This window comes from Motacilla alba, chromosome 2, assembly GCF_015832195.1.
Source record: "Motacilla alba alba isolate MOTALB_02 chromosome 2, Motacilla_alba_V1.0_pri, whole genome shotgun sequence".
In the NCBI taxonomy this organism is placed as follows: domain Eukaryota; kingdom Metazoa; phylum Chordata; class Aves; order Passeriformes; family Motacillidae; genus Motacilla; species Motacilla alba.
The window spans coordinates 108532011-108604099 of record NC_052017.1 but is presented as its reverse complement, the minus strand read 5'-3'; the positions used below and the strand labels follow the sequence as shown (position 1 = coordinate 108604099).

Below are 72089 nucleotides of genomic sequence, written 5' to 3'. Positions count from 1 at the left end.
AATGTTTTACTTGGGGCTTATGTTGGATTTTGTTCAGAAGCACTAAACAAAAATCTAGGTTATAGGAACAGATGCATTCAAAGACCCCAGTGCCACCACTAAAACAGTGACGGTATGTTGTGTTTGTAAACAGTATGTGACTCTGCCTCTGGTATTTTTGTCCTTAGATGCTTTTCTAAGGTGTTACAACTTTCTGTGGGTACTCACAGAGCTTGACATTCATGCAATAATGTGTGGAGCACTTGAAATTAGGGGATGCTAGTTTCTGTCTGGTTAAAAAACCCTTCCAATTGACAAAGGATGCAGTTTGCACCAACTCATGGGGATCTAAAGGAAAAGTGCCAAATTCCAAGGAACAAAGAAAATGTTGCCTCGGACCCCAAATCTCAGCATTTCTCAAGTTCTATATGAAACCAACCTTACTGCATGGTTTTCTGCGTTTATATCTAAGACAAAATTTGCCTTGAAATGAAATTGGATTTTTAGAAGCCAGAGGGGATTCCAGCCAAGAAACTAAGGTAATGTTCATCAGCAAAAATTTGACCCAAGGCATTATTGAGCCTCTTAGGCCTGTGTTATATATCAGAAAAATTCTTCCCAGAGAGCTGTTCTCCAAAACATCAATTGCTTATTGCTCTCCCTTTTGCCATAAGCCAAGATAATAAATGTATTTTTAATTGATGTAATGTAAGTCTTGGAGTTTTTTGGAGGAAAAAAAAAAGAACTATAATTTCTTCAGTTAAGCTGAAATACTTGTGAGATCCTTTTAAATAGATGCCTTCTAGAAAGCTTTGCTATTTCTTCATTTTTAGTACTTACCACAAGCAATTTCAGACGGGAGCTGTCAGAGCATCAATAAAAAGTTGTTAAATGCAGGCTAGCTTCCAGTGAGCTCAAGTTTTTGCTGAAGCTGTGTTATATACTACCGAATGCAGACGTGTGTATGCACCTGTCTGTCTGTCTAGTTACATATGCATGTAACTAACAAAAAAATTCGCTAATAAAAGATTCATCTGCTGCTTATTACACAGCTTAAGTGCTCCTGCAATACTGAAAACTCGAGTTTTTCTGGCATGTGAGAACAAGGAAGTGAGCTTGCCTGATAGATAGAAAGCAAAGTCTGCTCCTGAAGACAGACTGACAGTTCAAGAGCAAGGAAGTAGGGAAAGGGTAATCCAGGATCCCTTTTAAGTTTGCTTAATAATAAGGTTCTCTCCTCTTCTGAGAAAATCAAAGATTACTTTCAAAAAGGTAAAAGGCTTTTTAATTTAATTGTTTTAACTGAGTTTCTTTATGCAATTTTCCATTTGATTTAATTCTACTTAGTATGATAAATGCTGCTTAATCTGAAATTCTTTTCCTTGTCGTTTTCATGTATGAAAACCAGAGATGAAAGATTAGCTTCTAGTGACCTGCATCAAAACATAATTTGGCTGGAAATGAAATGAATTTGGATTTAGCTGTATCTCTTGGATAGTTGTGCTGCAACAACAAATCTTCATAAAGTTAAGCTGCCTCTGCTCAAGGAGTGGAAGAGGTTGTTCAGGCTGTGAGAAGCTCCCGCAGTCTCTGCCCTGCCGGTATGTGTCTGACTGGAAGTCAGTGCCATCAGATCCTCAAAATGTAAAGGAATTTAGGATTTTTAAGTAAGATTACTGCAGCAGCTTTTCATGGTTTAATTATTTTATATTAGAGGCTGCTGAATGATGCGTTCGGTGAGCTGATTGCTTTTCAGAGAGCATTAAAAGATTTACTTGCTTGCCGTTTCAAACATTTGGAAGTTTTTTGCAGTGGGATTGAAGGGAGCTGTGGAGCAAATCGTGTCTCTCCTTGGGTGCTGGCAGCTCGCTTCCTTGGTAGCTTGGACTATGTGGAAGGAATTGTGACAAAATGTAATTATTTTGGATTTAATCTTTGTTGTAACTTGGTCTGTGTTTTGTCTCTCAACTGTATAAAAGGCAATATGCACTGGTTGTTTGGTTTCCTTACCCAGAAAGTATTAATGGCAAGAATTAATACAGCATTTCCCCCTGCTCTGCTGGTAGCACTGGTCTTGCTGTGTGCCCACTCTCTGGTCTGGTCCTGTGGCTGCAGTGGGGAGCTGCTATCCCCGACTGGAGAGAGGCATGTCCAGGCAGATGTCTTCAGATCCTGGTGTCCTTATATACCTTTAAGGTGTTGGCTGCAGCTCAGGTTGAAACAGGCCCTGGAACAGAAAGAGGGGCAACCTGTGAGCCGTTGCATCCTCCTTTCCTCAACGTACCATTGTGTAGCTGCCAATGTTGCAATCCATCCTCTTCCTCCTCAGTGGGGAAATATCCAAATACCCTATGTCTCAAGAGCAAATGGTCTGCTTACAATATTACAGATATCATGTGGAAGATATTTACAGAAAAATCAATTTCTTTTGGCCAGTGCGCGGGAGGAACAAGCGGTCATAAACCTCTGCATGGATGGGCATGGCAGCAGGAGAGGCTGCCATCAGCACTGGCTTGAGAGGAACTTGGTGTCCCATGGCAGGGACTGGCATTTACCAAACAGCTAAAAATTTCTTCTCAGCATGCTGCCAGTACTGAGAAGGATCCCACTGTTTCAGAGCCAGGGGCTGGCCTGGCCTGTGCCGGCCACTGCCTGCACCTGTTGGAGATGGCTGCTATGCCACCACGGGAGCTGACTGCAACCCTTTCCACCTAATGCTATCTCCTCTTTGGCAAATTTCCTCCCATTATCTGGCCCTGGGCCCTCCCCAGTAACGACTTGATGCTCCCTGTTGTGTCCCTGCTCTTCCATGAGCCCTCTTTGCAGGGCCTGATGTTGGAACTTCATTGAAACCTCTTGCAGTGTGGATTTCACTTGCTGAGCCATGATAAAATGGGTAAACCTCATGATTTCTTTGAATTCTTTTTTGTATTGTGCAAAACAATGGTCCAGTATTTATTTAACAGTTAATCTCATGACATTTCTCTGCATCAGCAGGAAAATACCCAGGACAATAATGCTTCCTAAAAATATCAAACTGATGAGCAAAGAAATAGCACCCGCATTCTCAACTGATGATGTGGCAAAGATCAAGAAATTCTGCAGAACTCAAACCAAAGTAAGATATAAATTGCACTAATACTGGCTGATGGATAATGAGATTGCATTTAATGTTGGTAATGTGCAATGTAAGTGTTTGCTGTTTCTTAAATAGGGTATCTTTGACCATTTAAGCAAGCCTTTAGCACCAAACATTCATGGCCGTGAGTATATTAAAAAAGCCATTTTTTGTATGCTACTGCAGGGTAATGAGAATGTTCTCAACAATGGGGCATGCATTAAAGGAGACATCAATATCTTATTATTAGGTAAGAGCGTGTAGAGTTAATAGTGCATTGATAAGTTATTTTATTATCCCCCCTCCTCATCACGCCAGCGTAGTTCTGTTATGCAATATTAGCAAGAAAATAAAAGCCAACCCAGTACAAAGACTCATTTTGCCTTATACAAGAATGTTTGTTAGTGTCTTAGGATCAATTTATTTTATCCTTGGGCACATTTTTACAATTATTTCTGTTTTGTCCCACACTTCCCTATTTACTTGACATCTGTTCTATGTTTCTAACTAGTGCTGGCACGACGCGCAATCGAGTCTAATCCTGCGCTGCTCATTCGGGCGAGACACCCGCCGATTTCACGAATGGGCTTCACTTCATCTCCAAAGTTGATGGAACTATTTTACTTCTGTCACTTGTAGTCACAGTAGCTGTTCAGTTGTGACTTCATTCCTAAATGCTTTGTGTTCAGTATCCACAATTAAGTTACATTAGCTGCAGACTCCAGCCTGCTGCAGAACAGCTCCTGGCAGAGATGTCAGCTTCCTTACAGAAATCAAGCTCTTTGTTTCTCTGCAGAGTTTCAATCAAATATTTGATAACTTGCTTTAAAAATATAGAATAGCCTAAAACAATAATCCTTGTCAAATCTTCTGTGTACGTAGTTTCTCTCCTCAAGAGGGCAACTTGAAAATCTTCCTTCACAGGACCCTGCTGTGGCATTTTAACCATGTCACTACAGGTGGGATCTGTTGGCCAATAACCCCTTGTCCAAAGCACCAGCTCAGCACCTGCATTGCCTGGCTGGATACCCGAATGTGGCACACGTGGAGCCATGGGAGTTCAAAGCAGGTGTCTAATGGCACTCAATGGCATGCTAATGGATCTGCTGTGCTTTGCGATCCAAAGGACTGTCTACTAAAGCTTTAATAAAGCCAGAAACTGGTCCCTGAATGAAATGCAAAGCTAGGTGGGACATAGGCAAGCTTCTTTGAAGTATGGAACAAGATCTTAAGTTAAACATTTTAAATATTTATTCTGGGAATATTTATTCCTCTAACTCAAATTAGAGGAAAGTACATTTTGAGCATTTCTGTCTCATTTATTGAAACAGTAGAATTTCTGAGGATGTCTTTAGTACCCACCTGTGTTGTACTATTGTCTAGAGGAGTGTTAGGTGTGCAATAACAATGTAGTAATATAAACTTTGCTTAAGAAAACAGACTTAGTTATTTTATATTCTTTTTTAACAGTCTTGACCTTAGAAATGCCAGCTTCTGTTTCTTTTCCTTCCAGTTTGAGACTGAAATGAAAATTGCAATCACAATACACACCAATACTGCTGGTATAACCTTACAAGGAATTAAGCAGTTTAGAAGCTAGTAAGTGTTGCAAGATTTCCAAGTTTGCAAGGACTCAGGAGCATTCTCAAGAGAAAATGCTGTTAAAAAAAAGCAGCAAACTAAAATCCTGTAACCAGAACTTTTCAGCTTTAGGAATTTCTTTAAGGCTTGAGCACATGTTTCTCTAATGCTTTGTCTTCTTCCCAGTGCCTGGACCTGTGCTTTTGGAGATCGTGGTGAAGTGTGGCAGGCTCCTGCACATGGAATCATGAAAAATGTTGATTTGATTTGCTCACAATTTTCTCCCGTTAAGCTGAAGCAGATGGGATATTTATGACATTTATATGGAAGCTGTGTTTTTGAATAGTGAATGAAATAAGAAGAGGAATAAATATATAGTAAAGATGTTTCAAGGTATTTACAAGGTTTAAGTGATCAAAACTTTGTAAGTTTTGATCTTCATTAGTTGAAAACAGGAAAAGCTTTGACACTTTTCAACATACCTGGAACACTGTCAAAGGCATCTTCCTCTTTTCACAGTGAAGGAGCTTAGAAAACACTGAATAAAATGTACTTACTATGAAGATCAGGTGGTAGCTCATAAAAGCTGCTGTAAATGTCATTCAGTTGCCTGGAAAGCTGCATCTTTTGACACTACAGTCCCACACTTCCTTGGATTTAGCAAGGTCAGAGTTAGTATCCCCTGACCCATCATCAGGGACTCCTGGTACTCCTGGTGCCACCACCTTCATCCAGCTGTTGAGGTCTGTCATCTAACAACTGTAGGATTTTGCAGACCAGGAGGAAAGGAGTGTCTTGTCAATGATTGTGGCCATGGCAGAGCAGCACTGACACGGGTCCTGGGTTTGCTTCCCCCAAGTGGCGTTTCCCTGGTTGTGACTGCTGGACTAAACTACACCACTGGGGCAGCAAAATGTCAGACCAGCAAACAGGTGCTAGTGGGCTGCCTTTTCTCAATCTGATTTGGCAGGAATTTATTCTGTGCCCTTACTTAAGCCTCCTAATAGTACTGATTTAACTCTTTGCAATAAATGAGGAAACTGATTTCCCATTTCCCAGAAGTATTTGGGTAATTAATTGTCAAACTACTTTGTAAGTGCTTGAACATTCATTTCATTCAAGTTCATTTCTACCAGAGATTGGAAGTATCAAGATTCTGGTGTACTGGGGCAATTAGCCCAACATCATAAGTAAATATTTAGTGACTATCTCTAACATCCAGTTCAGAGGCCTGGACCTGCATCCTGCAGTCCCTGGATCTGAAGGAGGTGACTACAATGCTCCTCCTGCCCTGTCTTTTGCACATCCATGGAGAGGAATCAGGACTCTGACTGCTGAGATCCATATTTCCCTTCCATGAAAGTTTTTTTGTGCATTTGTATGGAGTTGCTGTGCTCTTAGATATCACTGAAGTCTGAGGTTTATTGACAAATAAGCCCTTCTACAGATGGGAAAAGATCTTTGGCAAGGGTAATCCTGCTAATGCATGGCTCCATCTGAGATGATCCAGACCCTTGGGAGTGCTCTGCTATGTCTTACACAGCAACCTTTGAGAGAGATGTTTTACTTTGCCAGTAGCTACTGAAAATTCAAATTTTCAGGACCTCTTGTGACAAAAGACAAAGTGGTGAGGAAGGATTGTTTCCTGCACTCCTGTTTAATAAACTAAGGAAAGTCGTGTGCTCACAGATACGGCACCACTTATTCAGCACAGCTTAATCATTCGTATGTATGCTGAATAAAATGGTAGCAAAGAAAGGTCAGGATTTCTCTACTGCTTATTAGGCTTCTTTGGTTTTTCCCAATGCTCTAAAATTAGCGTGCAAAAGGCTGGAAGATAGCAAAGTGTTCTGCTTTCCCCTTTAAGAGGTGATCTTTGTATTGTGAAACATTCCCTAAACCACTTCCACCATCAGCAGGGGGTTGCCAGGAAGGCAGCTGACAGCAGCTGCAACTGCTGATTAAAAAATTAATGCTCAGCCTTGCATATCAAAGATATCAAACTTTCCACCTTCTGAGCTTTAAAACCCTCTCGTGGTGCAAGGGGCTGCACACTGTGCCCCCACAAGAGCATTAGCCAGCACCCATTGCATCTGAGCTCCTGCACCCCAGCCCATGAGGGCTTGGGTAACAAAGCCTCAGAATTGTTTTGATGACACCTAGTAAGAAGTAGGAATGTGTTTTATAGTTGAAGAGTATTTGTGGAATAGAAAAGAAAAAAGTAACTTTAACCCAGCCTATCCTAGTCCTCCAGATCATTGAGGTGCTGTGGGAAATAAGTGAGAAAGCAAATGCACAAGTGAGCCTGACCACAGCCAATCTGAGAGCAATCTGACACACCTGCAAAGTGGTTCGTGCAGTATGGGCATAAATCAAGGCAAGTGGAAGCCCAAATGGCTTGCTTTTAGGAAAACAAGTAGCACAACTGGATCTAGGCACCCAGGTATTATTATGGAGTAAAGAAAAACATTTTTATTACTTTCTTAGCACAAAGGGTGGAGTGGCTTTCTCATTTGAACCCCCAGGGGGAAAAAAATAAATAAACCTTATTTTCTCCTTTCCCCACATTTCACTTCAAAAATGTCTTTGAGGCTGCTGGGACTGGACTCAAAATGAATGCATCTGTGGCTGTCTGTATTTTTCAGAAACTCAAGTTTCTTCCAAAGCTCAAGATACACTCCATGGAGAAAGGTGGTTGCCTGACGGAGCTCTTCAGATCTTCCATGGACAGGCTGTTGCCAGTGGGGGAGGTTTGATGTTAACCAAATTGATTTGCAGTCGCTCCCACCACGTGACCTTGTGGGGACCTGGCCAGGGAAGCCAGTGTGGGACGGAGTGCTGGGAAGGGCCAGACTGGCTTCCTGGCACGGGGTACAGGATGTGGGGTGGTGACTTCCCTCCCAAGGGAGCAGGACAAAATCCAGTCTTCAGCGTCTATGTGAAACTGAGATTCAGTTCCCACCGGTTCCTCCAGCAAATCCTGCAAGGTAAGAACCACTTTTATTTATTACTTCCAGCTGCAACTTATGTAGGGATGAGCCCTCCACCGGGACACAGCAGAGATGGCACAAGAGGGTATTACCACTGGCTTTGTCCATGGAAAGGTTACATTTTCAGGTTTTTCCTCAGTCTTCCAGCTCCCAGTGGCTAAGTCTGTATTGTGTGATGCTTATGCCAGCTCTGCATCTCCCTGCCTGTCAGCTTCCCAGACCTTCCCAAGGGAGAGAGCTGCCTTGAGAGGCTTTGCAGCCCTGGGATTTGGGCAGCTGGAGGTCTCACTTCTGAGAGACATGGGTACTGCTGTAAGCTGAGGGAAATAGTTTAAAAAGGACACATGTAGTGGCAAGTGATCTTGCTGTGAGCTGGCAACCTGTGAAAAGCAGAGCAAAAGGGTGGGCTGCTGAGTAGGAGGAATCTGCTTGGGAGACACAGCCTGTAGACAGACTATCATGCAGTGGCCCATAGCAGGTATTCACTATCTCAATTTAAGTTTCTTTCTTTTCCTTAGAGCTTTTTTCACTTAAGAAAATTCATACTACATTATCCCAGCAGCTTTTCTTTTCCCATTCCTCCCAATCGCACCTGTTAAGGCTTAAATATTGTCATTTTTCTTTTGGTTAAGGCAACCCTTTAATTTTCTTTTTCTCTCCTTACCTCCAGCTTACACTGACAAATCTTTTCTGGTGATGAAAGCATGACAGCAGCTGCCAGAATGAAACCTGACTCTTCTTAGGAGCAACAGAGACTCTTTCCACAGTTAATAAACAAATTTTATTAAACAACTTAATAACTACCAAACTCAATAAACTAATAGCTTTCTTAACAAGCAAAACTGGAGTTGCAATGATACTTTTATGTAATTTATAGTGTTCTGTTTTGAACAAGCAAATATCATTTACATGAGTGAAAGCTGCCTGCAAAGCCAAGTGTTCACAACATGATGAGAAGTATGGGGGGGGCGGGGGGAAAAGTAGAGATGCAGAGGGAGATGTGCCTCTGGGAAGTTTTGATCTGGCTTTTTGTAGCATAGACTTTGTAGATCCAGATGGAGTTAAAATAAAAAATCAATGGCAAGTGCACATACACAGAGCTCTAGCAGAAGAAGGTGGCTGGTTCTAGTTACGTATTAGTAACTGTGAAGTAAAAAGTCTATCATTAAGAAGTTATCAAAGTATTCCATCAAATGGTTTAGAGATCAGATTCAAATCTCATAAAGAGCACACAGGTCTTTTTTCCCATGAGTATTGCATTGGAAGAGTGACCATGTTTATGTACTGTATGATTAAGCATTGCAACCTTGGGAAACAATGAGGTTTGGTTTTGTTCTTTTAAGTTCTTGACATTCCAGTTAAATGTCTTTGATGCTACTTTGTTTTCACAGTAGGTGAAGTCAAAGGCATAGATCAAGCGTGGAACTTTTCATCTCCAGTAGAAGTTTAGGAATTTAAGAGCAAGAGGACTCCAATGTAAACTTGTCTGCAGCCTTTATGATACCAGTTAGAGTGTATCTGGTGTAAGTAGTAATCAGTCTGTGTTGTAACCATTGTTTTTTCCCAGTTATTTCTGTTGATGCTTAGAAGAGGGAGAAGACAAGGAGAGCAATCACAGGGAATCTGTCTGCTGCAAAATTTCATAATCTTCTTGCATGAAACAAATCCTTAAATCTCAACTTTAGAGTTTTGTTTTGCAATAAATTACAATATATATCATTGAAAGAAGTGGGAAAATGACATCACCATATATTTCTTCATAATTTCATAACACAGAGCAAAATACAGGTGTATTGCCATTACTGCATCAATATTACAAAAGTCTCTAAGCAATAACTCTAGAAAAGCACTGGCTGTTTCAGAAAAGGCAGTTTAATTGTTGGTTATCTTCTCCTTTTGAGACATAATTGTCTGTACTACCAGCCCCAAAGATAGCTTGAAAATGCACTCCAAGAAGAGAGGAGAATTAAGATCATATTTATCAGAGTCAAAGGTAGTTCAGCTGACAGCATCTGTGTCTTAGGAAAAGACCCTGAGCTCTAATAGCAGTGGATAAAGAGACCTGTGGGGAAAATAAAAAGGAAAAAAGCCACTTATCTGTTCTGAATTGCACCTAAAGGAAATGGCAAGTCATGACTCCTGCCCTGCACCCTGGGACCGTGTCTGCCTGGCGTGGGTGGCACGAGACACCTGACACTCAGCTGAAATAGGAGGGCTGGTGTCTAGGATCAGTCCCTTTTTTGCGTTTAGACAATGCCGTGCCAGCCAGACTGAGACATTATGACTCAGTAATTTGCTACTTGTGCAAAAGCTAAACTGAGCAGAGCTATTCTGTGATGCAAATAGCAGTGAGTTGGTTTGCCTGTATCAGGAACAAGAGGCTTCATATGCTGTTTAGCACAGATTGTAGGTAGCAGGATTAAAAGTGCTGAGATTCTTGAAGAAAGACCACGAAGTAGCTAGAATGATGACCCACGTTTTGTTCTTTTTTTTCTTTCTTTATTATTCCACACCTGAGCCATTGACTTGAATATTGGAATTAGTTTATTTTTAAGCCCATGCTGAGACTCCTGATAGACTCAGCAGTGGGGAATGAGTCATGCACACAGTTCTGGATACAATGTGCACATACTCTGCTGGGTCCAGCTGTACAGCAAATCCGGAGCCCAGAAAAGGAGGAGCCAGGAAGGAAATATTCACTTAGGTCTGGGTCTTTGCTAGAGATGCTCTTGAATGAGGAACAGGAACAGGGCAGGCAGCCCAAGGAGTCAATGTCCACAGCCCAAACCTTTGTACTGCACACTGTGGGAACACAGTAATAGGGTTTTCACACTAGTGCTGGTGTGTAGAGAGTGGAACGCACCTGAGCATGTGGGCAGAGAAAATCCTTGTTGCAAATCAACCTGAATCACTACAGTGTGAGGACAGGAGAGATAAATGGACTGGTGCAGATTTAACACTAGTGGTGTTTACCATTACATTAACATCTCAGTGATTTTAGAGACCTTTACAGTAAAGATTTTTAGTAAAACTTTCTGGGAATAAATTTGCTCCAGGAAAATAAAGTAAGCACCCAGATTGCAAGCCCATGTATAGCTCTCTGACCAGCCAACACAGTATCTGACCTGGGATAAGTATCCATATTATCTGTAAATATGTAAAATGTGACTCTCCAAAACTAAGACCATTAAGTCATTTTTGCTAGAATTTTTTTAGAAAAATGTATTTGTTCAGGCACTTGAGCTAGTCGCATAACTTTTGTGATAAACAATAAAGTGTAATATTGAATCTCATTCTGCATTTCCTGAGTAATTTTTCCACACTATAAAATTGGAAAGAAATACTCCTCTTGAGTATTTTTAGGTCAGTTAAGGACACTAAAAAGCCTTTCTTTTGGCTCTACGGAAGTGAGTTGTTCATGCTCACTGACAGGGAGATTCAGTTTTAAATCATGCTTTTCGTTGATTTCTGTTTGAAATTAATAAGCAGAAGCTTAAGATTTTTTCCCATGAACGTTTAACATTTCAGCATATATCCTATGGAATTTGTATCTTCTGCAATGTATTGAAATTATGTTGTAATACTGCTCTGTGTGTTAAGCTCTCTTCTGATGAAAATACAGGTAAGTATCTCATGTAATCTGGATTTCAAAAATATAAATGATCTCTACTGTTACAAATCTAGTACTTCACATTTGAAATTGTCAAATGCTCACAGTTTATAATGTTAAGGATTGTAGCCAGGGTTGAATTTATCAACAGTCTCATTTGTGTCTTCTTAACTCCATGTAAATCTATGTGCATATCTTAATTGAAGGCGCATTTGGAGGATTATTTGCATGAAAACTGCTGATGAAGACGTGTGGAAATAGGAAAGTTATTTTAAGACAGCTATAGTAGGGTATTTTCCTATCCAGGATGTTTGTTAGCTCTGACAAATCTTTGTTAATTTTGTCTGGCTGTTTTCATGAATCTTTGGATTCCAACAAAAGCTAATAAATCCAGCTATGAATGCTTTAAATACAACTACATTTCAGAGAATATGAATCAGAGAAGGGCTACATATATAGCGTTGATACAGAAGAATACACATTTGTTGCTTTGTGCTGTGCAGTAGCATTCAGAGGAAGACTTGCTCCCTCATCAATTCTCCATACATTTGAACTGCTCTTGCCCAGAGTTAGGGTAAATTGCATGACAAATGTTAAAATCATCAACACCCATCCCAGGCTATCAAAGTAGCTGCTGACCTTTAAATGTGAACACATTCACATACCAGTCTACCAACCATCTGGTGTGACCTGACATTTCCATTACAGGCACTCCTGTCTCTCACAGCCCCCCTGAAAAACATCAAAAATGTGATGATTTGTGCCCATGGTGGCTGCTGTCTCCCTCTACGAAGTGTCCTCAGGGAGGGACGTTTTGCTTCCTCTGTCCCTTTTGTTTCCATGCTTACTTATTTCTCTAAATCCTACTGAATCGTAGCTCTATTTGTCAGGGGTGTTAAGGAAGCCACTAAATCTCCCAGACCCAGGATCCAGCTCCAACCTGCCCAGCCAGGAATGGTTCCAGGTGATCTCTGCATCCCGGTCCTAAGGATTTGGCTGCTGCTCCCAGGTCTGGCTGGCAGCAAGGTTGTGTCCAAGACACACTGACACGCACTCACAGGGGTCCCTGAAGTGGCTGGTGGTTCAGGCTGCTGCACACACACACAGAGCAGCATGGGCTGCACAACACTTCTGTAATGCTACCCAAACTCAGAGAAAGGCACACTGCCCTGTCCTCTTCCTCCCCTCCAGGGAATCAGAATGCTGGTTCTCTGGTTGAAAAAATGTGTGCCCTCATTCTCCACATCCAGAAACACACTCAAGCACAGTCCCCTTAAATGTTAGCATGGCCTCTAAACCTGGTAAATAGCCATGCTTGGGAGCTCTGGCAGTGGTATACAAGTCACCTTCTGCTTGCCAGGTAGGGCAGTGTGATGTTTGAGTCCTCCAGATGTGGAAATGTTTCCTCCAACTCACTAACTAGTCCAGCTTGAAGTTTGCTAGCGAATTATGTGCACACACACTCACACACACACATACACACACACACACACACAGAGAATTAAATTCACTGAAGAAATATTAACACATAGATTTTTCCAGCTGCCAGCACTTAGACCCCTTCTACACCAACACACAACCTGATCCCTCCAGCTGCTGCTGGCACCAGGACCTTTCAAGACACACATAAATGCCACATACCAGTCCCTGCAGTTTCTGGTCTTCAGAGCTACAAACCCTGTGACCCACAGTCCCTCCAGTTCCTGGCACATAGACCCCTCCATGTGCTAGTACCTAGATGCATGAGCCCTAAGACCTGTCTGGCCATTGGCTCTCTTTTGCAGGTGTGTCTCTCCAGTTTCTGGCCCCATTTCCCCCCACTTTTCTTTGGCTCTTTTGACCCCTCCTCTAAACACCCCACAGTCATTTTTACATAAATCGACAAGCCTTTTCTGATAGCCTGTATCTCAAGCAGCCTCAACTTCTCCACAACACTCATGTTAATCGTATTTCCTCCTTCCTATCAGTTAATTATTGTTCAGGTTGACATTTTTGAGGGTTCTGCCTGAGTAGTTCCTCTAATGGACCATCAATCAGTGGCTGAAGCATTCTGGATCCTCATTATTATCTCTACAGTGACTTCCTCATTAAGGTGTGACTGTGAGATTCCTTTATTACTTTCCCCATTACTTGTTATTTCTTTTATAGTGAGTAGATCACAACCAAATAACAAATGAACCAGACGGTCACACACTTCACAAGCTCTCACACTACTGACTGACAGCTGCAGCAGGACTGAGAACTGCTGGGTACCCTGTGAACACAGGGTCCAGCTCCCCTTTATTACAGACAGCTGTGCAATGATAATGTAGCAAATTTAGACTTTCCTGTGTTGACTGAAATTCAGGATGCTGTTTGCATGCTTTCTGCATGTTTAGGTAGACTTGAAGGACAAGGCAGCCATGTCACACGACAGATTTCCATTTTTCTCTATTGAATGACACGATACACACAGCAGTGTCAGACACTCCACTGACTTTAGCACAGTGTTTTATCCAGATGATGAATTATTTTCCAGACTTTACAAACTTTTATCATGATGGTTGAGATAAAAGGAACAGAAAGAACGATGACGTAGTTGTGGTTTTGCAGTGATGTTCATCTTGAGTCTTTGATGCTTGTTTGCATTATCTTCAGAAGGATGTTTTAGTCTAAGTGAGGAAAAAAAAAACCAAACCCACATCTTAGAAGTGGATAGGGAAGGGAAGTATGTGTATAATGTAAGAGCATTACTTGCAAAGAAACCAAAACTATTTATTGGATGGTCATGAAGTAGCAGTGTCAAGTATCTGACACTGCACAGAGCTACTGCTATCCAATGGGGTATCACATAAAGAGTATTAGGACAAAATTAAAAATGGAACTTCATTCTGGAAGGATATTCCTCTTCAGTTTGTTTACAAAATTTCTCCTGTGCCCTGTGAGTCCCTCTAAATTATGTGACACTTGCTATTTCCAGGACAAGCCTCTACTTAAAGTAAGAGTCCATGTGTCTCAGACTGTCTCAAAAATGAAATTTCCTGTGAAAACATGGCCAAATGCTGCTTCTATCCAGTACATGGCATTTCTGATCCTGTCATCTAGACAGTTTTAACCTGCTGTCTTCTTAAAACTTCCTTAAGTTAATATTTCCACAACTACTTCACGCCTTGCATAAAAAATGGCCTTTGAATGTGGAAAAATATTTTTTTTAGATTTGCTTTTTGTTTTGACATCCTGGGATGCATTTTTTAGCACCATATCCAGGGGGGCATTTAGTCGAATAAGCGGTGATAGATGAAATACAAGTTTACTGAGCAGAAAATATTATTTAATTACAAATTAAAAATGAACCCCTTTGTTCACACTATCCCATTCAATGCAGGCTGTCACTGGGGCAGAGTGCAGAGGGGTGGAAGAGGAGAACAGATTTTTAATTAAGTGGGGTTTTGGTGTTTGATCAATTAGTGTCACTTAAAGGAGATCTTTAATTCTTAACCTATAGTCTTTAGGCTTCAAAAAGGTGACATCTTCCCATTTACTCCTTACTTAATTTGATTGTTTGCTTTTTAGTCAATATAGATATGTGTGCATGTGTCTGTATATTTGTTGAAAGAAGCAAGATACTTACTTCTTCTAGAGTCACACTCTCCTTATTCTCCTTTCCTTGTTTGTATTTCTTTTTAAGGCACACTGCAGTTGTGATGGTGACAATAAGCATTACAACAAACACAGTTATGGTTGAAGAAACAGCTATTACAGTATTTTCGTGAGTTGAGCCTTTCCTTTCACACTTTTCTCCCATGTACCACCAGTTGTCACCTGCTGGACATCTAGAAAGTAAAATAACAAACATTTACTATCAACTAAATATTAAAGGTGTGAAAAGATCTACTTCAGAAAAATGGCATCTCTGATGTAATTTCTATATCCTAAACCATAATGAAATCATCTTAAACTGGATTTCTATTTTAAAGTTGTTTTAGTGGTCTGAGTGGCCCATTGTCCTTACACACCCAAAGGTGTTTCTTTCAGCTTCCTGATGTTTCACGGGTTGTGCCTTCAGAGAGAGCCTTTGCCAGAAATCCTAAATGCCTTCCTGATCCTCTTGACCTCTTAATGCTTGGATGCAGCTGATCTATGGAGTTTCTCTTTTTTTTTTTTTAATTTTCAGATTTGAAGAACTTGTAACAGCAGCCTCTGCCTTCATCCAACGAGCAGGTAAGAAAAAGAAATTCACAGCCCAGCAGCCATCCAGTTTTAGGACTGAAAACAACCTCCAGGCTCTGATTCCATCACCTTACCCAGCATCACAGTCAGCACACCCACCTCCATCTTTCTAACCTTGGTTATTCCTTATGTATTGATTTTCTAGCTCCTATCTAAGCCATTTATTCAGGACTACCTGAATACAAGTCTGAAAACAAGTCTGTTTGCAGTGCACTGCAAAGATATTGCCTGCTGGGGGGGACTCCAGGTGATTCAGCTTGAACAGATGTATCACATTCCCATTTCCCAGCAGAAAATTGGGGTGGAAACTGACTGCAGGTCACACATTTCTGTAGGACAGAAAGGAGGTTGCAAAGGCACTAAAGCTTCAAAGTGTCCAGAGATGTCAGAAAATAAATGTTCTCTTTACATAATTTTGAAATGAGGCATGACATTGAGCATATTTTTTTATTTTTGTCTTCTTGGAACTACTTCTTGACATTTACTCATATTTGTGGCCTGCTTCTAATGAGTTGCACAAGAATTATTTTTTAAAAGGTCTCTAAATGGGGATGTATAACGCTTAATGAGTCATCCTGACTCCTGTGGCTCTTGGCCTTTATGTTTTCCTCACAGCACTCCCCCAGTCTACCTGCCCTGGAACAGCATCTAAGGTTACTGTCTTCAGCCTCAGAGCTTATTTGAGAGTTGGAACAATGCTAATCAGGCAGGTAGGTTACGTAAATGCATCCACAGAGAATTAAATAAAAGTTGATAATAATCATCTTGCAGGGCAAACAATCTTTTATTCCTCAGCTTTCGCTGCTGGTTTCAAAGGCGAGCGACTACACTTTGGTAACTCATGGTCATAATTTGCACTGTACAATATTTCTGAATCAAATTTTAAAATAATGTCTACGCTACTTCCTACATGATAAGTATTGCAAATCTACTCTAATTATATAAATGCTCTTTTCTTTCAATTACATTTATTCAACTCTTCTACATATTGCTATAGGGAATTCTAAAGACTTGGAGTAATACATTACTGAAAATAATAAACACATTTAAAATATAATTTACAGGAAAGTCAAGCAGAGTACTTCAAAATGATCAAATGCCGAGGTTAGGAGCTTTGTTGCCCAAATTGGCCGTAAGTTCAGTCTCACAGGAGCAGTTGCAAATACTTGCCTTAATGAGGTACAGTGTGTCTCTCCTTTCATTGGGAGCAAAGATTTATTTGGTTGGAAACTCTCATTACTCATCCTAAAGCTGCATTTGAGAGTGAACAAAGGTAGTTACCTGCACACGGATGCTCTGTTTACCATGACACAGACGCCATCGTTTTCACAGGGGTTGTGTGGGCAGAAAGCTGGAACCTCTGGATCTCCAGGCTGGGCGGTGCTGCCCGCCGTGGTGGTGGATGCAGTGGTGGTGGTCTCAGTGCCACTGGGAGCCTTGGTGGTGGCAGAAGGGCCAGGGCCAGGTTTGGTGGTGCTGGTGCTTGCAGTTGTAACAAGAGGGGGTGGAATGCTCGGCTGAGTTGACAGGAGATGTGATATATCTGCACGGTGAACCCACAGGCAGTAAGGTCTTTGCTCCACATTATTTTTCTTCTCATTCTAATGATAATTTCTAATAATAAAGAGCAGTACGCCTGCCCAAAGGTATACCAGATAAACAGTCTTTTTTGCCTTTCAGGAGCATGATGGAAAACATGCTCCTGAAAGCATGTTTTTGGAAGTGTCCTCTAGAAGTTTTTCAGAAACAGATCGTTTTATTCAAATTAATATATTCAAAATAATTTGCATGGGATTAGCATTGTTTTATACACCTTCACACGAGATAAAGTAATTATACTGTGTATGTATCTGTTCACAAATTTATTCAAACATATAATTTGACTTTAGACACAGGCATAATTCAAATACTGCTCAAGTGCAAAGTACATCGTGTATTTATAACTACAGCACCAGTGACTTGGTATCTGACACTGCTGCATTCTAAAGACTATCAGCTATGTTTACATACCTTCTATTGTTAAAAGAATATAAACACCATCTTCTTTGATAAAGTTGCGGCTTCTAAGTCTCTCATGAGTTAAAAATGAGCTTGTTCCAACTCCTGGACCTTTCATGTATTTAGTTCCATTGGGAAAAGTTGCTTCAGATCCTACTTTATCTGGCCTATCCCAAGTGTAGTTTGATGAGGATTCTGGGGAGGAAAAATAAGATAAAAAGAATGTGAATGTGAGACTGCTCTGGATTTGTGTCTCATCAGAAACCTCAATTGCCTGGGATTCCCCACTGATGAGAGGCACAAGACAATGGAGATCTTCAATGATTTGGTTTAGCCTGAGGTACTGATAAAAGAACCTGCTGGAGGTGAGGTAATTGGAGAGCTAGTTGAAAACCTGTTGTATTTTCTTTTTAGTTCATTAAAGTGAGGTGGTCAAGAAGATAAGTAGCACATAAATCATCTCTAACATGAGTTAATGCAGTGCTTCTCAAAAGAGAGCATCTCCTGCAGTAGATGTGGGGCACAAGATATTCGAGCAACCTAAATGATCACAGATGACTGATGCCTGCTCCAACAAGCCCTGTTCTAAAGCTCAAAGCTGAGCCTGATTGTCCACGAAAGAATCTGACAGAGGCAGAAAGATCTGCCTGCTCCAACACCTCTCTGGTTAGATAAAAAATGTGTGTTACAAGGCTTCCCTTGGAAATCGTGGACTATTTGCAATATACGAATAAACAAGCGAGAAGGAGTAGAGTCCACAGAGTCAGAGTAGGAAAAGGGCACTGTGGCTGCAACAGCAGAAAGCACAAGGAAAATGTGCTTTTACAAACATCTGTGGATGACAGGGTGTGGTGTGTCTTTTATTTACAGGGAGGACATTAAGTCTTTCTTTATTACCCACTTTGTTTTCATGTAGAGCCAGTGTCACAGAAAATGCAATGTAAAACATACTGGTTTTCAAATAATAATATGAATTGGATGGTTTTGTGCCTTCCTTCCTTCCTTTCTAGTCTGAAAGTCCAGAAAACTAATTCAGTGACAGAAATTATTTCTTTTGGCAAAAAGAAGAAAGTCATTACGGCTTAAATCCAAACTTTATCCAATGCTGAATGTGGGTGTTTTCTTTAATAACTCTCTGTGTAGAGATTCCAATAATTTCTCAGAGTTACTTTTTACCTCAACTGTCACATTTCCAAGTTATTGTGGACAACAGCCCTTATCTTCTCACACCTTGAACAAGTATAGATTACTTAATATGAATGAGTATTTTGTCCATCTGGAGGCTTTTCTGGCATCACTGTACCTTTGACAAGAAGGGCTGGGATTTGTTTGATAGTGAAGAAACTATCAATCAAATATCTGCTATAAACTGCCTGTGTTGTTAATTTAGTATTTTTCTTTTCATGACTTCTTGAAAACTTCCATTCTCATTAAAATAGAAATATATTTATCCTCACAGAGCATATGAAAAAAATTTTAAGAATAGATGATCCACCTGTTTCTTATGCAAAGGCAACTTTGAAATCCTGAGTCACAGCTTAACTTGCTTGTAGGTTTAATTTTTTTCTTGTCTGTGGATCAATATTGTTGTTGCTGCAAACATATTAAACATTCCAGAAGCTAAAAATATGCATTAATTTACACAAAGAGGAGATGTGATCCCTTGTCTTTTGGTTGTGTTTTACATGTTTGATTTTAACTAACCTGAAAGCCTCAGAGGGTCTGTTGTTATACTTCTTTGGTTTGACATCTGCTGACGAATATCAGGATGCTGGTCAAGCAGGATCATGGTACCTTGTTGCCATGGACAGGGCCATTTCAAATGATCATCGTTTGCTCCAGAAATCAAGGACAAGTATATTCCTAAATTAAATGGGTTATCAATGGTACCATTTACATACAAGCTGACCTGAAAAGCATATCCTTCATTAGAGTAAAAAGGTGGACTGTATATTATCCCTTTTTTCCCTGCTGGACTGTTGTTGAGGAGATTTGTGAAATTTCTGATATGCCAGACATGGTGGGGACACTGAGTTTCTGACAAGTTGATGTCATCAATAGAGAGGCCTCCATTTGATAAGCCACTTCCTCTCACGCCTTGAAAAATAACCCGGAATTTTCTGGTGACATTCAAAGAAACATGATGGAGCTGCCAGTAGGTCTCAGGTGAACCTGAAAAACAAGGGTAGAGACTTCTGACTCAGCAATACAGTCAAACACTGCACAGGTCTGTGAGCCCTATACCAACACTGTGTAAGAATTTTTCAATTCCACTGGCACTGATGTGATGGAATATTTCTTCTGTAGATGTTACTTTTTCAGTTCAAGATCATATCTGCTCAATACAATATTTTAACAGAATTAATATGCATAATAGCGCATTAATAGCACTTGTTGATGGGTTATAAAACTGCTTTTTCTTTTACATTTTTATTTTAAAATTAAATCAATCCAGGAGTTGTGATTATTAAATCCACAAAAAGAGTTTCACCTGTATTGTTAAAAATAAAAAATTTAGAACAAGTTATATTCAAATAACTGAACAAAAACATGCCTCAACAAAAAAATGCTCCAGAGGATTCTGGGAACCTAGAACTACAAGACTAGTTCATTCATTTGTTTTTGTATTTCTAAATGGCTTGTTGGAAGCTTGCCTGTGCAGAAGCACTCTTCACCCATCACGTGATTAATGGCACTAAGGTCAAATTAAAGCCAGTCATTTGCAAAACCTACTTCGTGCAATAGAACCTCACTGCAAGTTTATGCTGCATCCAAAAGTGCCTGCACTAGCAAATTCCACTTGACTCCAAGAGCAGTGTACACAAAAGCAAAGACCTCTGCACAGGGGCCTTGTGAGGTCAATGAAAATAGAACACCCTTTTTTAAAAGTATGTGCACCAAAACAGTTTCTTTTGTGGCCTGGTTTTAGTTCATCTGCACAGAAGACCAGCTGCGTTTACTGAACAAGCAGGTACAGAACTCATGCATCACTCTCCTAACAACCCGAAACACAACACAATGGATCTCAAATATGTCTTAATTTCTTGACATTTTTCATTACTGCTATAATTAGGAGGGGAAAAATTAACCAAGAAACAAGAAGAAAAGCACCCCACTGTTTTCCATGAAATTGCCTTCTGCATAAGCTAAAGGATTTTTTCATGGAATACATGCAGTTCAAAAATCCCCAGCTGCCACAAACCAGTGGGAAGGGTTCAGGGATTGTCCCTAAGCCTCTCGAACATCGTAGTTCAGTGCAAACCCATAAGCAGCTCAGCCAGGGTGTCACACCATGGATGGAAGGGGCTCTAATATCACTGTTACTTCCAGGTTATTGACTGCATTGGTGAGGGTAACTTCTCACTTGAGAGAAGTGAAACAGGTTGGGGGGAAAGTGGTCTTGAACCATCCCTAAAAGTTTTGCCACGGATTGTCAAAATAGGGTGCCTCTTTGGACACACTTATGAGATCAGAGACTTCAAAGGAAATTATGGACTTGAGAAAGCAGGAATGGGAGATGGGGCCTAACAGACACAAAAAAAGTGTTTGTGAGGAAGGCTGAAGTCTGGAGAAATTACTCTTGGCATCAAAGTAAGGTTTGAAAGAGTTTGGAGGGCTCAGACTGATGTGAAGTCTACACCTGCCTTAGCAACTCTTCGGTTAAGGATGCCTGCTAGCTCAGAGGGCACAGAGGGTGAAGCCATAGAGGTGAAGAAAAGAGTGGAAAAAACCCCAGGCACCGGCAGCAGCTAAGCCTAAAGAAACAAAAAGAGACAGAAATGATCCTGTTTAGTAACAGAACTTGCTCAGATTCTTCTGAAGTTGGTGTAGGTGAAATGGAGACCACATAACAGTTAAGTATTTGAGAAAGTCATTTAATCATAAGGTGAGTTTGGCAAATCTAGCTTAAAGAGCTCTTGTCCATTAGCTGACCTCAACTGATCATTCTGTAGGCCATAGGCTCCTAAAACCACAAGAATTTAATCTTCTTCAAACTACAACTCAAATCATGATCTGTTGCTCATATATTTCAGTTAAGTCATTTAAATTTTATTTATTTTTTTAACTTAGATATTCCAGGGCACTTGTGCTTTCCATTTCTTTATTATACTTTCTTATTAATTGTAATTTACTCTAATATTCCGACTTCATCAGCTGCTATTGATACCAGCAATTCTAGAACAGTTAAAATGATTGCTCATGGAATTTTAGCTAGTTTGGCGAGAAAACTATCCTGATAATACAAGAGTTTGAAATTTGTGGTAATTTATTATATTATAGGAAAGCAGCTGACTGAGGATCCATCAGGTATAATTTCAGCAGCAATGAATCAATTACATAGACAGAGAAGAAGCCAAAGAACAGCACTAGGAAATGAGTGACTTTGCCACAATAATTCTCCCCAGTACTTTGAAAAATACTGAGGATAGGTTAAAACAAAATAGAATTTTATTCCATACCTTTTATCTCCTTGATGAATCTCAGAGTGCCATTTGGATTGGCTGATGTGTACTCCCTGACCCAGACATTCAGCCGGTCACTCTCATTACCACTGTTATATAAATAGAATTGTAAGCACTGAAAACCTCTTTTGGGATACAGAATTCGGCTCTCCAGGACAGCTGTGCTTCCTTCTCCTCCAGCACTGGTGTCAAAATGCATGAAGTAGCCAGAATCTGCCAAAAGTCAATGAGAAATGAGCGGTAGAGGGGAGAGAAAACAGAATTTTCCATGTGTACTGGCTTTCTTAATGCTGTATTGTAATAACTCTAGAAGATACAGTCAGGTCAGGGTTAGGTAGATCTTGTACAAATCTCTGACTGAGGACTGTTACCTGTTCACCTTTTCCAAAGGTAGAGCTATTCTCTTTGCAGCTTTTGTCCTCATTTCATTATCTATAGGAAATTGTACTCAAAACCATGGGTTTTTACTGTTTACCCAGTGCCAGTAACTCACAGTTGACCCTCTGGAGGACTGATTTAAACTCCTGAACTCTTGGACTGTTCTGACAGGTTGAGATACATCTAGCTAGATTGCTAAATTAATTTTTCACCTCAGCCCTGATAATACACATTTCAAAATCCTACCCCTGTCCAAGGACTTATTGAGCAATTATTCAGAAAAGCAGCAATCTATTTGGTGTGCCTGTATCATGTGTTCAATGCTTTATATAACTCACATGACAGGATGTGACACTAAGACCAAAAAAAAACTGATCAAAAGAGATAAGGACATTCGATCCTCTGAAATAAGCAGAAAATCAACATATCACATGATGTTCTTAGGTATGTAGATTTATGCTGCTTAGTTAAAAAATAAACTGTAGTTTGTTAAAAAAAAAATAGATAACAAGGCCAAGCTTGAAGGAACCCAGCATGCCTCTGCAGAAAACACCTCCCAGAAAGATAAGAGTTTTTTTTCTCATACCTTTGCATTCTCCCATATTAGTGTGATCAGTATTTGGCCCAGCAGGAACTTGAGACAAACGCTGCCAGTCACTGTTATCATCTGAACTTTGAATCATGCCACATATATTTTCAAGTTCAAAACTGCATGTGTCCATGAAACTTAGGGAGGAGGCTATGGCATTAAAAAAATAAAATAAAATTGTGAATCTCTATTATGTAACACATTTTAATTCTGAAGGTCCAAAGCCATGAGCAGAGAAAGACTAAATGCAAACACTAAGTAATCAGTGGTTTCAAATATGATCAGCATTCATATATACAATGTTTAGGAACTCAAAACACTTGGTGATTAACGCTGACATTAATAAGATGTCATCAGGAACACTCTGGGCCCTCAGCAAACACAGGAGGGCATCTGCTAATTATCATATCATGTCTTTTATTTATAAAAGGAACACTAACATCAGCCCAATCCACACACCTTCATATTATAGTCAAAAGATCCTGAGACTTCCCATTCTTTGTTCTGCTTTCTTTAGGCCAGTCCACACATGGCCACAGATTTTGATACAAACTCACTAATGTATCAGCTGGAGTGTTTCTTTTGAAATATAGAAAAGCAGAAGCTATTTGACTGGAATAAACAAACCTTGATTTTCCAAACATTGAATTAAAAACAAAAACAAACCAAACTAAACCAAAAACAAACAAAACCATTTGGCAAAGGTATATTTGGGATCAGTGGATATTTCTTGTCATATAAATTTTACAATATCTTTCATGTAACAAGTGAAAAATTAGTTGAAGGAAGACTGTGCAGTTAAATATGAAAGGGAGAACACCATATGAAATATTTTCTCTGTCTAAAGCAAACTCTGGATAGGTGAGAGATATCACAGTCCAGGTTTATCCCTGTTCTTATTTTTGTTTCCCGTCGTACAATGTCTGAGCTCATGTGTAATACCAACCATGATTAGAAAACAGCTAGGTTAATGAAATACTTTTAAAACTATGTATAAAATATTGTGGCTCAAAGGTTTAAAGGTTTCATTGCATAACAAAAAGACCTTGACTATCACAAAACTCAACCTCAATAACATACCAAATGCTTCACTTAAGCTGTAGCTCTGGGAAGCACTTAAGTATGAACTGCTGCCAAACCGGTTCTACTGCTGAGATATTTTGTGTTGTCCTCACAGAAAGCTAAAAACTCTCTAGAGGCTGCAAGGTAGTCAGAAGTGTATGAGTGATATTTTTTAAGAATCAGTTCAGTACAATGTTGTAAGAACTAAGAAAAGGCCTTCACAGCAAATGTTATGCCAACTGCTGGAGAAAGAAGGTAAGCAAGAATGGAGAATTATTAGGTGAAAGAACTCTTTGAAATCAAAATACAAAACAAAACATGAAATTGATTTGGCCAAACAGGAAGGAAGTAACTGAATGACCTTCAGTAGAAAGTGCTGGCTGGCATGGAGAGTTGACCTGAATGCCAGGAAGACAGAAAAGCAAGACCCAGTAGATTATGATGTATTTCTGAGATTCATTCCTGAAACAGGTGAAGGGGCAATGAGTGAGGCAGGTTGTGAATTCTGTCTGCACCAAAAGCCAGATACTTGTTTGGTATGCAGCTAAAGACTGGACTAGAAAGAAAACACATGGGGGATGAGTTCCAAGTCCTAACTTCCAGAGGCTGAGGGAAACCTCATGGTCAGTTCTGTCAAGCAATATGCTCCAAGGGGAAAGCAGACTAAAATCTACCGTTATCATATGGCCTCAAAGAAAGCAGTGAATTACACATTGGAGCAGCACTAAATGATCAGTCAGTGTTTCTCATGCTGTGGGTTGTTTTCTTCAATTTAGGAATGAAGAGTTACATTTTTAATGTAATTGCCTGTCCACATGGGCCTCTAGCAGAAATTTAGCTTACACGTTTCCTTAAATCATGTTCAGCAAATGAAGTAATCTTTTGTGTGGGTGAGGGCTGGGACCTGTGAAACACCATCTGCCCTGACACTGGTGGATGATCTGACAATATTTATGTCTCTGCAAATATCATCCACACTATACACATCACATGAAGCCAAGAGAGGGATGGGGGAGCAGGGCAGGTCCTGATTGCACTGAAGATGATGGAAGTTTTGTCACTGATTTCTGCAGGACTGGGGCTTTTTTCATTTGGGGAATGTGCCTGTGGGTTAAGACTAAAGTTAAAACATTTCTGTAACGCACAAGAATGATAAAAAATAGATAAGATCAATGGGGAGGAAGAAGGACCCTATCCCTATGAAAGACATCCTTAGCTGTAAGCACTTTTATAATGCCTAAGTGATTGTGTAGCAAGTGCTAGAAGCTAAGGCTGCATGTGTGTGTTCAATTTAGACCTACATGAATAAAAACATTTTCGTCAGAATTTTATGCTCACAAAACTGCACCCTTTTAATAAACCAGTTTGATAATTGCTTAAGGAATCTGTATTACGAGACTTAAAATATAATTGTAAGCCAGTACTCACTATTTGGGATATGTAAAAGTTTTCTTCTGAGTGTCAGGGCACATTGAATGCAGCAACAATTACAGAATTATATTCCAATTTGATAATGGACTTATCTAGATTTCTCTGTCTCTTACTTTCATTCAACTTTGTAAAATAAACCCCACCTGAGGAAAATAACTCTTTTGACCACTTTTGTAAGAGACCAGGTTGGAATCTAAACATGAAAATTTAGAAAGCTTGCATTTTATTCAGAATGGCATCTGTACCCTATTTGCATGAATAGGGTATATATGAATAGGCATGAATCTGTCTCACAGATTCCATGAAAGTGGAGTAGGTATGATAGCCATAGCAAAGATGCTCATTTCTGTGCAGTGTCTGAGCATCAGCTGTGGAATAATACAGGGAAAAAACAAAAGGCTTTGTGCAGAAGCACACATTTTAAACAGCCACCCATGGGATGAACAAAAGTCAGCTGCTGAGCAAAGCTGGTTTTTAACTAAAGGTCAGATAAAATTGCACAGAAACCTCTGCTACTCAGCAGTGTTTCTGCAGGAGGGATGTTATTTCTAGCTGTACCATTATTTCTGCTGTTTTTAACACAATTCACTTCCCTAAATACGTAAGTATCTCTTTCACTTGAGTCTGGATGGGTCCAACATGTATGTATCACCCTCATTTCTTTCAAATGATTCTTTCAAATAATATAAAATAAATGGAGAAACTTACTGCAGTTGTACAGCCGGTTCAGTTTCTGGAGGTCGTACTCACTGAAATCCATGCGCTGTCCTATGACATCAGTGAAGTCTGGTATGTTGGTGATGATGGTGGGCTCAGCTCCATTCTTGAATGCAGTCTTGCTGTAGTGCATCACAGAATTGTAGTCATAGGGAACATTCAGGAAGTCTGATGTTTTATCATCGTATTTATTGAAATTATGTTCTTTACCTAAATGGCAAAATTGAAAGGAAAGATTGTCTGTTGCTTAAGGGAATCAAATTTTAATGTAAACACTTGCAGTGACAGAGAATCTATCATATCTCAAAATATGTTTTTGTAGTAATTTACTTTACTTACTCTGTAAAACAGTTTTATTTCCAGTCTAGGGCTATTTACTTTCCTCTTTCAACTACTAGTGAATTCTGCTGGATGAAATAAAGTTTTTGCTACCAGAAAATTTTTACTGTGGTACTACTGATAAACTTTGACAGGCTTGTGATACCCAAGAGTGGAGAGAGTGTTTCAGTACTCAAATTACTGCAATTTGCAACTGTTTCTAATCTGTATTCTCTAATGTTCAATTACTAGTCATTTTAGGCAACAATAAACAATTTAGAATTGTCATCAGATAAACTTCCAGAATTTAGCTTTACAGATGTTTTCTGGAGTATGAGCAACCAGTTGCTTACTACCCAATGGGGAGTCAAAATTTAAATCAGCCAAGATACAGTAACTATAATCTGGTCAATGTAAAAAAAAATTGCAGCAGTTTCAAATGTCTCACAATAGTGAAGCTTGTTACTAAAGAGTCAGCAAAATATAATGGAAATCAAATAAGAGAATCTAAGTAATTTTCTGTAATATACAATTGCACATGCACCTGACTATTGATCAGGACTAAAGAATGCATTAGATTTAATGATTATTCTGTTTTTCAGTCTTCTGTGTGTACCTATGTTTGGAAAACATCAAGTCTGCATATATAACTTTGTTTTTGAACAGCCTGAAAGTCACAGAGGACAACGACAAGCTAAAGAGGCAGAGACAGAGCAAAGTCCTGAGAAATTCCGTGCCATCTCTCAGGCTTGTGCCAAATATACCAACACTTAAAATTCACAAGCTGCATTTCTAAAGTAACTGCTGGTGTGACACAGACCATGAAAAGTCTCTCCTGCCTGCCCACCCTCTGCACACTCTGTTCTCCCAGCTCTGCTGCTGGCATCAGGTGTAGCAGACAGGCAGAAAGAGAAGGACCAGTGTTTTCACTGGAGATTATCTACTGGTTTTGGTCACACTGGATTTTTCAGACTGGGGGGTGGGAGTGGTTAGTTATTTTTATTTCATTAAGGGCTTCTACAGTAAGTGTATTTTTGGAGTATTCATTTAAACAAACTAAATTATCCCCTTCTGCTGCCCTGTGGTACAACACGAAGCATTAACAGGACTCAGATCTCTAATAAGAGCTTCGGAAACTGTCGTGGCACAAGGAATTACAACAGCAAGAACAAATGAGAATTTATGTTTCAAGCAGATATCCCTTTATATCTAATCTATTGATATACTGGCTTTGAAAAGTAAGTCCAGATGAGAGAATAGCATGACCACCAAAAGATGGCTGGAAGGGATGTTCCACAGCTAAACCACTAACACCAGACATTGAGAGGAAAAGCAGATGAGGGACTGACCAGACTGAATCCTGTCCCAGACGATGGTCACATAGTCATCCCTGTCAGACCGAGACTGCTCATGCCAGAACCCCAGGGCGTGCAGGAATTCATGCTGGATTGTCCCAATCCTGTCACAGTTGGCTCCGATGGAGAGTTGCTGCAAGCCTTCTTGCCTGTTTCCCACTAAGGACCAGCAGCTGGAATTGACATAAAATGAGAGAGGGCTCTGTGAGATACACACACACCATCCCCATGCCATGCAAACCTCAAAACCAATCTATTCAATAGGTATATTTTTAACTTGAACATTGAAGTCACATTTTGTTACAGAGAGCAGTTTTCCATTGATCTGTTCTTTATCATACCCCTTCCTCTCACACTTAGCTCTGTTTCAATGAACAAGAAGGTCCTCTTCTCTGGCTCTATTAGAAGAAAAATGTTGAGCTATTTATGAAAAAAGAAAACTGATGACGATTTCTTTAGCACTCTGGGACATCAAAAGTTGTGGGCACATATTTTAGAGCAGTTAAATTACTGCAAATTAACAATTTTCATCTAGACCACAATATATGACTGTGAGCACAGTTCGAGCATGTCCCTATCATAAGGAGAAGTGCGTTCTTGAACATTCTCTCCTCTGCCTGCTTTTCTCTGTACTGTTTTGGCCTTTTACTTTGCATGGGGCTGTGGCTGCCAGGCAAGGTGTGCTTCAGCATACTGTGTTTACCTTCTGACAGGTTGATGGATCTGACAGTACTTTCCACAAGCTCTTTTCTTTCTGGCTTTCTGTGAGCTACCGTGCTGGAGCACTTGCTGCTCTCACACAGTTCCAAGTAAGAGCAAAACTGCAGCTGTGCTGCAAGTTTTTATTAAAGGGTGAAAGAATTTAGTGAGTTGTCTGCACAGGCCAATAAAATGGCACCCCATGTCCACAAACTAGCAGGCACGGAGAGCTACATTTAAATTGATATTTTATGTAGCAAATAAATCAACACTTACCCAATGAAGTACATAAAATTAATCGGGCACAAAATATGCCATAGGATTTTCAGACCTATCACCCCAGAAATTTAAAAACACAAGCACACCATGTGCCTTCACACTCTGTGACTTATTAGTGCAACATATTCCCCAGTATTTCATTTTCCACAGAGCAACACAGGCCTTGCCTATTGATTACTCATTAAAATCACAACATGAAACCTGTTAGGGAGCACATGTAGCATCCATAATTTTAAGGTCTTTCCTTGAACAAGGCCTCATATTGATTCTTGTGTTGTGCAGAAGAAGTCCATCATAGGCTTGTGTCCACCTCCTACCAAAGCCACCTCTGGCTTCACAGCTGCTCCACAGTGCACAGCAGGCTACAGCAGGCACATCCAAGACACTTGGCAAAAGTAACATTCAAATAACAGTAGGTGCAGCTGTCCCTTGCCTTTGGTCTGCCAGATGCCTACAACACTGTCATTCAACAGCCACAGAGGGAGCAAATACGCAGTCTGTACCATCCTGCGCTGAGAATGAAGTTAGGTGAGTGGGACATGGCACTCCAGAGCAATGGGCACATAGAATCCTGTGTCAGCAGTTTCTTCTGGGGGGAAGAAAGGTGAGGAAAGCCTCAGCTTTCCCCACGTGTGTGAGAGCTGTACTGCCTGTGATTCAATGCTTCCTGCATTGCTATCCAGAGGCTGGAGGAACAGGGAAATACTTGCTCTGACTAATCCTACCATCCCTCTTTTGGGGCTGTAAATAGACACACACCATCAGTTGCAGTGATGCCACTTATTTCAGGCACAATTTTATACTAATGTCCTGCTACTAATTTTGTTCCCACAGTATCCCAGATCACCAATATCAGCTCACAGACACTCTGACTAACCAGCACCAAGATGGAGAGCCAGGGATCTGTGTCACTCTACTCCTGCATGGATTCCCTTTGCCATGTGCAACAGTGGCAAAGAGCTGAAGCAGCCTCCCAGGAATACTCCATGAAAATCCATGTGGAAATACTAGAGATGATGTTCATCCACCCTGGTCTGTTAATCATTTGATTCTACCACACCATGTTAGTTTTCCTGCTGGATGAATCCTGCTCTTCATGAGAACAGTAAGGTGAAACGGCACATCCATTGCGGGTTTCCAGACTCCTCTGTGAACTTTGCCACACTTGATTATCCTGCATTTCTGTAATTCACAACAACATGGCTCATGTGTTTTGCTCTGTACACAGGCAGGAGTTAACATAATACTGGTAGTAGCCAAGGTTAATGATAGATGAAGAATGTGTACAAGGAGAGGGCTCTTTGTATAGGGCCTTGATACACTCTGTACATACACCAGAGACTACAAATGCATTTTTACACAGGGCAGTCAATACAACAAAAGACAGCTGTCTTCTTTTGTGACTGACTTCATTTGAATTCAAAAGGGTAATCCAGATGAGGACTTTATGGCTTACTTTAAATCCTTTTGACACAAAAGTTCCCCCACATTCCTCTCTTTTATAGATGCAAGCCAAGATCAGAAAGGCAAAGATGTGATTTATCAACCTTTATTTGAAGTGGTAAAATTCTATGTTGCCAGGAACTTCGTGTGCCTCTCTGCACTGTACCCTCTGGGCTGAGGTCTTTAGTCAGCAGATAGAAGAGTCCTAACTGATTTTAAAAACTCCCAAACATTAGGAACAACAGAGGAAAAATGGATTGGTTTACCCAGCTTACACCCATTACACCAGAAGTAAGGAATGGCCTGAAATGAAAGCAGTTCATTCAGGGTCAGTCCTGATTTCTTTGTACAACCCAAGATGACTCACTGAAACTGGATGGACCTTTTCAGGAGACCGCACCATTTAGCTCCAATCTTTTAAAAAGTTCTGCTGTGGATGTGTCAGCTAAGGTGATGGAAACACTTCAGGGCAAGCCACACACCAGACAGTGAGGGCAAGATATGCTATCCAACTAGAAGGATTCATCTTCTTCATCACCATGACTCATCTATTTCTAATAGACATATAAATGAAACATTGCACAGAGGCTTTCAACTTGCCATAGGCTAAATATTGTGGTTCTTTTTCAGGTACAATTATTAGCAAATTCAATGCATATTTTAGTGGATGAAGAATTACAAAAAATTCAGCTACATGAGTTTTCCATTTAGCTCGAAAAGCTGGAGTCATTAGCACAGGAAAATGCACTGCTCCCTGAGTCTCCAATTATACATCTTTTAGTACTGAGTTTCAGTGTCATGTGTACAGCATGAACAGCAGCAAATACAGAGACCAGACACCAAAGAAATTCTGAAACAATTATCTGCTACAAATATCTCAGAAAAAGCCAAAGGGAAAGAGAAACCTTTCTATTATCATAAAATCTTTTCCCATTTATGAATGCATTCTCATATCAGGAAATGAATTTCTGAAAGCAAATTTCCTCACCAGGTTATCAAGTTCTCCCTGTTCTCCTTTTCTATAAGAGAAATGGTTCAGCACAGAGTGAAGAATATATTTGTTCTTGTTGCACTGTTTTGACAGAGAACGTCTTAGAAGGGAAGAAGTTGGGGCAATTTTGACTTCTTTACTGGAGTCTTACTTTGCAATATTTAAGATGAAATAGCATGACTATTCATCGAAAGAGGTAAATAAAGTAAAATATCAGCAAAACATCTCAGTGCTGCACAGAGTTTAAAAATACTGCTCTTTTATATGAATTCTCATGTGGAGTTGTTCAAGTGCATTTCCATTTTTACATTCAAACAAATTCATTGCCCCACAGTGAAAACTGTCATACTTCTTCTTGGTTTTTCTTTTCCCCTAGAAGCCAAGGTATACTAGGAATGACCAGCTGAAAGTAATACTCCATATATCCAAAGAGCAGTCAAGAACAATTGCTTTGTTTCTGATATCTTTTACCATGTCCAGTAAAATACCTCTTATAGGACTTGATTTCTTCTTATACCTAAGAATGAATATCCATAGAAATTGTTCATCACTACTAAGGTAATACCTCTTTTGGAAACTGTGACAGTTTAAAAAGGACTGGGAAAATGGAGACAACAAAAATGTAAAATTATGACCAGATATATGAGTTTTAGGTTGAATACTAGCCATGAGAATAGTCTGAAAGCAAACACAATGAAAGTTACATTGAATTGCATCTCTTACCCACTTCCTTTAAACACAGATATGTAATTCTTCTCCCCTTCCCAAGGTTTGAAGTCAATACAGGTTTTCAGTCGATACTGTTCAAATGCCTTGAGGATGACTCCCTTAGCATTCATTTCTGCAAAGCAAACAGTGTTCTTGTCAATACTGAATGGAAAGATTTCTACTATTATCCATATGGGGCAAGTCCCAAGGGTGGCGCTTGCTCCAGCAATCTTTGATCAAAATAAACAGATTTTGGGATTAAGACACAAGGGGGGACCTAAAAAACCATAAATTAGGGTCTTGCAACGCTGTATCTTGTGCTTGTTTTTCTCCTGTGCAATTTTTCTTTGGTATTTTTGTATCAAATATGACATGATGAGTATATAGAAGGATCCTGGGGGGGGGGGGTGGTTATTTTGTAGATTCTTTCTTTTTTTTTTTTTTAGATTTATTTAAATAAATATTAAATAGATAGGAAATGAAGACTTCACATTTTACCTAGTACAGAATGCAGGCTACAGATCCCTCACTGAATTTCTCCAGGACTTGATTTCTTCAGATCAAATCTGTGTTACCTCCTCTAAGCAACTTGCCTAGTTTCAACACAAAGATTTGAAGGATGGGGTCAAATGATGATGTGTCTCTGACTCACATAGGGGATTTGGCAATGTATCATTGCAAATGCCTGTCAGAATGTCATTTTGCCCTCACTGCTGTAAATTATATAAATGGCCAGGTAAGCTTCCTGTCCTTAAAAATATCTTCAGTGCCCTCTTTTAACCTCTTGTACAGTTTCACATCTCAGACAAAGGATTTCAAAACCAAAATAATCTGCTAGGCCGTAGCAGGGTAATCATTCAAGAAAGGAGGTGAGAGCCAGCTCTGACACCAAGATTTCTGCACGCTCAGCCCCACTCCTGCTGTGGGAAAGGGCCTGTTCTACATTAAGAGAGGAAAGGACACCACAGGAGCTTTATCAACCTGTGTTGAACAGTCCAATCAACACAATATACAGACATTGTGAAGGGCAATACTGTACCCAGGCTGTCCTCAAGGACGTAAGGGATAATATGGGGCCACCGATAGTTGTCACCAATGATGGAGTTTCGTTCCTGTATCCAGAAAGAAAACAAGTATGCAGCCCTCAGTAAAAAGGGATCTAGCATCAGGGACTACAATAGTGCTAAAGGAAACCTACAATTCCAAGTAATACATAAAGGAAAACAATGAGCTCAAAACCCTCGAAAGATTACTGAGAGGTCTCAGGTTTGGGTTTGAAATCCCTTCATGCCCTTCTACTGGTGTCTTCAACTTCTGCTGCATTTTCTCCATAGAAATTACCCAAGCTTTTGATGCATGTGCACAGGAGCTTCTGCTCCTATGGGAAGCCTGAAGATCTAAAGTCCTGAAAACTGTACAGAGATTAATAGCTTTGTAATTTTTCATAATGCAAGTGTTTGTTTCTGTACCTTCAGCAAGTGCTGTCCTTGCTTTCAGAGACATATTTGGCATATGTCCCAAAAGGGAGAGTAAAATGCTATTTTCAGACTACTTTCAGAGTGCAATACACATTGGGGGTTCCCTACTAGATATTTTTGAGATGTAAATGTAATATTTTTTTTTCATTGATCAGGTAAGGATGCTGGCCAGATGCCTTGAAGTGTGGTATTAGAGATCCAAATTTTTCATCAGTTTTAGTCAATCTACTTACAGGATGAAGGTTGTGCAGCACTGCTCAGAAAATTTAACTGGCTCAGAATATTGGACAGATAAACAAAGAATTCTTTTTATACAAACCTGTCTGGATGATGATCAGCGCTGCCTAATCTCTTAAAAGTGACAATGTAAAAAAGGAAAACAGAAGCTAATAATATTGATCTAATCACTGATGAGATCTCATGCTGGATAATGTTTCTGCAAATGCTGATGACTCCTTCACTGTCTATGACATTTTGTAGAATTCCATCCCCAATCATCTTCAGTTTATTGTTACATAAGCAGCACTTACTGTTTGTAAAAGCAGGATGTATCTATTATTTCCATGCCAGTGATACTTTACATTTAAGTCAATGAAACATTTTTGGCTTTGTATTTTATATTTCAACTCACCTCAGGAAGTTTGATGTCTCCCTCAAAAAGGTCTAGTCCTAAAGCTAAAGGGAAGAGGAGATTAACATTCAGTTATGGTATTGATCTGTGACTACTATAATGAAAATTATTTTTAAAAAATTGAGACTGAATTTTGAAAAACCTTCATTTATGTCGAAGATGTCCTGATCAATTCCTCCATCTACGTCTATTTCTGAAAAATAAAAAGACCAGTGAGGTAGGACATTAGCCCTTGCTGCTATCTTTATGAAGTGTGAAAATTAATGCAATAACAATAACAGCAATTATAAATCTGTGTCTGTCGTAGCGATGTTTATGAGCAGCTGGTTTTGTTGACTGCCTCCTGTGCATACAAATAGATCTCTAAACAGAACTCACCAGTTGTCTCTGGAGCAGGCTGGGGAGGAGAAAGAAAAAAAGATATTATTAGAAAGGCAGATAATGAAATGCAGCTCGCATTACTTTGTCAACAGTATTAGAGATGTGATTCAAGCTCAACAGACAGCACTTAGCACATGGCTTTGTGTTGGATTGACTGCACCCACTGCCTCATCATTTGATGGGAAATTTGTATTTGCTCGTGTGGCAGCTTTGTGCCCTCCCCACCTCAGGGTGCCCAACAAGTAATTCAGCCAGTACTGCTTCTGTGGAGGTTTCACAGCTGCTTTTCTCTCAAAACTCAGGTAGTACTAAATTGTCCTTCACAAATGGGAAAAAAAGGAGCCTATTATTTCTGTGGAATCAAGTCTTGCTACTAGTCAGCAGCTGTGCAGAACCTGTGGAAGCTATGCTGAACTTCCCATCACAAATGTGAAGACTGGGGGAGAGAATGAGTTGTCTGGTGTTACTCAGTGAGGCTTTGAAGGACTGGGTACACAGCCCAGGTCACCTCAGCCCCAGTTCAGTGCCCTATCTGGACTCCATTTACCTGAGTAATAACAAACCAAACACTCCCTTTGCAACATGGAGAATCCACAGACCATAATGAAATAAAGTGACATATGAGAGGATATACACAGAACAATTTCCTTGCCATAACATGCCTATAGATTCTAATCTTAATTATTTTATTTAACTGGACACTTCATTTTTGGACTGCCTTGGACATACTTGACATAACATTGCATGACTATTTCTCACATAGTGAGTAAAATCATGAACAGCCTTTCTAAGCAATCATTCCTCGGTGTCTAGTATTTGTATGTTTGAATAGAAGTCCACAAACTGAAGATAAAAAACATCTTTATGTTCTAAAATATATCTAACAGCAATTCTGGAAAAAAAGTGTGGGATTTTTACTTTTTTTTTTTTTTTTTACCACAGTTTTCCCCCTGTGGTTCTTTCTCCATGTAAACAATTTATTTTCTGTACATGCAGCTCTGCATATAGGACTTCTTTTTCCAGTGTGATAAGCATCTGCAACTTCCACTAGAAGTAATGAACAATACAAAATCAGAATGCTGAAAACCAGCAAAAATCAAGTCCATGCAGTCCCTAGAAACATTAATTGTGGTAATCTCTAATATCTGTACAATATGTAAGACAACACTATGGCCAGAATACCCAAGACAGATTCAAATGCACATGTTCTTGTAGATCCAAGTTTCAACACATAATGATGGGAACAATTTTGAAGGAAACAACTGTGAGCCCTAGAACTGACTCCACATAAAAATTTTAACCAAACACAGAAAAAAAAATCCTACCTCCCATGAAATTTCAAGGTTCAGAAAGAAAACTTTGAAATTGTCAGAATGACCCATTTTAGCTTCATAATGCAAGATTAATTTTTAATCTGAAATTACTGTCTTTTAAAAACTTCAGCAAATGGCAGAAAAAAAATATTGTAAATACAAAGGCCAGAAATCTCATTTTATGATTCACCTGAATTAAAATTCCCTCAGGGTGTTGCTTCACAGTTTTTGTCAGATTTTGATCATTTAATTTTATTGCCTAAGACATGAAAACCATTTTTTGCCAAGCCAAGTGGAGGCTATAATTTCTAGGTTTAAGAAACATAATTCCTAATTGGTATCAGCTGGCACAGCAAACATGTAGTAGGCAACTGTTATAAAAACAGCCAAAGTTTTTAATCAGCTTCTCCTGCTTCCTTTTTCTATTTTTAATCAAACTACCACTCACGTATGTCCTTGTCCACTCTGCATCTGACCCTGACCAAGGTTAGTCTAACTGACCTTGACAGGTCAGTTACAGAAAACACTGAGTATAATCTGTTTCCTGACCGAATTTGTTCTGAAACAGCCCCGCTTCAGCACTTTGCATTTTTGGAAGTTTTTAAATTTGTCAGGTTTTCAGCATGGTGACTCTTAAAAACCCAGTATCATTGCGGAAAAGTGACTGACTCCATTGAAAAACTGGTTTCAGAGATGGGCAGGTGCAAATGCTGAAGGATTGATATTGATCTCACATTTCAAAATTAACTGGTATCATTCAGGTTTACATTGATACATGAGGAATAAGGACGAGGACTTTAGAAGGAAAACCCCACAACTGTATACACATACAGCTTAATAACTGCAGATCTCTTGTTCAGACAAATCATCCATACATCTGAAATGTCAATAGACTCCTCCTACGTGTTTCATTATCACTGTGCATAAAGCAGTATTTACACATTCAAGTTTTGAAATGAAGGTGCAGCTTGTAAAACAAGTTGCAAGTACATGGGCAAAGTGTGCAACACACGTTTTAAAGACTTCATTTGCTTTTAAACTCCCACTCGCACAGATTTCTTGGAAGAAAAAAAATTACAAGTAACGTTTGCAATATTAAAGAAATAAAATCACATTCTTGCATTTTATGTTAAAAATTCTTGATGGAGGAGAAGAATCACACCCGTGTATCCTGAATCCCCTTATAACCATTAATGGTGAGTAAAAAAATCTGCAGTTCCAATAACTATAAACTACAATGTACCCATACCTACTAATCAAAAAGTATAACTGTCCTAAAGGTACAAACTGGGTAACTCCTGGAAAAGCTCCTCTAGCAGCAGCAAAAGCTCACAAACTGAGATCAGTAGCTAAGTACAGTGGTATTTTTTGGTGCACAAATCAAAATGTGAGTCCATGACTGAACAATACCAAATGCAGCAATTCAGTGAAATCCATGCTGGTCCTCAGTGTCTGAAAACTGCCACTGAATGTTTTATACTGAAGGAATCCCTTCTATCACATGAAAGACTAATTTTTAATCTGAAATTACTGTCTTTTAAAAACTTCAGAAAATGTCAGAAAAAAAATATTGTAAATACAAAGGCCAGAAATCTCATTTTATGATTCACCTGAACTAAAATTCACTCAAGGTATTGCCACTGTGGTACCAACAAAACTAGGTCTTTCATCCTGTGAATCTCCACAGCAAAATACTCCGTTTCAAAAGCTGCATCTCTGCATACAAGTATCGCTTGGCAGTGACTTTGGTCTCAATACCAGCCTGACAAAATATATGATGTGATTTCTAGGCTGTGAAAGTATTGTAAACACACAACAAATACACAGTTCATAGTCTCATACAGAGGAAGGTTGTGTTAGCTGAAGTGTGCGAAAGAGGAATCTAATTTAGTCTAATCTACACCCATGCAAATTACTGATCATTTCTAATATCAGTCCCTAGTTTTGGATGTGGACAACGTGTGAATTAAGACATTGTAATGGTTGCTTAAACCACTTGTGAGAGCACATTTAACTGACAAAAAATTCAAGTGCATCTTGCACAGGTGGGAAACATCTCACCTATTGTAATCATGTAAAAATCAGGTAAAGGGACTCAGTCATCAATCAAGAAACAAAGGGATAATTCTTGTGTGCCAAGAATATCTATGGCACCACCATGGTGCCCTGGCATCATCATAAAATGATCCACTTCACCTAGCCTGGACATCTATTCAGATGGAATATACTCATCTAGTTTGGATGAGACACCTAACTTACCACTGATTTTTCCAGACTATATTATTTTCGTATTGGCATCCAGAAATTTGAAATTAGCTCTTCCTGGCCATAGAACACATGGAAATGAAATAATTAGCCCGGGTGGTCAGAAGCCCCTCTCTCACACAAGAGCTTGTTTTAAGAATCAGTTTGACGTCAGGTAAATTCTGGATCTTAGTAACAGCCTGTATCACCTACTATAGGCTTTAATAAAGCCTGCAGTGGAATCTAAGCAAGACTGAGGTTTGAGTTTCCAGAAGACTGGGACAGAGGCACAGGCAGTGGGAATAGGAGGGAAGGATGGGATTGGAGTGATGGGCAATACAGGAGGGCTATGGGAAACTTTGGATTGTGAGGCTGAGAACTTAATTTAGGGAGATGTTGTGAGCATGTGTCAGTGGAGAGGAAGAGGACAAGGCTACCATGGGTACTTATGTTGTATAACTTTGATAATGTTATTGCACTTACATGGTGTCATAAAAAGTAATGCCTTACTCTGTAGATTACCCTGAAGATACGAACAGCTGAAACAAACTTTCATTAACCTTTCGATTTTTGTTCTCGGAACTAATTATATTATGCTGCACCAAAAGTTTCTGACCTCTACAACAAAGCCTCCCAACATGAGCAAAATGCTACATTTCACTAAAAAAGACAGGGAATATCAAAATCTCAACTGTTACTTTTTGACCTGAAATATTTCAGCTGGATTGGAGGAAGAGGGAGCAGTCATTTCCAAGTATATCCAGTGGCTAAAAAGGTATAAATTCCAATATCAATTATATTGTGTTGTAGCAAAAAACATCCAAAAACAAAACCAAAAAAACCCAAGAAAACCCACCAAAAAAACCACAAAACAACAACAACAAAAAGCCAAAACATTCAGACATGGACAATTGAAATAAATTTCAGTTCTGGATTCTAAGCTCAGACTTGTTGTTCTGGTAACTTTGAATACTAGTGGACATTTGCTTAGTTGGGGAACACAAGGTAATCTCTTTCCATGTATAGCCAAATCTATGAAGAATAGCAGCCCTAAGACCCCAAGGAAACAAGAACCAGAAATGATCTATCTCTCCCATGCAGATGACAACAGAATTATATTGATTCTGCAAAATAATAAATAAGTCTTTTCCTCTCAATCTCATCTTATCTGCATTATTTTCTCAGTCATATAAGAATATACATTCTTTGTTTTCTTACCAGACTCCAGACCACCTGAAGAAGAAGACAGGTTAGAAGCCCAGGCACAGAAAACAAGCCCATGTTGTTCTCCAGTCTACAGTTGTGTGGACAGAATTTTACACCAAGTTGGTATTTAAGATAGTAAATACCATAAATCAAAACCTTTGTCCTCTCAACATCGATTAACTCTCCTTACCTATCTTTTTCTCGTTGAGTAAGCACATCATTGTCAAGTCCATCATTGCTGTATTGCAATAACTAACAGAAATATTTTAATTATTTTTAAGAACTGCTGTGAAAAAAAGTATCAGAGAGAAATGGAAATACTGGATGAAATAGAAATAAGAAAAAGGAAATATAGGGGAAAGACACACTGAAACACAGGAAATTCCATCTAAATTTAAGAAAAAAAAGAATCTTCTCATTGTGTTTGTAAGCAGTGGGACAAGTTGCCCAGAGAAGTTGTGGAGTCTGTCTCCTTGATGACATTTAAAACACAACCAGACAGAGATCTGAGTGACCTACTGCAGGTAATCCTGCAGCACAACTGCAGGAAAATTGAACTAGGAGATCTCCAGAGGTGTCTTCCCACCTCAGTCATTCTGACTGAGAGAATAAAGCTGGTACTAAAACCTTTTGAACAACAGGAAACTAGCAGGACTTTTGGCAAGACATTAATATGTTAATAATCGTACATTTTTGGACAGAAATTGAAAATTAAAATGTGTGTGCATAAACAAAAATCTGTCAGTAGCATAATTTCAGTATCCTGCTTTTGGAAAATGCAAAGCTATTTCTAGTCTTGATATATGTGAGACACTGCATTTATCACTAGTGTAAATAATGGCATCTTTCTGGATTACTTAAAGATCCCATTCAAATGAATTTTTTAAATGTCAGTACCATTGTCCTGTCACCACTGTCTGTGACTCTTGGGTATTTCTTTCAGCTTTCACCATCTCTTCTACTTCCTAGCTGTCAGTGAGTGCTGGGATTGCCACAGCTTCTTCTTCTGCTTAAACTGCAGGTACGTGTGGTAATTGTACGGTCAGGGTTTGCTAACCTTTTACTTTGCCAGACCAACTACTTGTGCAGACCAACACAAAAATTAAGAATGACATTTAGATTTTTTTATTGTAAATTCAGACTCACAAAATTATCATATCAAAATTAATAACATGTTGCATTCTATTCTAACTATCAGTGCTGATAAGAAAGATCTTAAGTAATGAAGACACCTAAGCCGTTTATAGCTGCTCGGGTCCATACTTGTTACATCATTGCTGATGCATTGACAAGTAGCAGTTGTAGATATTATTGTTCTTCTAACGGTACGGTCTTTTTCTACGAAAGCAACTAAATATTACAATTCACTACTCACCAATAATGATGGTGTCAATTGTTCTGAAATCAGTGTTGTTTGGTAGGTCAAAAAGCTCTTTCGTCAAGATTTCTTCTGCAAGTTCAGCAGCCCCTGAATTCTGCATGTTGTTATCTCCAGCTGCTGGGAGATGATTGGTATGGGTTCTGGAGGATGCCCGTGCACAAAAAACCCTGAAACCCAACTGTGATTGCAGAGCAGATTTTTTTTTTTTTACACGTAATACCAAATAATACATACCAACACCTGGATTTTTTGGAAAGCTGCTGAGCAGGAGAAGGAGATGGAGCATGGTGCTCAGGTGGGAGGGGCAGGCAGGCACTGCACCTTCAGGAAGTCCCCTGGATTGAAATGGTGTGCATCTTGTCCCCTTCAGCCCTCCACCCCAGAACCACACCTCATATTTCCTCCTCTTGGAGTGGAATTTTTCCAGTTACGACATCATTTCACACTTGGCCAGAGTGTGAGATGAGGCCACAACGGCTTACGATACCACCTCCATATTAACAACAGCTCCATTGTATATTGTTCTTCTTTCAGATTAAGTTCCCAATGCATTGTTTCTCCTAAGGGTCAAATTCCCACCAGTTAAACAATAAGGATTTCTTCATTGCCTTTTCTTCATTATCTGGTCGACATGCCCAGCAGCAGAACAAATATGGCAGGGCTTTACACACGACTTTGGTCCCTAACATATGCGACCACCTGATCCATGGTTGGAACATGTAGATACTCCATCATACAAACAACAGTACAATGCAACATGCTATTTATTAAAGATCAGTTCAATGATACTAAACTAGAAATACAACAAATAATACATAGAAACCAAATACTGAAGGCACAAAGTAAGACTAATCCCTTTTTTGGCCAATTCCAACCCCATGTTCCTCCAGCAAATGGATTCCAGCTGGTGTGTTCTACAAGTTGTTGAGTAAGTGTCCATAATTCCTGTAGTTGTGCATGGACAGAGTTAAAATGGTCATTTAAGTTTATACAACATACCTAACCAAAATCTTCACACCAATGCTTGTCGGAACCCAGGACTCTCCTCTGGGTGCCCTGGATGGCCAGAGCTGCTGGCAGGGGGCTCTGAGACCCTGGCATGCAGCCAAAGACACACGTGGGGTTTTGATCTTAGCCCATGGAGCAAGTTACTAACTCTGTATGAAGAATTACAAGCCACACACAAAAGTTAAATAGCGTAGTAGAAGTAATCACAAAGTGAAAGGGTAGGATTTCTGAGTGCTGTACAGGGGGGTTTTAAGCCTTGTACGCAGGGGTCCAAGTTTTGTACATGGGGGTCAGGGATTCTAAGATGGAGGGATTTGGGTGTCCCTGTCCTCTTTCTTTCTCCTTCCTAGCCTCCATGTCTTTGGTGATGTTGGCACTCACAGATTGGTCTAGAGTAGAAAGTTACTGTTCAATATAGATAGTAGGTATTGGGGAAAAGGTATAAACATGTAGTACGTAATATATGATATAAAAGATGGCACCAGCCCCCTGGGAGGGCAGTGTGCCTTTGTCTGAGCTGCTGAATGGGCCACAGCAGCTCAGGAGAAGAATCTTTTAGATAACCAACAATAAACAACCTTGAGAACGGACAACAGAAAACTACTGAGTCTTTCTTTAAAGGCACGGGTTGGAGGAGAGACTTTTCCATCTTTTGGGGTCACCAGAATCCGGGACATGAAACCCCACATGTGGCGTCCCTGGGTGGGCAGAAGACCCGACATCTAGCGTCCCTGGGTGGGCAGGAAACCCCACAAATGCTCATGTGTCAAAAGTTAAAAATCAATTGCTGCTCAATTTTGTAGTCTAACATGTTTAATGCTGTCTACATCAATTAACAAATCAGATATAGCTGTGCTGGTAGTATTGCTAAACTTTGCAAACCAGCAACTAACTCCATCCAGGCTCATGAGGGCTTGTGCTCTTGCAACCCCAGGAGCCAATGAAGAGGCAGTGATTGTCTTGGTAGTGTTCTAGAATTTAGCTGTATCTCTGTAGCCAGGAGTAAAAGCATGCAAGCTCTGAGTATGACAGTGGTTGAGTTTGGTTTCATTGGATCCATACTGAAGTAGTTATATTTGAAGATAAGAGGGTAAGCTTTCTTAAGGTGCATGGAAATTTAATTGCCATTGGCACTCTGGCCTAGGCTCAGTCCCCACAGATGAAGACGATACCTTGTGGGAGTTGCATACGTGTACTAAAACTCAGGGTTAGCTGGGCTGTGGTTGAATTACAACACCATGAAGTATTTTAATAAAATGGTGTCATTGACCCACCAAGTTATAGGGCTATTTCTTGTGCTAAATAAATTTAAAGGTGGTTCAACTATCTGCATTCAAGGTGCCTAAAATCCTCAACTCCTCTGGGGTAAAGAGGGGGATTTCCTGAGGCGGAATCTGGTAGCCGGACAGGTCACAGGTGCAGGGTGCTGTTACACAAATGTTGCACCTCGTGGGCAGTGAGAGGGATATGGATCAGACACATTGTGAATGGATTCTGAGCCACAGCAATGCTAAGGCATCATGAAGTCTGGTTGCCTTAGCCAGAGTCACCCAGATGTTTTTTCCAAGGGGGGTATGAGTTTGAGGTACCCTGTTAAAACATAAACAGAAGAAAAGTCACCTCCCCACCCCTTCTCCCACTCCCACCTCTTACTCCCACTGACAGAAGTGTTAAGCAGGTACTCAGCACCAGTGCTGTTCCCCTGGAATGGTAGTAGTAACCTGCTTTGCTTCTGCTGCCATCACCTCAGCAGCCATAGAACCAGGTTCCATGGGGGGTTGATATTATACCTTAGCATCTCAAAAGTAAAACTGCATGGGACCTTGACTGGATAGGGAGGGCAGAATCCAAAAGAAAATTGACCCAATAGGTACACTGAGGAGTGGTGTTCCAAATGCTTAAAGTGAGTGGATGTTAATTTTCCTGTTGTTTAAAACAGTGCAACTATAGAATAATTCCACTGAAACAAAGGTAAAATAAATTTAAAAAACAAACCATATACACCTGAAAATGTCTCTGCTTTTCTCATCCTTCCTCAACACAAAGAGGCTTTCAATCAGGAGGATTTTAGTTTTATCCAAAGGCATCCAGCCCATATGTGCCAAAACCATCCCACAATTATAACCAAAGGACAGTCAGCAGGGACAATAGGGCGTGTTGTTTCAACATTGGCATACACTGTGAAGGAGAGGAAAGACAACTTCCAGAACAATAGTTTTATTCAACAATGGTGAGAAATATGAAATGAGTTTAGTTTTAAATCGATAGTGAAGGCACTTCAGTGTAATATTACAAATCATAAAAATACAAAGAGTATGAAAATGACTTAAAGTGATAATTATAAATAAAGTAATATTATTAAATTGTTAGATCAAGCTATGGAAAGTGGTTTTTAATTTTCTTGTGCTGGTCTAAGCCTTATTGTCCTTGTGGATAGGCTAATGATCAAGGCTATGGAAACAGCAAAAGTCCTAATTTTCAGAGCAGAAGAAACTTGGTGATACACATTAGAAGCACTAACAATTCCAGAAAACTGCTGTAGGAGCTGGGTATCCGGCTCTGTATCCTACAATACCCCAGTATGACATCATACTGCATCACACCAGGACCCCAGTGGACAGGTTCACATTGTGCTTAGCTTCTTGACAATCTCCCAGGTAGCAGTCACCTAGCTACCTCACTCTCCAGTTTTCCTTTGAAGGAAATCAGCTAGGTCTGTTCACACCAAAGCACGAGGGCAGCTCTGTGGATAGCTCACTACCAACCCTTCCCGAAAGAAAGCACGGGCCAGCCTGCACTCTGTAGGGTCTGCTCAACCTAGTCCTCCAACACTATTGCAAAAAACCTCACTTTCTTTTCTGTCATACTTCAGAACTTGCAGCACATATTTTAAGATTCATATAACGAAACCTCCACCCCAAAAGACGGAAACACAGGTTACATGATACACTTTGATTGGAAAAACACATTAAAAAATAGCAACTTGTAAGGCTGCTCTTGTTCTGTGTGTATACAGAATTTAACACTACAAACACACTTGCTACTAAATCAGGGTTGAAAGCAAAATATAAAAACCACTTGCATGTAACAAATCATGAATAGTTGCTTGGATTTCTGCATCTCTTCCTGGAATCTGGAAATTCTGGCCTGTGGCCACCACGTGGTGTCAAAAGCCCAGTTGGAAGGTTTTTTCGATTCCCCCAGGGGTTCCATTCCCCAAGATTACCTAGCTGCTGCATTTTTTCAATTATCTCATGCAGAGGACTTCCTGTTTCATTAATCAAAAGGGTCTTTATTGCATTTTATATGCTGGGGGAGCAGTTTTAATCAGGCTATTTCTCATGCTAACAAACGGGGATTTTGCATCAGAGCGTCAGTGTCCCCAATAAAAAACCACCACTTTCATTCCTTCCTCCTTCACTCACTGTATATAATCTCACAAGGTATACCACAGACACTCAGACCGTGGTTATGCACTTTCTGTGGGGCATTTAATACTACATCCCTGAGTAGCCATGGCTAGCAAATTAGTATCCTGTGCATAAATTTTAAATGCATTCTCTTTATAAGAAATTTGGGTTTAGCACCAAGAATTTCTTTCAATCTGCAGCATCCAAGGTTATGAACAAGAGTTAGAGATTGCTTAAAGAATCATCAGCAAGGGTATCAGCAAAAATTAGATATAATATTAAGTAACAGCATGACAAAGTTTGTTGACAAGATTCACTCTACTACTTACAGAACAGTTAAGGCACCCCAAATTAAAACAAGCAACAACAAAGCCAAATAAAAGCCAATCAAAACAGAATTGAACAAGGAACTATCTGTGTGTGTGTGCGTATGTGTGTGTGACAAAAAGACAGTGAGGCAAGGATAAAAAGGAATATGGCTTAAAAGTTTAATATCACTTAACAGTACTTTTATTTATACTTTAAACTTAAAAATTTAACAAAGGAACAACACTTAACTTATGACTAACTTCAATTATAACTTAAGTTATACTTTAACTGTAACCATTTAACAGAAGAATCACACTTAACAGCATTTAAACTAACTAATAATTTAAAACTTAACCTTACTTATAGGCCTAGCTTACTGAGATCTCAGACTGCAGTGCAGCAGCAGCAGCTACAAACACTTGCCTTTGCAAAATTATATTTGCCCTCAGCTGTTGTATGTCCTTGTCTTGTCTGTTTTTCAAGCTCTTTATTCCTTTCAACTGCAACTTTGTATGCAAATAACAGACATTCAGCCAAGCTTCTAGCATGAAAAAGCCACTCTTCAGAGAATTTTTGAGGAGGTTTGCACAGACTTTCCCCAATACTTCAACACTCCCGTGGGATCTTTAGCCTCCCATGGCTTGGGCTCAATACTTGTACAAATTTCTAGCTTGTCCCACAATGTGCTCCACAGTTCTGGTGTCCACCCCAGTTGCTCCACTGGTGGAGCCACGGCCCAAGGCTCCTTTTTATGAAACATTTTTACCAGTGCACTCACATTAGGACGTGATAACAACAACAGAAATAGTGAGGGCAATAAATCTGAGACATCATCCAGAGACACCACAAATGCAAAGGACTAAGAGTTCTTCCGAGTGGAATCTGAAATGTACTTGAGCTATGTTTACAATACACTGTGCAACAACAAGTGTATGACAGTGACTACACTTTGGACACAGGAAAACATTACTAAGCTCCCACACACAGCTGGGTACTCAGACTAAGTCTTGACCTCCCATATGCTGCACACACACATGGAATAATGTCTCTAAGTACAGCTATGCATTTCATTTTCTTGGTGCAACCACGCACGCCACTGCCTAAGCCCTGTCCTTTCTTTACATCAGTTTTTATTCTCTGGGCATCCCATCCTCATCGCCATTAATGTTATGTGTTCTGGAGGATGCCCTTGCAAAAAACCCCAAAACCCAACTGAGATTGCAAAGCAGATTTGTTTTTATTAGATGCAGTACCAAATAATACATACCAACACCTGGATTTTTTGGAAAGCTGCTGAGCAGGAGAAGGAGATGGAGCATGGTGCTCAGGTGGGAGAGGCAGGCAGGCACTGCACCTTCAGGAAGTCCCCTGGATTGAAATGGTGTGCATCTTGTCCTCTTCAGCCCCTCCACCCCAGAACCACACCTCATATGTCCTCCTCTTGGAGTGGAATTTTTCCAGTTACAACATCATCTCACACTTGGCCAGAGTGTGAGATGAGGCCACAACGGCTTACAATACCACCTCCATATTAACAACAGATCCATTGTATATTGTTCTTCTTTCACAGGTTATGTTCCCATCAATTCACCAAATACATTGTTTCTCCTAGGGGTCAAGTTCCCACCAGTTGGAACAATAAGGTTTTCTTCATTGTCTTATCTTGCCAAAACTGGTCAAAACCGATCAAAACTGAAAAACTGTATCCATTGTTTCTTGATGATAGTAGCTTACAAGAGCTTTCCATAGACGGTGAACTCAACAGAAATAGCACAATTTTGGTCTTACTACTTGATTTTGGAAGAAAGCCCAGCACTCTGCTTTTCTGCTCCTCTTTAAATGAAAATAATCACTACAATTGCTCTCTGTTTCCCATCTCCACTCCTAAGATGTATCAACCATTACTAGAAGCTCACACCAACTTCTCATCAATAGTAGGTAGAGGGATGAAGGGTTGTATGCACCTCTGTGTCATGTCACCACCGCTGCTTTCAGGACTGGCTAAAAAGCGAGTTACCTAAAGAAAATATTAGCAGGTGTGGGAATTGGCATATAATGACACCAAAGAGAGAAGGCATGAAAGTTATATGCTAACACACACTGCTGTTTCATTAAATAAACTGAGAGCTTTGACACCTCAACCAATCATCTTGTAAAATAAAACCAGATGCAATGGAAAAATAAATACTATGCTAATAACAGAACATCAAGACTTTTAAGGTAGAAGCTCTTGGCAGAAAATTCAGTGTCACTCAGTAAGTAGCTAATATAGGCTTTTTAATATACGTTGAGAAGAAAGTAATTTATATAGGGGCAGTCTTCAGGAAGTTTTTTTTCTGTCTAACCTTGGAAGATCTTTTCAATAGACCTTATCTACTTTTGTGAGCATGTTCTCTACAATGACAAATATCTTGTCTTACTACTGACTTATTGTCTGTGTTCAGACAGTATACCTACCCCTTGTTTTTCTTCAGGGTTTTCCTACAGGACTCCTTGCATTTTTCTTACCAGATGAATACAACCTCCAAGACTGAGGCCCACAATAAGAAATAACTGAGTATTACTTCAGATGAATTAATTAAGAGTAGTGCAACTTACTTGAATAGACAGTGTGCATTTTTGGAAGAACTAAAAGAATGGCAGTCCTAGACTGAGTCTTTTTTCCACAGCTACCAGGGCATATATGTTGAGAAATGCACCTGGCCAAGGTAGCTCAGCTTGCAAGATGCAAATTGAGATGCCTGAGAGTCTTGTGAGTGGTCGGGCTGAGAAGTTTCCTTAACATATGACAGACAAAATAATGCATGTCCTTTCTTGACACAGTCAGGGATCAGTGGAATCCAAGAATGCTATTTCCATTAACATTTTGATCTGCAAGTAGACCACCAGTATCCTGATTGCTCCTGAGTTTGAAGAAAAATAAAAACATTAAATGCAAAGGAGAATGAACAGGTCTTTAACTGGTCGATTGCTTTTTCCTTTCTTGCAATTCTTTGCGTCTGAGATGTTTCACAACTTTTACGAGTGCTAAGATATCTAATGAGCCCTGAGTAACTATAAGAGACACCTGCAAAATCTGAGCTTTTGCCAGTCAATTACATTTCTTTCCCCACAGACTCTCATGCTCTCGTGCTGCTCGAAGAAACAAGGAAAATTATAGACATCAGAACTTCCTGTGGGGCTTGCTGCTGATCTATTGCAAGTGACTGCCTGGATCTCCTGCTGAGCTTACTTTGCAAGCACCAGAGTGACGGAGAGCATCTCAGAGAAGACTGCATGTTCCCTGGGACAGGCATTGTGTCATCTTCCCTTCCTAGTGACACTGTTCTATGTGGGCTCTTCCACAGCACAGCAATAAAGATACTGCAGTGCTTGCTGCAGAAGAAGGAACATCATCAGGCATCATCCAATGCAGATGGGAAGAATCACCTGTTTTACTCTTCTTTGTAAAGCTACTAAGCTTTGTAATAATCTGGGAAGAGACAGTATTGAAGGCAGAGAGATTGGGAAAAATGAGTCGAGAAGGGCAAGAATGCTCTTTTAAAAGCCTAAGGAATTTAATTGCAAAATGCAATTTCAGCTAACTACTGAGAACCATAAACCCAAGTAAAATTAGATCCATACATATAGTGTTTTTTTAGAATTTTTAGTAGGTAGTTTCATATTTGAATAGTTTTGTTAATCTTCTGTAAGTCAGCAGAGATGCGGTGGTAATTTTGCCATTTGTATACTGTTTACCAAACAATGGTGATTCATGACTGCTCATTGACATTTGGGTGGATGCCTGTCTGATCGCAAGTTTCAGTGTCAGCTTCAAGTGATATGGATTCATTACATAACGTGAAAAGTGCTGGTTTGCAGAACACTAGTGTCCCACTCACAGTAGCGCTTATGGTTCAAATATGAAAAGAGCAGAAGGATACTTAGATGGTCTATTACTCTCAGATAGTGGATTGTCCCTTGCCCTGTCTCAAGCTTCCTGCATTATCTTGCACAAATTGTGTTCACTTTTTCGGTTAATCTCCCGAACAGAGATACTATTGCAGTGTTATCTGCTTGGCTGATGAGGCAAAAGCAGCAATGAAGATAAGAGCTGTCAGACAAACCTGCAAGATTACAGACCCTCGATCAAATCCAGAATGCTAGAAGTTCAACACCTAAATATTTAAAGTTAGAAAGCTCCAGTGTTTACAAACCTAGCAAGTGTCATGTGGGATGTAATGAAAAAAAGTGAAAATTACACCAGACATCAAAGACAAGTGTTCCAACTGCTTTCAGAGAAGCAAACAAGGCAGGTTTGCTTTAAGAATTTATCAAGAAAATGAAGCAGACCTTTGGCTTCCTCGCACTGCTTAGCTACAGGTAAATTAAAAAACAAGATAAAAAGCAAATGGCAGAAACTTGGGTATAACATTGCACACCTTCCTGCCCACTGCCACTTCAGACCTACTTTAACCATCATTTTTTGTATGTATAAGAAAACAGTATTTCATAAATTAAATTGAAGGAACCCGGTTGTGTTTCGGGCTGTAAATCTCCCCGGCTAGTTTGGGATTTAAACCCGCACGGATCCTACATGGACGAAGTAAAGGACGAGAAGCGCTCTTTCTCCACGTGGTTCTGATGTCCTGTTTTATTAGCTGGAAAGGGACATCTGGATCAGAGACCGTCCAGGTGCAAAAAGAGGAAGAGCTCCAAACCCAAGGGACATTTATACCCGCGGAATGGGAGGCGGGGATGGAAGGCCGCAGCCAAGGGGACACCAGTGAGGAGGGGCAAAGGGAGGGGCTACAGGGGACAGACCACCTTATCCGAGGGATACACCATCTGAGGGGAAGGGGAATCATGTCTAAATACCTATATAGTGCATCACAACATTAAATAACTACTTATACAGGATTACACCTCCCTCCCTCTCCCAGGGTGCTGAATCTGTCTGACATGTTTTTACACAAACACATTTCACACTAAATATGAGTGAGATGACCGTGTGAAACGAACTGTCGCTGCTCAGCAGCTACCCAAGCGGCTGTGGCTGGCCACTATCACGACACTGCAGAAGCACACTCCAGGGACACTTCATTCTTTCTCACATGAGGCAACATAAGCCTTAGCTGCTACAATTCCTCCTTTCATACCAGAGGGCTGTCCCAACCCCAGACTATTGTGAACGCTAAGAAGGGACAACGCAGCACACCTGGACGGGGCACTCGGCAGACCTCACACCACCGAGGCGATGGAATTAGCGAGGGCGATGATAAGTGTGCAGTCTCACAAAGGCAGAAGTCAGGAATGAGCACTAACCCCTTGTCACTGTCACAGAATGAATCAGTCCCCAGCTGCCCCCGTGTGCCTCCTGGCTGCACTACAGCGCCCGAGCTCGAGAGGACTCTGGAGAACGCCCTTGGGCAAGGAGAGGTCTTGCAAGTACATGGCGCTTGCGAAAATGTGTCACATTTAATGTTCCCTGGTGAACAGGGGAGCACTCCATTCTTCCCAGAGTGAAGTCCAGGGGGCCACACTGCTTACCTGCCACAGATGATAAGGCAACATACATAAACCCAAAATTTTAAGATTTTAAAGTAAGTTGCAATTATTCTTTCTGTAGAATGGAATGAACCCAGCCAGTCTCTTAATCCCCCCAAAATCCATAAAAGATTTACTGCATTTTATGAAACATCAGGAGAGAAATTCCGTATCTAGTGTTTTGGAGAGCAACTACTTATTGAATTATCACCCTTAAATACTTTATTTTAGAGTACCCAAAAATACTCAGTGCCCTCTGGTGGTTTGAATTATGAAAGACAAAAAAAATCATAAAAGAAACTACTCAAGTTTGATCAGTCTCACAACTCAGGTGGCATATGAATCTCACCTTCTGTGGCAGTAGGGCCACAGCAGTTACCCTGGAGAAAAAACATCCCACACTCTTCAGTCCATACCTGCAAAAGCAGAGAACCTAACACAAGGTTTTCTAGGCAAAAAAGGGTGCTATTACAATCAAAGAACTGGGCTTTGTGAAAAGTTTTTGATTTTCAACCTGGTCCTAATCTCTCCAATCCTAAAACAAATCCTCCCCCGACAGAAAACAACAAAGTAAACACCTTAAAATGTGTTGAAAAGCAATAAAATCTATCTGCTAAGACTTTCCCATTCTTTCCAAGTGCAAACACATTCTCAGAAACATAAACTCCTCCAGCCATAGAAGTAAACATGCCTGGAGAACTCCATAAATTATTGGTGCTAAGCTTCTTAGTTACTGTATTTACCCCTGTGGCCCATACCAGCCCCATATTAAGGGCACAGCCAGAGGAGCTTATAAAACATACAGAATATGAAACAATAATTAGTAGCCAAGTAATATAATTGTAGCAATTTAACTGATGACTACTTTAAAAGAGAGAAAAGGGAGTGGGAGGGAAATGGGTAGTATATATTTATGGGAACTGCTGTAGGGAAATGCACATGGAGGAAAACAGGTGGTGAGACACTGGAACAAGTTACCCAAAAAGCTGTGGTTTCCCCAGCCCTGGAAGTGTTCAAGGCCAGGCTGGATGGGGCTTTGAGCAGCCTGGTCCAGTGGAAGGTGTCCCTGCTTATGGCAGAGGGCTGAAATGAGATTATCTTTAAGGTTCATTCTAACCCAAGCCATTCAATGAAAAAATGAGTGACAGAAACACAACGGTAGAGAAAGACTATGAAATAATAGTAAGAAGCACTTTTCTCATTGACAACACATCCTCATAAGATTAAGCAATTTCATAAAAACAGTATTCTGTCTCTAAGCCCTGGGAAATAACCTACAGCTTCACAGAGCTGAAAAATGCCTCTAAATGTATAGAGTACTTTAAGGCACAGATTTGAAATACAATTAAATGCTTCTCCACAGAATGCATTTGGTAGTGATGGCTCCTCCCTCCCTCCTTGCCCTCAATTTCCTAACAACGTGAGTAGTGATGAGGCAATAAATGTAAAATTCACTTTCTTAGCTCTTTCCTGACCATGTCCACAAAAATGTTACAGATAAAATAAGGCTGGCTAGAGCTGGAAAATGAAGAGGTGAAAACTGGTCCTTCACAAAAGCAGACCTAGAGTTTGAGAAACATAAGAAACAGTACAGACCTACTCTACTCATGAGACAAAAAAACACCCATGCTTTGACCCTAGTAAATCTGGCAATGCCCTGGGAAGTAGAAGTTTTAACATTATTGACATTATTGAAATGCCTCCTCATTGCAGACACCCTGAATTTTGTCTCTTTTTTTTTTTTTTCTCTCAAATACAGCCACAACAGGAAACAAAAGAAACACGATTTCTGGAGCAAATGTACACTGTATGGAGAACGGACTATGTAGTTTTTGTGCCCTTTCATTGCTTGTTTCTCAAATTCTAAAAGAAACCTGATTATGCCTTTGTCAGATATTCTTGCAGCTCTTCTGTCTTGCAACAAAGCAGCCTTGAATGTCAGGTTCTGTAGTCATTTCACAAATGTGCACTTCACCACATGTAGTAAACACTGTCCCATCCCCTAACAGTGTCCATGAGTTGGTGTGTCTGTTTCTGCATAAAACAAAGGATATAAAAAAGACACCATTCACTCTTTTATAGCAGAGTCACAGACACATTCAAATCTCACCAGACTCAAAAGTCAAATATAAAAAAGAGGGACCCAGAAATGCTTCCCAAACACAGAAAGCCTTCTAGTCCCAACCACCTGTCAAAAAATGAACTGGGTGCACAAAAATCCCCCTCTCTCCCTGGGAATGAGGCCCTGGCTTAAGGCTGGAGACCAAAGGGCAGTTTTACAGAGCTCAAGTATCCTATAACCAAGATACCGCCAATGAGAATTAAACACATCACATGCATTCTCTCTCAGCAGTGAAATATGAATTGCTGTAATAAAATCAAATTAAATGAAATCTCTAACAAAGGGCTAATAAAGAGATCCAGAAGATACAGCAGTTTACTTAGAGATTAGAAAATTAGATTCTATGGGGAAAGAATAAATTAATAAAAAAGGAAATTTACATAGTTTTGTTACATTTCCATCATTTAAAGTAACACATTAAGTCAATTTTATTATTGTATCTGTGTGTCCTTAGAATGCAAAAGCACAGGAAATAACCAAAGGTTTTTTTAGCACAAGAACAAAGGGCAGAAGGATAAATCATCTAGCTGCCACTTGGCTGGTTAAAACTTGTAACCAGCCCAAATTTACTGGCAATTCTTTCTTCAGAAAAGCGTTAAATCTTCTCAGAAAACCTTTTAATAACAAGGTTTGTTCATGGCCCCAAGTGTCACAGATCTTTCTGTCTCCTTTTAGGACGTTATTTCTCTATTAACGTTACATGGAACAGCAACAAACAAACATGGAAACAAGAAAATATGCACAAAGCAGATTTGGGTCAACCTATAATTTTTTCTGCTTGTTGGAAATTCCCAAGGTATGACATAAGGTATCTTGTCTCAGCTCCAGATGCATCACCAGTCACATCTCATCATTCCAGCAGCATACACACCGTTCAACAATTTAAAGTGTGTAGACATACAACTGATCACATAGTTAAGTTTTTGAAAGCATCTGAAAAGGAAGAAGTAGCACTAAGGGAACTGATCATCTTTATTATGCAACAAAACAACAAATAGAAAATAAAATACTTTAATAGGAAAAAAACCAGAAGGTACAATTCAAACATAACATATTGAAACAATACATAATGCAACATGAACATGAAAACATTGTTAAGAAGCAATCTTCTAGTAAAGATTTCATGTTTTGGGCATCACCCATCACAAATACACAGCTTTTTGCGCATGTCTGAGTTTCAGTGAGAAAGATCATGACCAGCAGTAACATATTCAAATAATTTAATTTTCATTAAACGTTTACCTAGTGAATGTATTGGATGCAATCTCTTAATATTAAAAGTACAAAATCTTAAGCAAGGCAGCACCTGCCAATACAGATTTTAAATAAAGATAAACATTTTGAAAGGTTTGTTTATATTGCATTAATACACACTTGTTGGTTTAAAATGTGTATTCAAGTCTCTCAACATTTAAACATGACTAAAATGCTCAGCAACTATGCATCAAGTGACAACTAATTATTGCTATAGAAAAAATTGTTTCCCAGAGTTTTAAAACAGATGTCATTTCACTCGTAATTCCCAAGATATATTCAAGTAATAGAAATAACTAGTTCCAGCGTCCATGAGGCATTCAGAATCTGTATTGGCTGTAGGCATTTATTGCCAGATCATATAAACATTTTGTTGAAGCTAAAAAAGTTAACTAGACTTACTTACATCTAACTGTTAAACTCCTTAGGAAATGTATGCAGTAATAAATCCCCACAGTATGGTTTGTTTTTTTTAAAGGTAAAACTTCATCATCAGGTACCTTGACGTTCTTTCCTGTATAAGGGCACTGTTTAATAGTTGGCTTTACTGAGCAAAAGTAAAAATCTACATTTTTCTCTACTGGCTCAGTGAACCACTCCAAATCAGTATGTGGTTGCACAAGCACTAGAGATGACAGACAAGTGAGAATACACAGATGTGTATGGGGGCAAACAGGGAAATTGGAATGCAAGTTTCAAGTGTGGTCTGCTGTCAAAATACTGTAGTGAGACAGTAACAGAATGCAAAAAATTAGTTTTTTAGTTATAAAAAAGTACATAAGCTTCAGACAAGGTTTTTGAAATAGATGCTATTTCTGAAATAGACAGCTTTCTCTGAATTTTAGCCAGCAATGCCTTCAGTAATGTTTTACACTCAAAAAAAAAAACCAAAGATAGAAAAGGAAAGTAAAAATGTATAGTGGGTTAGTTCTAACACTCAATAAATTAGAACTTTCAGTTCTGAAACACATTACATTGTAAAATGAGGCATTTCAACCTTACCAGTTTTGGAATATGAAACATCTCAGCATTTAAAGAATAATCAAAACCTCTGTTTGGAGAGGAACAGGGAGGCAGAGCACAAGCAGCAGACTGTACTTTGGTTGCACAACTGATATTACGACAAATAAATCACCATCTAGACTAAAAAAATTACTGGGGATGTTTTCCACCACATATGCAATGCTCATTAATAACTATAGCTTGACAATGAGTGATGGAAACACAGAATGCAGTCAGTCCTAACAGGTGTATGTTCAGAACACTATTTAAAACTCCAAAATGTATGCTGTGCAGCCTTCTTTCTCCTTCTCTCTTTTAGTATTTTATAAAAGATCCTGAAGTTTTTACAAATGGATTTTCCATTTAAATTCAAAATTGCATTATTAGTATTTTCTCAAATTTTAACGATGGGTGGGAAGGTGGAAATCTAGAACAGGAACTCTTAAAATATGTTGGTCACTATTTTAGAGTACGTTTTTTTCTTCTCAACAGTTTTTGAAGCCTTTGGATGCATGACATGTACAAGTTTTAAACAGCTTTACAAAAATAAAAGGTTTTTGTAGGTGTGAAGCTGGTTTAGTTATTTAGCTACACAGCCTTCAATGAAAGACAGGACAGACCAAAACTGCAATTCCAAATGCAAAACTAGAAGTTCTTAAAAAGCTCCAGCAAGACCTGGTCACAGGCATAGGCCAAAAAAAGTATACCTTTTGCATGTCACCTTGAATTGCTCAGAAAAATGTCATCTTCCTTAGGAGTACAGAGAATATGCCTCATCACATTAGTAAGCAAGCATCCTATTTTAGTTATTCCCAAAGAGGAAAAAATAGATTTAGTTATTCCTAGGCATTGGCATCATTCTTTCTCAATGAAAGGTGAAAAAAGCCCTGCTCTACATTGTTGATCAGTAGAAAATAATTTTTTTAATATTTTAAGCTGTTGTTATTTTCAGTCACATAGCAATAGTAAAAAACAAATCACAACATCAAAATAAAATTAGTCCTTGGCAGGACAAATGCCTGTCCTCGGCAGGAAGAGAAAAAAAATAAATTATCATCTCATAAGATACCTTAGAAGACAGCTGAACTTGAAGAAACCCAACAGTACAACAGAGCATCATTGCATGTCTTTCTAAAGACAGTTTCAAAGTTGGTTTTGGTGAATTAAAACATCCTACATTAATCATATGAACATGTAATTAACAGAGTAGTAAAAGTTAAGAGAAAAATCAAGACAAGAGTGAGAAGTTCCAAAAATGTCCCTACTTCCACAGGGGCAGAACTCAGTCAAGATGTCAAGCCTGAGTTTCAGCAAAATCATTTATCAGAAGTCCTTATGAGTGTGAAAAGAAGCTTAGCCCAAAAAGTGGGTACTGAAAAACATTTTTATTAATATACCCTTCAGATCGCCAACAGAATAAAGTGATTTTTCTCTCAGATAATCAGTATGAAGATGAAGGGGGCTCTACTTTTAAAAGTTCACATGACAGGATTCTTGAACTGCATTTTGGTATTGGGCTTCTTCATCAAGCTGAAGATTCTAAACAAAATGAAAACATCATCAAAATGGACAAATACTCAAGATGTAGCATAGTCATTAGTTTAATCATTCATCTGCTATGTTTTTACATAGGAAATGGCACCTAGACAAAGACTCTATGTTACTAGATGATTGTTTATATTGCACAGAATCTTTTATTGAACCAAGTACCAAGAGACATACGAGACAGGAGAAGAATCAGTAGAGTGGGATAAGGCTCATTAAGCAGAAGGGGTCCATCTTCTCTCCCTGGCTCAATTGCATTACAGAACAGCCAGCTCAGGAAAGATGACTGTGTCACACAATTCTTTTAACAGGGCTTCTAACCAGCCACAACATCCTCCATTAATAAAACCAAAATGGGATCCCCAGACAAGAGTAATCATAGATTGCTTTCCCATTTTAGGCAATGTGTTCCCAACAAACACTGAACACAAAAAGTCTGCTACTTTTTGCAGGAATATCCTCCAGGTTCTTCACACGCCAGAGTGATGAATCTTGTAAGTGCAATTCTGGCAGTTTCCCCAGATCAGAATTCCTATCACCAGTTTTAGGTCATCATACTTGCACTCATGGTGAAGAGCCCAATCCCCCTATCAAACCCTAGCTCTTCAGCCCTTGATCAGAGCTCACTCAGATCAAAGGACGAGATACATCATCTCTGCCATCCTGACCCAGTGATGCTGCCTGTGACTCAAATACTATACCTGTTGCACACCCCAAAGCCTGTCAAACTCTGTAGAAAAAGCCACAAACTCTCCTGCTCTCTGATCCCACATGCAGAACACCAATGGTTGGCTTGAATAGCACTGACTACATCTGTCTATGTAGTTCTCCATCTACTTAAGATCATTTACTCAAAGAGAGCCTGAAAAGAGGCAACCTAAACACTGATTGACACATCTCTTTTTCAGTCTCTCTCACAACATACAGGAAGAGCAGCTGTAGCAGCAATACCAGCTAGTCAAGCTGCACATGGAGTCCTGAGAATATAACTTCACAATTTCTGGATTAAAAGGTCAATAATGTCCATAAAAAGAGTGGCATATATTTTATTTCCCCCAGAAACAGCAGCAATAAACTGTTCTAATAAACAGAATAAAAGCAATAAATAGTTCAGATTGAGAACACTAAGCCAAAGACTTAACTCATCAGCTTGGAGCAGCTTGACTATTGACAACACCTATTCCCAGCAGCACTTCATGTTGATAACAAAGTTTAAGAACAGACAGGTCTGCTTCTGAGTTCCATACAGAACAGGAACACAGCATGTCCAGAACACGTTAGGTACAAAATTTTTATTTGGCATTTTGATTTTTAGGAAAAAAGTTACCATTTATTCCTCCACACATCAAAGAAGAAAAAGCTTACCACAAATTCTCCGTAGTCAAACCGGTGTCTTAGATTTAGATGGCTAACAAGATTTCTAGTAACCTGGTTAGTATCTGCCCAAGGAAGAGATACACAAATAGGACAGATCTGAATTTGGAGAGGGAAGGGAAGAGACAGAATAAAATAAAAAAAGTTATTGGCAACACAGAATACATTAAAAACATGCTCTACAGGAATAACTAGTCTATTACTCATCCACTACCAAAATACAGTAAGACATTAACAGCAAATCATACTGCTAAGTGTGCTTTTCCTCAATTGTGTAACATTCAAAAGCTACATTTCAACTTGGTCAATTTCTAAAGTGTTTCTCTTTGAAGATTATCCTATCTGAGTTAATTTAGAAAAGAAAGTGCCTACTGCATTCTATTTATTGTTTGGATTTTCATAAAATTGAGATGATCAAGTAGGACAAAAGGAAAAATAACACACCCCATACAGATTAAAATAATAAAAAACCAAACAGATTTTTCTTTTTCAGACCCTTTGGTTACCTTGGATTACTTTTCAAGTAACTGTAGGTTTCACACTAAACAGTAGTTACATTTCAAACGGGATTCTACAGAAACACTAAGTAAAGAAGAGCGAAGCATCAGGCTCAAAAACTGAGCCTGTTTCACACCAAGATAAATGAAATAACTAAGTCAGAAATGCCTTAGAACCAGCAGGTTGGACATGAAACATTTTCACATCCAAGTCACTCCTCAATTTAAATGCACTGCGTGAAGTATATTGTCTGTCTTTCTCAAACTGCAGTGACTGTTTCAGATACAGAGTAGTGACTGCACATTTAAGATTGTCCACATAATTACAATGAAAGTAGTTTAAGAAACATACATAAGCAGCTCTACTTACCACAGGAACGATCTGATAAAGATGTCTATTATTACAGTGATCCAGCAAGCGCTGTCTGGTAAAATTGCCTTCCTGACACAGGGGGCATTTGAAGGTTGGGTGTCCACTGTAAACAGAAATACAAGAGTATTAAACAGAAAAAAGTGTTTCAGAAGTAGTGTTAAGAAAGCATACTAATGAAGCTATCATTGTTTTCCCTTGCTTCGATAACAACAAAAAACACCCCCACTGACATATTAGCAGATCTAACACTACTACCACATTGCAATTCTGAAGTACATTTACCATTAGTATGCCTAAATGCACTCTTCTGAGACTTGGGCTTCTTTTGTTCCCACTGCAACTACACCCTGATTTTGCTTTCTTGTAACACCTTTTAGTGCAAATCCTTCAGGAAAGTACTAAAATACCCAAATTCTAACAAACAGATACAAATGTACAAAAAACTACAGGATTCTATAAATACAGCCCCTGGTGTTTTTGTGTGGGGCTTTTGTGTTTTGGTTTTAGCATTAGCAGAAGTTTGCACTGTGACTATCAGAATCTATTTTAATAACAACTATAGACAAGTAAGCAACCTACCTTGTTTCTCCTTGAAGTATTTGATTATTAGCCATTTCGCCAGTATCAGATATTGCATCACTCCTGCTACTTTAAATAAAGAAAAAAAAACCAATGAAACTTCAGATTATTTTACTCAACTATCGACATTTTAAAAGTTTAACAGTAACAGATTTGGGAGAGAATACACATTAAGTCCCATGAATTCCAAGGCAACATACAATGGCACATATCCTAACCCTCACAAGTTTTCCTTCGGATCAAGGTATGTCTCAGTATTTACAGAATCACCAGGGCTGAAAGAAACCTTCAAGATCATCTGTCCAAATGTCAATCTAGCACTACTAAATCATATCCCGAAGTGCCAGATCCAGATACCTCTTGAACACCTCCACAGGCAGTGACGCCACCACCACCCTGGGCAATTTATTCCAACACCTGACCATGGTCTCAGTAAATAAAACGTTTCTACTATCTAATCTGAACCTTCCCATGTGAAACTCAAATGGTGAGGCCATTTCACCTTGTTCTTTCACTTCAAGACATGGCAGAAGAAACTGACCCTCACCTCACTACAACTGCCTTTCAGGTAACTGCAGCAATGAGGTCTTTCTTGAGGCTCCTCTTCTCCAAGATAAACAACCCCAGCTGTCTCAGCCACTCACCACAAGGACTCATGCTCCAGACCCTCCACCTGCTCCACTGCCCTTCTCTGAACTCACTCCAGCACCTCATTGTTCTTCCTGGATTCAGGGGCCCAGAACTGAACACAGGATTTGAGGTGTGGCCTGACTGGTGCTGAGTACTGGGGGACAATCACTGCCCTGATCCTGCTGGCACACTATTTCTGATACAGGCCAGGATACCACTGGTCTTCTTGGCCACCTGGGTACACTGTGGGATCATGGCTCAGCCTCTGTCAACAAGCATACCCAGCTCCTTTTCCATTAGGTTGCTTTCCAGTCATTCTTCCCCCAGCCTGTGGCACTGCCTGGGGTTGCTGTGACCCAGGTGCAGGACCCGACACCTGGCCTTGTTGAACCTCACACCACTGGCCTCAGCCCATTGATCCAGCCTGTCCAGATCCCCATGCAGAGCCTTCCTGCCCTCCAGCAGATCAACATTCCCACCCAACTTGCTGTCATCTGCAAACTCACTGAGGGAGCGACCACTCAGTCCCCTGATCTAAATAATCAATAAAAAGTATTAAACATGAGTGGCCCCAAAATGAACCCTGGGGAACACCACTGCTGACCAGGGGCCAACTGGATGTAACTACATTCACCACCTCTCCCCGGGCCTGGCCATCCAGACAGTTTTTTTCACCCAGTGAAGTGCACACCTGTCCAAGCCATGGAAGAAGCCAGCTTCTCCAGAAGATTACAGTGGGATGGTGTCAAATGTGCATCCACAGTTGCTCCCTCATCTACTATGCCAGTCAGTTTGTCATAGAAGGAGATGAGGTTGTTCAACCAGCATCTGACTTTTGTAAACCCATGTTGGCTGGGCCTGATTCCTGAGTAGTCCTGCACATGCCACATGATGGCACTCAGGATGATCTGCTCCATGATCTTCCCTGATACACCAAGGTCAGTCTGACAGGTCTGTAGTTCCCTGGATCACCCTTCTGATCCTTCTTGTAGATGGGCATTACATTGGTTAATTTCCAATCAACTAGGACCTCTCTGGATAATTTAATTACCATGATGATGCTTGGTGGCATACTACACAACTTTACAGGAAAGTGGTATATAATACAACAAACATTTGGTCAACAAGACTGGCAATGCAGGTGACAGCCAAGTATTATGAAAGCATTATGAATGTAAGACAGGTAGCACTTTTAAAGTTTTTTGACTTAGGAAGGTGTAAAAGGCCTTTAACTGCTATCTATTCACACAAATAATTTGCAACTTTTAACTACAACAAGGTAAGTTTTCTTATGCTGAGCACAAAATAAACTTTTTTTCCTAATGGAAGAGTAAAGCAGAAGAACATTTCAGAAAGTAAATTTGACTGTATATGCACCTCTAGCTAAGCCAGAAGAAACTGTACAGACATGCTAAGAATATGAATATTTACAGGCACAAATACAGTAATGGTAAATTTTTTTATACTTCTGTGATATTATAATCACAGGCATTCTACTGTAGCAAACTGCATAAATAGTGATATCAGAAAGTGTAGACACTTTGGTGAAACATTGCTGCAGCTAATTCCAGTAACAGCTTCAACTTTCAATAGACTGATGGGTTGAAAACCAAACAGAGAAGTTCAGACTGCTAAAAATAGAAAATCAATGTCAAAAAAAAAAGGCATATATAATAAAGCTCTGAGAAATGGACATATAAAAAGCTTCTCAAAAATAACCCAAAATTCCCAACCCCTACCATCAGTGAGAATATATGAAAAAAAGGTTAGCTTTACTGCCTGAAAACAAATGGCAAGTGTAATTTGATGTTATGGTGTGCAACATACTGGAAATTCCTTATATATTTCATAAGAAATCTGTTCAAAATAAATTCAATCAGAAAGCAAAAGCTTGCACAGTAATGTTTTGAAACAGGATGCCCACTAAAACAAACTTAGGAAAGGGGAGGGGGAATAAAAATAGACAGGAACTTCTCCAGAGGTAAATATTATTAAATATGTTACAAAGTAAACTGCTCAAATGCTGTCAAGGCAAGGAAAGCAAACTACAAATATTAAATACTTTTTAGGAGAGTCTCTAGAAGACATTGCAAAGCCATCATGCAGAAAGGTTTTCTTCTGTCTGCTAAGAGTAGAGAAAAAGACCTGGAAAAACTCCTATTTTGAAGTGCAAAACACAGATAATAATTAATGCAAAAAGAAATGCCCTGGAAAAAAATACTTTCCCTGAGGGGAGGGGGTGGGGAAAGAAGATGCACTCTTACACATAGAACCCCCTGATTACCTGTTCCCTGTTGCATCTTGGGAAATCTGTAAGTTTGGCATAATTGAAGAAACACCATATTCATCCTGATACTTCTTACACGTTTTATAATGCTGTCTCATCCATGAAAATCTAACCTGAAAATAAAATGCCAAATTACTGAAATCATACTAAACAATCCAGGAACAGATAGAAGGAAGAGATAATTCTGCCAACAGAAAGCAATGCATGCAGGAATTATTTAGACTTCATGTGCAGTAGAAACCAGAAGTCGTGTCTCCCTTCTGAGCATGAACACTTTCTTCACCAACAGGACATCTCCAATTCCTCTCTCCTCAGAGCCAGTGTCACTCTGTGAGACTGGAGAACATTGCCACTCAAACTGCTGGATATCTGAGAGCACTCTCAAGGATAAAAGATGCAAGAAAACACCATTTAACTGAAACAAAGTCACTGGAACTACATCTCCCAGATCAAGGATCAATAGGTGATGTGCTAGAATAGAGAGTGGCTGTGAGGATGGGATAAGCATCACTTCTCCTTCAGTCTTCTCTGGCCTCCTGTTACCACATGCAAGGAACATTTTCTTTTTGCATTAGGTGTGTTCATTTACTTATTGGCAGGGGAGGGAAACAAACAGGTGAATGATCACCAACTTAAGGCTGCCTATTGACCTTTAATTCAAATTAAGAGAATGAGTTGCTTAGATTTGCCAGAAGACAGCTGTGTTGGACATGCCCCTGTATTTCAGGTCCAACAGCACTGTCAGAAGGTGCTCACAGGTCTAGAGGCTGAACAAGATTGTATCTCACATGCCTGTGCCTAAATTCCATTAAAGTTATTCTGTTTGGTTCTTCTGTCCAGTTTATCAACTTGCTATCAGTTTCTTTTTCCCCACTTTTAATCCCAATGAATCATGTGGAACCATGCAAGCAGCTAAGGGCTCCATTAGTGCTGATCTTCACATTGGCAGAAGTCCCAAGTGAAATGAAACCAACATAAGGACTACCTGGATCTGATGCATTTTGTTATAAACAAAAAGTATGGCTGCAATCCTGCATCTGTTTATATCAAAAGAGACATAACTCTTGGTTTCAGTGAGGGTCAAGATTTCACCCAGCGCTCCTAAAATAATGATCCCTTTAGAAAGGAAATGAAAGGAATGTAAAAGGATTGATGGGGAAGGAGGAAATTACATATGATTGATCATGTGGGCATTGCAACTAATCAACTCACATATTTCGGTTTTAAATTAAATTTTATAGTGGCTCGAAGCAGTTGCATTTCCATACTGAGAGTTTCTGAGCTTTTCCATATATCTGCAATTTTCATGTTCAGCTCCTTAACTTTCCTTTTGCCAGTTTTATAGCTATATCCATTTTTTCCATCCTTTCAGGGAAAATCTGGCACTCCACTTAAAATGCCTTCATTGACAATTCAAGATGCTCTTTCAGTTTACACCTGTTAGCTGCAGCTAGCAGGCACTGCATGCCCAGTATATGCACAAGCCATACAAAGCTAAGTTCAAATTGCTACAGGCTCTTCAGCTCCAAGATGAGAATGACACACAGTAAAGGTGTGTCTGGACAAAACCATTAACAACTTATTAACTTTTTTTAAAGTTTTACTCTACCTGCTTCTCACAGCATCTACAGCCCCCAGAAGCTTTCTTCATACTGTTTTCAACATCTAGAGCCCTTTTGGGATACGTTCTTTCTTTTTTAGTCACGCTCCCCCGGCAGAGAGGACAATGTGTTCCACTTTCTCTGATAGCTGTCAAGAAGCACTTCCTGCAAAACCTAAATTGAAAAGTTACCACAAACACAGGTTAGCAAAATATACAGAGTCGGATACTTTGTCCTTGAAGAGAGCTGGATAATTGTTAGAGAAAAAAAAAAGAAAAAAAAAAGAAAAAAAAAAAAAAAAGAGAAGTATCAGAGTAATAGTTTACCGAATACAAAGTCTGACATTTAAATGAAACAATGGTGCTTACGATGAAGGATATGGAAATCAGGGGAGCTTAGCAAGGTACTCTAGATAAAACTCTTCTTATTTATTGACTGGTATTACCGAGCTGCATACCAGATTGATCACTAATGAGATATTAAATGGTGCAGCAAGCACGTGATTTTGGACAATCTTATCAGCGTAACTCCTGTTTATTGTCCTTAAGCAGAGCCAAAACCACTGCAAAGCTTCATTCAGCACGCGTTTCCAGAGACCTCAGGTCACCAGCTTTTGCAGCTCTCCCTCCTTACGCACCAGCTGCCAAAGCTATTTTGCTTTTCTACAAAGTAGCACGTTGTAATCAAACGTCCCTCTGGAAAAAAAAATGCTGAATAGATGAACTGAAAAGAGCGAACAACTCACACTACCGTCCTTGTTCGAAAAGGAACGGGGAAAACCATGAAGTTAAAAACCGCGAGTTAGCTCAGACAGCACAGCAGAACTCCCCCACCGCCGACCAGACACCCGGGGAGGTGGGGGGGCTTCTCCCAAATGACCGGTCCTCGTCGGCTACAAAAGAAAGAGGCGAGGGGAGGCTGGAGCAGCACTGGGCTCGCATCCTCACCGCCAGCGTCTCCAGGCCGAGGGTCCGTGCGCCGGGAGCGGGGGGAGCCGAGGAGCACAAGGCGGAGAGCCGGAGGAATCGAGGAAAAGGCTTGGGAAGGGGCGGGGGGTCGGGATACCCACACGTGCTGGCAGTTGGCGGTCCTCACGGGCGTTTTGAACACCTCCTGGCACACCGGGCAGTAAAAATCATCCTCGCTGAAGCACGCCGGGGCCGCCGCGGCCCCCTCGGCCATGGCAACACGTAAGGGCCTCTCCGCCAGGCTCGGGGACGACGAACAAGCCCCGCCCTGGCGGGCTGAGGGGAGCCCGGCCCCTCTTCGCTCCCGGGGGGCGCTGCCGGGGGTCCGAGAGGGGATGGCCGGGGGCACCGGCGCCGGGTGGGATCCGGGCCGAGCTGCGGCGGGGCAGCGGAACGAGCCCGGCCTGCGCTCCGCCCGCCGCCGCTCGCGGCTCCTCCCGCCCGACCCGGGCGGCCCCCGCCCCGCGCTCTACCTGGCGCTGCCCGGGGAGGAGGGACCCGGCAGCTCCGGCCGCGCTCCCGGCGGCACCCGGGGGGGCAGGGGCGGGGCCGGGGTTTCCATGGCGATCGCCTCCCGCCCGGCGGGGCTGCTACGACACGGGCCCCGCTCCGCCCTGTCCGTGAGGCTTCCCCGCTCCGCCCCCCGCGCCGCGCCCGCCCCGCCGCCCTTGCGCGCAGCAGCGGCGCTCGCAAGCCTGCACGGTGGCAGCGCTCGGGCTCTGGGCTGTTTCTAGATGGAATCGTCCAGTCCCGCTGTACTCGGCTCCCGTCAGGCCGCACCCCGAATCCTGTGATCAGTTCTGGGGTCCTCAGTCCAGGAAGGACACTGGGGTGCTGGAGCGAGTGCAGAGAAGGGTAGCAGAGCTGGTGAGGGGTGTGGAGAACCAGTGAGGAGCGGCTGAGGGAGCTGGGGTTGTTTATCCTGGAGAAAAGGAAGCTCCTTATCGCTCTCCATCTGAAAGGAGGGTGTAGCCAGGCCTCTTCTCACGATTAACGAGTGACAGGACAAGAGGAATTAACCTCAAACTGTGCCAGAGGAGGTTTAGGTTGGGCATCAGGAGGACTTTCTTCAGGGTGATTAAACATTGGAATGGGCTTCCCAGGGAGGTGATGGCATCAGCATTCCTGAGAATGTTTAAGAAAAGATGGGACACGGCACTTAGTACTGTGCTGTAGCTGATTTGGTGATGTTCGGTCATAGGCTGGATTTGATGATGATCTCAGAGGTCTTCTCCAATCTAAATGATGCTGGAATTCTGTGACTGGCACTAGCAGTGATTTTATGGAGTAGTTTTAGTGGTATTACTGAGAGTTGGGGCAGGTTTTCAGCCTCCTGAATGATCCTGACAAAAAAAAATCTTAATTTAGTGGTATGACTGTGTTTTTCTTCCAGAATATGAACTTTAATGAATATCTATCTAGCTGTATAGTCATGCCAACAGACTTCTCCAGGTAGAGAAGACTTTGGACCTATTAAGCACATCTAGCACTGACCTCATCTGGACATAACTCTTGGCATATAAACAAAAACGAAAATGTTGAAAATGCTTTAAAAAGAAAAAAAAATTGTTGAGGGTATATCAACTATATTAATTTGTGAAAGTTGTAATCATAATAAATCTAAGATTCAGACTAGGCCTAGTCTTTTTTTGCTCAGAGATTATAGAATGGTTTGGGTTGGAAGGGACCTTAAAGATAATGCAGTTCCATCTGCTCTGCCCTGGGCAGGGACACCTTTCACTAGTCCAGGTTGCTCAGAACTCCATCCAAACCTGGGCTTGAACACTTCCAGGAATGGAGCATCCACAGCTCTTCTGGGCCAGGACTGAGAGAAAATAGATCCTTCATCTTGGTTCCCCTGTGTCCTTGACTGCAGTTGTCTGTACCATAGTTAGATGTTCAGAGGAGATCTCTAGGTGGCGAGATCCTCCTCTCTCTCTGGCCTGAGGTTAGACTTTTGGGAAAGAGAGAGTGCAAAACATTAAGAGCTGTAGTTCACATATGCTTTCAGACTCCAGCATTTCAAAACCAAATGAAAGCTTAAATGCTTTAGACATCCATCAGAGATGGTTCTTGTAGCTGCTAGTGATCAGCAGCAAGAGGCAATGCCCAGGCCTGGGCTTTTGGTTTGGAGGGGAGAGGAACCTGCAGGGAATGAAGCTGAAGCTAAGGTCTCTCTTCAGGTGAAGATGAGAGACGAACCATCCTGTGATTCTGTGAAGGATGCTGGCTCTGTGTTCTCCTTCAGTATCTGTCACAATGACTATTAGCTATTAATGTTAGTATCTTCCTAAACGAGAGCAGAGACAGCACAACAAAAGCCAATCGCTTCCTGAATACCTTCTTTTTAGACCACATGGAGACAAAATTTGCATGCCTCTAAGTACCAAAAGTTCTGAAACTCTCAAGGGAAGCACTTCCAAAGACTTTGGCCCAAAGTGAAATAAGTGAAATAAGTTGCCTGGGCAGGGATATTTGCTGCCCATACTTCAGGTTGGGAGAAAATCTGGTGGAACTCCTTGGGCAGGGATCTCACAGGGGAAGACTGGCCTGGGATTTGAGATGCTCTGGTCACCATGGCTGTGCTAGCTCAGGAGGTTACTGCTATCCTGCTCTCATCCCTGCTGATCAGGGTTATCTGGGCTGTTCATAGGCTGGCAAACCCCCTACTGTTTAAAGGGATTGATTATATCCCATGGAATGGAACAGGAAGCCGGACCAGTCAATCTGTGTGGATGACTAGCCGCAGTTGGTGGCAGTAACCTCATCAGCACTGCAGGGACAGCCAGACGAGGACAGAGAGCTACACCTTGAGTGCTAAGTAGCCTGCAGAGTGCTTCTTATACGTGCTTGAGTCAGTGAGGATGACACCACAGCTGTATATCAGCTTCAGAGGCACCCTAGCCAGGCTGTGACAGTACATGAAAAGGAAGAATTACGGAAGCCTCAGTTGAGATGCTTCACAGCTACCATTGCGCTACAGGCAGCATGGCCTTCAGCCTCAGCACATGGGAGGCCACCAGAGATGGGCTTCCAGGTCTTTTACTCTTCTTGTATGACTTCAGCAAAACGCGGCCTTACGCCTCAGTTTCTCAATCTTTAAAAAGGGAGTAGATTTTAATCACCAAATAAGGCTGTTAGGAAGTTTAATTACTGCAGGTAAAGACAGTTGTGTCTTTTGAAGGCAGGTGTTAAACAAAAGCAAAGATTTATTACTAAAGCACTATGATAGATCCATTTGAACTTTCTTCGGGAGAGCGCAGTATTTATTGATTAGTAGCTTTGGCAGGGGGAGAAATTGTGCAGGTGACTTCAGGGAAGTAAACTACAGGAAGGTGTCTCTGAAGGCATTCATGCTCTTGTTAACGTTATTGTAAATCTTGATCCTTTAATAAAGTTGTGACCTTGGAGCTGACAACTGGTGCGCCATGGAGCAATATAGAGCATGGCACCAGCCTTGTAAATCTTATGTCGTTTTTTGCCATTCACATAAACAACATGTAAAGAGAAATCAGGCAGCTGAAGTTTATGAAACATGTTTATTTGAAGGAGGGCATTTTAAATCAGACTGTTCAGATGAAATGAAACCAATGGCCCTTCCAACTTTTTATTCCTTGTGATAAAATGTGTTTGTGAAATGAAATCTCAACAGTGAAACCTTTTAGAACTGCTTGTTCACAGGGGTAAACTGCCACTCAAAAAGCACATTTTAGATCACCTTTGCACAACTATTGTACAACTTTGTAGAAATATTTTTGTAAAATTATTACTCTCTTGCTTTCTTGACAATGCTGGTGCAAGAACAGAGCATCTAGTTGCCAATATGAAAAGTGCAGAGATTTGTTCTGTGGGAGCAGTAAAAGATGAATGTGAGCAGAAGGGAAAGAGACAAAGCTCTGTAACTGCAGAGAGGTCAAAAGATGCCATGTGCAAGGGGAAGGATGTCTTTTTTGCTCTGCCAGGTGTATCTGCAAACACTGGCAGCCACAGCCAAAACTAAGGAAAACACTCCTACAGATTATTTCATACATGTCAAAAGTTTTTTGGATGTCCAGGAAGCCATAAATCAAATAACTTTTCCCCTATGTTTTAGGCTACTTTGCTCTGGCACACTAGATGCTTTTTAGTTATACAGATCTTCCCACCATATCAAGCAACACTGCAACACCTTTGGAGCAACACTGTCCATCTTTCTGACTGAGGAGTTTTCTTTTGCGAGGGCAGTTCTCAAAGAAAAGGAAAGCAACTTTCCTAGGCACATGACACATTGAACCTTGCACTTCCCAAAAAGGAGCCACTTTCTGATTCCAAAACCTTAAGTGTAAGAGGGCAGTTTCCTTGTTAATATGTTGCCATCTGAGTAAAGCCACTTTAATCACTGTATATGCTTCAATGAATGAACATGAATTTTAATTTTTTACAGATCAAGTGCATCTTTGAAAGATACTATGTTATACTGTACATGTAAAAAATGGACATGCTTTTCTAAACTTACACAGTAAGAACAGAGGTTAGTTTAAAGAGTCCATTCTCTCAGACAGGGTTCCATTTTTTTCTTATTATAAATAGAGTATCCACTTCTTGCTCTCCTTTCTAAACAACTTTCCTTTAACCAACTTTGCTTATTTTAAGTCTCGTCTTGCACTGTAAATGGAAACTTATGTGCAGCCCTTGGCAGTAGGTAGTGCACCCAGTATTGTTTAGAGGGGGGATTTGTTCCAATTTGTTTGGTCCTGTTGCATCTGAAATGCTGCTGTTTGTCATCTACCTCCAGCATTGCATTGTCATCCTCAATTCACACAAGATTAGCCTGCTCCTGGAATAGAGCTGCAGAGGAATAGGAGAGGCTGCTGTTAAAGCCAGTGTGCCTGTATACTGTACACATGAAAGCATTAACTCATATAAAGGTGCAGACTGTATTGACTCTGCGTGAATGTTTCCTTTAATTTACTTGGGGTTCTGTTTCTTAAAAGATCATGGTTAAAGTGGTAAAAACTAAGCTGCAGTGCTAAAGGGAACAGAGTGTGTTCCCCCCATCCCACCCACTGTGAGAAATGGGAGTGCTGGTTGATTTGTCTACAGGTCCTTGAGTCTGTAACCTCTCTAAAACACCTCTTCTGTGAGATATGAGAGTCAGAGTCTAAAGTGCCATGGCAAATAATGATCAGAGAAGTAAATTACGTTTATCAAGATCCAAGTCTACACCCTGTTGATCTCAAACCTACAAATGGAGTCAGTAAGATGTCACAGCCTCCCTCCATGGACCTTCAGAATGAAGCAATTTATATGAAATTATCAAAACTTAGAAAAAAAAAAGTTAACCCTTCCACCATGACAGATTCCTATATAAGACCACATAAGCAGTTTTCAAATTATAACTTCAAAACCCAGACAAGAATACAGAAGAAATACTACACAAATCTGAGTTAGGGAAGTAGAAATAGCACATGCTGGATTTAAAATCAGGCAAGTCACTGAACAATGCTCTTTGACCTGGCTGTAAGTAACTGTTTGTGGTAACCATAATAAGACTTACTACACATTTTCAGTGGTTCAATCAGCACTCACAATGGTGGGAGTGCTAAAATTTTAAATATTATGTGCATACGTGCTTGTCTAAGAGAGATGGGGAGGGGGAAAAATATAGGTACATTTGTCCTCTGCTATCAAAATCAATTAAACAATTAATACACTTTCTCTATTATTTCCTATCAGCAATGGTTGCTAGAATTAATCAGTTTAATGTGCAAATTCAATAAAATTATATGCTTATGTACATTACTGATGCTGTCCCTTCTGATCTGTGGTGCATGAGACATGGCCCATTAGCTCACCCTCATCGACTTTGCATGGGCAATAAGGAAAAGAGGATCTGGGCAATAAGAAGTGGTATGTTTTTAGTAGATACTGATACATTTTTGTTACTACAAACTATAAAAGAAGTGTTGAAATTTCCTTGGCCAGACATCATAGGGATCCTTCTTTTGCCATGCCAGACTGCAGCATGGGTGTGTAACAGGCATCTGATGTATGCTGTGCTGGCAAGAGGTCAGCCTTGCTAATGGATGCTGCACAGTTCTCTGTGCCAGCATGTCAGGATATCGATCCAGAAAAGCACTCAACTTATGTTATGGTTATCCATGACCTTAGAGAAGAACAGATGAAAATACTGATCACTACCACTACAGGCATTTTCTAAAAGCATAATTTAATTGCTGTGATATTCTTGGAGCAGGCGTGACCAAACTATCAATTCTCAGGAGTGCTCATTGAGTACCGACACCTCTTAGTAAAGGACTCCTACTCATTTTTCGGTAGAGAGCATGGTCCTTTTGCATAGTGAAGACAATTTTTCAGGTCACTGCAATTTTCAAATGTATGTGGACAAATGTTCAAGTTTTTCTGAGCATCAGAACAGTAACTGAAAAGGAGATAAGTCTGTCTTCAGCAACCTGAATAGCATGTCTTTTACAAATTTACACAGCAAAGAGTATAGGGACTTTAAATTCATAAATAAAAACATTTCAATAGTGATATCAAAATTGCTTCTGATCATTAATGAACAAAACCAAAGGACATTGAATTTCAAGACCTGAGTAATTTTAGAATGGCTACACACTTAATTGAATTCTCTAACATGTCCTGCTCTGAAAGAGAATGAAAGTAACACAGAATTTGAACTTTTGACATACAACACACACATATTTTTAATACATATATATTATTTCTATATACTATATATTAATAAGAAGAGCTGCCAATCTTCATAATTCAAAACTATTTCTGAAGAACAAATTCTTAGGAGATGGTCAATTACATTCAGATTATGATCAGTCTTATTCAACATTTTCAAGGAGTTTTATTTGAAAGTTAACATAATTCTCCCCCAAGAAAAACAGCAAAAACTGCTGACTTTTCAAAATATGGCTGTTTCTAGATAGCAGGTCATGTGGAGCTAAAGTCTATCAAACTACTAAATGCCAGAAAAATGTATTGTTTTGTACTCATACACAAAAAATAGTATCCATCTCAAGTACTATTCTAGCATTTTA

At 40.2% G+C, this 72089-nt stretch overlaps 2 protein-coding genes across 4 annotated transcripts; both read right to left on the bottom strand.

The window, feature by feature from the left end:
- Window positions 1–13274: 13274 nt before the first annotated feature.
- Window positions 13275–42282, bottom strand: MEP1B (meprin A subunit beta). Its single transcript, XM_038126918.1, has 17 exons — window positions 42223–42282; window positions 41428–41497; window positions 40547–40569; window positions 34406–34424; window positions 34170–34220; window positions 34028–34071; window positions 32958–33030; window positions 31934–32051; window positions 27793–27971; window positions 26117–26335; window positions 22913–23065; window positions 21946–22161; window positions 19190–19657; window positions 17498–17680; window positions 16769–17030; window positions 14889–15090; window positions 13275–13929 (listed from the first exon to the last, which is right to left on the bottom strand). Exons 1-17 carry the CDS (start codon window positions 42280–42282, stop codon window positions 13912–13914), a joined length of 2358 nt encoding a protein of 785 aa, XP_037982846.1. The 3' UTR covers window positions 13275–13911.
- An 11603-nt stretch (window positions 42283–53885) lies between these two features.
- RNF138 (ring finger protein 138) lies at window positions 53886–65673 on the bottom strand. Of its 3 annotated transcripts, XM_038129366.1 has the most exons (8): window positions 65139–65673; window positions 64815–64961; window positions 64078–64243; window positions 62466–62581; window positions 59552–59620; window positions 58970–59075; window positions 58094–58201; window positions 53886–56722 (listed from the first exon to the last, which is right to left on the bottom strand). In XM_038129366.1, the coding sequence occupies exons 2-8, from the start codon at window positions 64850–64852 to the stop codon at window positions 56654–56656; spliced, it is 672 nt and encodes a 223-aa protein (XP_037985294.1). In that variant the 5' UTR covers window positions 64853–64961; window positions 65139–65673; the 3' UTR covers window positions 53886–56653. The 3 variants fall into 3 exon arrangements, with proteins under 3 accessions (XP_037985294.1, XP_037985293.1, XP_037985292.1); XM_038129365.1 differs by lacking the exon at window positions 64815–64961 and having other exon boundaries at window positions 59552–59617; window positions 65139–65672; XM_038129364.1 differs by lacking the exon at window positions 64815–64961 and having other exon boundaries at window positions 65139–65669.
- Between the last annotated feature and the right edge of the window lie 6416 nt (window positions 65674–72089).

What these genes read in the sequence shown, in the direction of transcription:
- MEP1B (XM_038126918.1), bottom strand. Translation starts at nt 42,282, where the DNA reads ATGTCGGGTCTTCTGCCCACCCAGGGACGCCACATGTGGGGTTTCATG. An exon ending in ATTCATCAAGGAGATAAAAG is followed by an intron (nt 19,658 to 21,945) that starts GTATGGAATAAA and finishes CTTGTTTTTCAG; the next exon opens with GTTCACCTGAGACCTACTGG. An exon ending in TATTCTTTTAACAATAGAAG is followed by an intron (nt 17,031 to 17,497) that starts GTATGTAAACAT and finishes TTCACCGTGCAG; the next exon opens with ATATATCACATCTCCTGTCA.
- RNF138 (XM_038129364.1), bottom strand. Translation starts at nt 65,251, where the DNA reads ATGGCCGAGGGGGCCGCGGCGGCCCCGGCGTGCTTCAGCGAGGATGAT. An exon ending in GTAGATGCTGTGAGAAGCAG is followed by an intron (nt 62,582 to 64,077) that starts GTAGAGTAAAAC and finishes TTTTATTTTCAG; the next exon opens with GTTAGATTTTCATGGATGAG. An exon ending in ATACTTCAAGGAGAAACAAG is followed by an intron (nt 59,076 to 59,551) that starts GTAGGTTGCTTA and finishes TTCTGTTTACAG; the next exon opens with TGGACACCCAACCTTCAAAT.